The sequence below is a fragment of the Lissotriton vulgaris genome, chromosome 1_2, assembly GCF_964263255.1.
Source record: "Lissotriton vulgaris chromosome 1_2, aLisVul1.2, whole genome shotgun sequence".
Lineage (NCBI taxonomy): Eukaryota > Metazoa > Chordata > Amphibia > Caudata > Salamandridae > Lissotriton > Lissotriton vulgaris.
Genome location: NC_141686.1, coordinates 357676989 through 357749077, shown reverse-complemented (window position 1 = coordinate 357749077; position 72089 = coordinate 357676989). Strand labels below are relative to the sequence as shown.

At 44.5% G+C, this 72089-nt stretch overlaps 1 protein-coding gene across 1 annotated transcript; it reads left to right on the top strand.

Moving 5' to 3' along the window:
• The first annotated feature begins 21503 nt into the window (after positions 1-21503).
• Positions 21504-54351, top strand: LOC147736830 (uncharacterized). Its single transcript, XM_086953824.1, has 2 exons — positions 21504-23322; positions 53000-54351. Exons 1-2 carry the CDS (start codon positions 21504-21506, stop codon positions 54349-54351), a joined length of 3171 nt encoding a protein of 1056 aa, XP_086809950.1.
• Positions 54352-72089: the final 17738 nt, after the last annotated feature.

Genomic DNA, 72089 nt, shown 5'->3' with positions numbered 1-72089 from the left:
CCCTTGATACACAGATTTTTAAATCCTTGTTACAAGCGGACAAGACATTTTGTTTAACACCCAATTTAAATGGTCCTTCTCTACAGCAAATACTAGTAAATGGTAATACATCTATACCTCGACATTGAAAAGCTTCTGCTTGCTGGAGAATGATATTAGCAATTATTTTTGAGCAGAATTTAACCCTTGCTCGTTGACCATTCTCACATGTTACTATTGAAACCAGATCTATGTCACTTGACTGAATTAATTTTAAACTTTCAATATCTTTAAGGCAGCTAAGCAGCCATGACCTATTCAGAGTTAAGTCAGAGTCGAATAATGGCAAAAAGTCCAATGACAGTGTATCTACCCACACCGGAGCATCTTTCGGTGGCACGTTTATTGATACCAGTGGTACTTCAGAAGGCAATCGAAAAATAGGGGCAGATGGATTAAGTGTCCGTATTACCGTAGTCTCAATTCTTATGTTTTCTTCTGCTGATACACGTGGTTCTAACTCATTAATCTCAGAATATGGGGCTCTTCCATCGCTAATATTGACAGCAGGAATGTCTTTCACAACAGAACTGGTGACACAAGCCTCTGCCACTTTCATATTGGTATCTAATATGGAGTTTTCTGAGATTTCTAGTTCATCCGAAGCTTCATTTAAATGTTGTTGAAATATAACTTGACTTTGTCGTCTCCTCGTATACTTGCGAACTGGCTTCCTATTCTTTCCTTTATATTTTTTACCTTTTCCCTTTTTGATTCCCTTAGTACCAGATGTTGATTCATATTCTTTTTTGTCATGATTAAAGATAGGGAATAACGCATTTCCAGTGGTTTGATTGTCCTCTACAGGGCATTCTTCCTCCTTTATTTGACTCTTTGCTGTAGATTCAGATGTGAGGCGTGAACTTTCTTCCATCACTATAGAGTCTCTTTGTTTTTCATTCAGCTTTATTGTGGAGGTTGGTATTGTAGTTTCAACACGCTCATGAACATCCACCTGGAGCGTTGGCCCAACCACTGGAGTTTTTCTTAATATATTATTGCTTTCCGCAGTATTTGAGGTCACTGGATTACTGGGAATGACTATTCCATTCTCCGTATGCTTTGCCACTAATACTTTCAAAATCTCAGTTACTGAGTCCATAATACAATCAGTACTCACAGCAAATTTTCCTAATAGCAATAATATAGAGGCCAGTAGGTCCTCAAGAGCTATTAAAGAGTCTGAAATCGGTTTTTCATTTTTTGGATATTCGGACTCTACATAGGCTCGAATCCCTGATAAATTTAGGTTTGGAGATTTCATCTCACTTTGCATAGAGGGAATGTCATTGGATGCAATGGAAGGAGTACTACTATATAATGTTAGTCCAGGGGGATTTACTTTGTTAGGGGTTTTGTTCAGTTCGGATTGGTTCCCCTTTCCCTCATCCATGTATCGACCACAAAGTTCTAAATCAATACTGGACAACATAGATAGTTCCACTGCATCCATCTCCATCTGTCCGACTTTCTCATTTTGCTGTTTTACTTCTAAATTTGACGATAACAACTTAGGGAGCTCACTGTCAGTAGAAGCTGGCAAAGTAATTGCCTCCTTAGAAATTGGTAGAATCATTGTAATTGAGTCTTGATTAAAATCAGACTCAAAAGGAAAGTCTAATTGTGGTAGCGACCCCTCATCCTTTGGAGGAGATCTTTCCATTTCCTTTTTGGCCGAATTTTCCCAAATTTCCATTAACTGCATTTGTCCCTTCAATTGCAAGCTATTAGCGTATTTGTTCTGCAAGGGGTTCGATCTTATTAATGCATTTGACCGCCCTTCAAGCGTTCTTCCAGAGCGTAATTTCCTAGCTGACATAGTGCGCACTGCAGAAACCTGTCAGCCGTTTTGTGACAACAGTATTTGTAAGATTAAAATCTGTGATAAAAAATTGGAAATGGATTGTCTTGAACTATAAAAAGTCAATGCACGGGTTATGCTGTATGTGCCAGACCAAATGAGAGAATGGTCTCCTCGCCAAATAATCGTCAGCTATATCGACTGATGTTATATTTAAAAATATTGTTAGAAAGTGGGCCCAGCCCAGCCTACCTCGGCCACTGAGGGCCACAGAGGGCCCGCCCTTTGCCCGGGCTTAGCCCGGCGTCCCGCTCGCGTCCCGCGAGACGGGGGTGAGTCCGTTTTTCTGCGCCTCCTGGCGCGAAACTGACGCGGCCGGTGCCGCTAGGGCTGCTGGGAGTTGTAGTCTCCTTCGCCCAGCACCGCGCTCCGCTCGACGAGTTCTGGAGCTGGATGGGAGCGGGAGGCGGGCGGGCAAAGGCGCCGGTAAGATAATTATGTGTAGCGCGTGGCGCTTGAACAGCAACAGCAATCCTCCAAGGTGTCAGCACTAAGGCAACCCCCTCGACCGGGGTGAGTCCGTTTTTCTGCGCCTCCTGGCGCGAAACTGACGCGGCCGGTGCCGCTAGGGCTGCTGGGAGTTGTAGTCTCCTTCGCCCAGCACCGCGCTCCGCTCGACGAGTTCTGGAGCTGGATGGGAGCGGGAGGCGGGCGGGCAAAGGCGCCGGTAAGATAATTATGTGTAGCGCGTGGCGCTTGAACAGCAACAGCAATCCTCCAAGGTGTCAGCACTAAGGCAACCCCCTCGACCGGGGTGAGTCCGTTTTTCTGCGCCTCCTGGCGCGAAACTGACGCGGCCGGTGCCGCTAGGGCTGCTGGGAGTTGTAGTCTCCTTCGCCCAGCACCGCGCTCCGCTCGACGAGTTCTGGAGCTGGATGGGAGCGGGAGGCGGGCGGGCAAAGGCGCCGGTAAGATAATTATGTGTAGCGCGTGGCGCTTGAACAGCAACAGCAATCCTCCAAGGTGTCAGCACTAAGGCAACCTCCTCAATAAATCTGCTTCAAGCCTTCACTGCTTCCTTGATTCTTACACTTGGCGACAGAGGATGGGATTGGATGGAAGAATCTCAACACTACACCTGGATTAATCGCTTTCTAATGAAGAAAGAACTTTGAAACTCGTTTTGAATACAGGCGTGTTAAAGGTACTGTAATTTTTAATTTGCTGGGATTTTTCCCTGACATTTCTGGATGAAGCTCTCTTTCTAACAGCCTTGAGATAAACTATACAGACTGAAATGTGATCCGGACTTCTGACAACAATTTCTTTTAATTTATTTAAATGAATACTAACTGGAGCACGTAACGTTATCTACAAGGGATCCTGTCAAAGTTACTCGCTCTGGTAACTTTATCGCCCTGTAATCATCGCTTTGTATACAGGTGTTTTAAGGAAATAATGTGTGACTTTTCATCTTGTCAGTCAATTATTTCGCCGGAAAATAGAGCATGTAACGTGAACTGTAGCAGCAGCTCTATTAGGAGAAACTTGGCACTTTTAAAGGAAATGGTCTTCAAATATCATGAATTTATTAATCTCAATGTAGAAGTACGGAGAGTGCATTTTTCAAACTTACCGCACTCGAGCGTTTGCCTCGCGGATAAGGCAGAGCACTCTCCACCGTTCGAATGAGATTCCATGACAGGGAGCGTCATCCCCTACAACAGGACAAGCGACATCTTCAAACATCACAAGGAAGCATTGGATTTTGAGATTACGCCGCGTTAAGCGCCATCACATTTTGACGCTAGCGTGGCGGCCATCTTAGGTGTAGGAATATTTTTCGTTTACGCTGATTGTTCGTGTCAACTATTTGACAGTTTATTAAGTAATACAAAGTCAGGATTGTTGTTTTTGGGAAGCGTTTCTCCTGCGTGTCGCTACAGTGACACGCACACTGGACAGCCTCGTTTTTATTATAAAAGGTACGTTGGAAACAATTTGGTAACATTATCATCGCATATCACAACAGTGATACACACCCTGTTGAAAAACATTTTCCACGTTTTTATTGCGTATTACAGTGTCACTCACACTTGAAAGAACAATTTTGGGGGCCTTCTCATCGCGTGTTACAACAAGGACACGCACACTGGAGACTGCAAATTGTTTTGTGTGTATGACAGTAACACGTACGTTTTTTCTATATTCTATTCTACAAGTGAAACTTAATTTAGCTATAGTGAGATGTTATTCAAGATATGCACCTTGTAAGTCTTTATTTTCTGTACTTAGATTTATAACATATCTGCAGAAATCTCAATTATTGATTGCTCATGTATGTTTCTGCTTAGGTTAGGTGTATTTACATTTTCCTAAAGAGGAGTGTGTACATTTTAATTTTGCGTTTTAATACCATTCCCAACAAGATGCAAAACGTAACGGCTCCTCCATTTTTTCTGTCTTCTACTTGAGATCCCTCATCAAATGGCAGAAATGGAGAAAGGTTTTTGAAAGATACGCAAGAGTTTGTGGATCTTCATTGAGTGCGGAAAGGAAGACAGCGTTGTTGTTACATTGTTTGGGCTTTTGAAGGCCAGGAAGTTGTTGATCATCTTCCTGACCTTGATGACCATAATTTAAATTAATATGAAATCTGTATTGCAAATCTGGATAAGCATTACCTTCCAAAGGTTAGTACCATATTGGAGAGGTATCATTTTGGTCGGGGAACGCACTTAGAAGAAGAGAGTATTGAGAATTACATAACTTCCCTGAGAAAACTAGCATCGACATGTACGTTTGGGATGTCCATAGATGAAAGAATAAGAGATCAATTTATGCTGAGGTGCAATATTGAACATGTTAGAGAGGAATTGTGGCAGAAAGATGAACCCTCCCTAGATGATGTTATTACGGATTGCAAAAAGAATATAACAATCTATAAAATGCGTAGAAGTCATTAAGAAGAATGGTGAAAACAAAGAGAAAAGTTCTGTACATGCTATAAAAAATGTGCAAAAAGACAATACTAGTCCAAAAGAGGTTAATAGTGAGGTTCCTTCTAACAAAAGTTATTCTAGTGGGAAGCCACAAGGCAAATTTGACTTTTCACAAGTAAGGTGTTTTCGTTGTGGGAAAATGGGTCACTTTGCCAACGACAGGTTGTGTCCGGGTTGGAAGGCGACTTGTAATAAATGTAAAAGAAAGGGGTATTTTTCAGTCGTTTGCAAAGGAAAAAACTACAAGGGAAAGGTTAATGAGATATTTTATGATTTTGATGAGATGTGGAAATTCTGATGAGGTTGATTTTGGACAGATTTTGGTACAGGCCATACACAGTCATGCAGGTAGAAACTGCCCCACTGATGACATTTTGGTTGATGGGAAACCCACAAAGGTACTCTTCGACTCTGGTGCAAAAATCTTTAAGATTTTCATCTTAAAGAATTGAGAAATAAAACTAAGGTGTTTCATCCTGATATGCGACCATTTGCATATGGTGGGTGTGAGACTTGGCCCTTTCCCCAAAATTTTTCGCCTTTTATTTCCCTTTTAAATCAGAATGCCCTAATGGTAACAACAATGTATAGGCCTTGTGTAGTGAGGAAAGCCCTGTGTACTGTGAAACTGATGTTAAGATGCAGGGGCCTTATTTATGAAGGACTTGCGCCGCCGGTGCGTCACTTTTAACATGGGAAAAAGTGACGCACCGGCGGCGCAAGCCCTTCATAAATAAGGCCCCAGGTGTCTTATACCCCTAACATGGCTGCCACTGACCACTGCTGCTGCAGCGGGGTTTAGTGGGCGCATTCTAGTGGCTAGGGCCTGGCTGGAACCCTCCAAACAATGTATCAACTTAGCCTGCCAGCCTGCCCACAGGTAGAATGGTGGAACCTCCTGGAACCCCCTGGAACCTTTTGGAACAGGTGAGGTGACACCAACTGCCACTGCCAACTGTCAACTGGCACTGTATAAGGAAAGGAAGGTAAACTTTCCTGTCAGAGTGACTGAGGGGAAGACCTGGGGAAGAACCTACGCAGGAGGATAGGCAGTGAGGGTGAGGACAGGGACTTATGATACTGGAAGAGACAGGGCCTAGGAGCTGCCTTTCAAGTGTTGAGGTATCCTGTACCCCCCCCTCTGACCTAGCCCCGCGGCAGGGAACCCCCAGGGACCACTTGAGGGGATTGGCTGAGGAGATCTAACACCAGCCACCAACTTAACCCCCTTCAAGGAAACAAGAAACAAAAGGGCGCAAGAAACATCACGCCAACAAGAAACTAAGCTTCTATTTACAAGGGCGCAAGAAATATCACGCGAACAAGAAACTAAGCTTCTATTTACAAGGGCGCAAGAAACATCACGCCAACAAGAAACTAAGCTTCTATTTACAAGGGCGCAAGAAACATCACGCCAAGAAGAAACTAAGCCTCTATTTACAAGGGCGCAAGACACCTAAAGCGCTAGGAAGAAATTAAATCATCACAGGACTTTTGAAGAAGCAAACAGGTATTGGCGCGGTACTGACCCTGCGTTTCCTGATGTCAGCTGGGGTCTCCCTTGCTAACCTGCTACTGGGGTGTCACCTGTCCTGTATATCTAGCGCTGCCCTTGCTGACCCTGTGAAGAGCGCTGAAGTAATGGAGGGGGTTGCTGCCTTCTGAAGCGCTATATTTGCCTGAACTGCAGCGCCCTGAACTGAATGTTATTAGACCTGCTGGTCTTGCCCCCACCTTGTGTGGGCCAAAACGCTATAGCCCTGCACCCTGCTGTCTGTGAAGCGCTAGAATCCTGGGCGTGATTCCTGCCTGAAGCGCTATATTCTGTGGTGCCCTTCAGCAGCGCTACCTGGAATGAACTGTCTGCCGAGCGCTACCTCTGCTGTGAATTGCCTGCTATATCGTAGCGCTGTGAATCCTGAAAAGCGCTATCCCCCTGAAGCGCTGTGTCACCAAGAACTTCTGTGGCTCTAGAAGTTGCTGCCTTCTGAAGCGCTGACTCCCTGCTACCCCAACGCTCCTTTGCTGTCCCTGTGAAGAGTGCTGAGGTACTGAAGGGGGTTGCTGCTCTGTGAAGTGCTGTACCTGCAGGGTGCTATTATCTAAACCTGATTCCTGCCTGAAGCGCTGTCCCCAGCATTGCCTGTGGCCAAGCGCTGTCATGTGAGGAACTGAGGTAGTGCCCAGGGAAGCGCTGTAATTTCACTTCAAGCACTTTCTTGAATGTCCCATAGAAGCGCTGTAATTGTGCCTCCAAGCGCTCTCTTGTAGGCCCCAGAGAAACGCTGTATTTTTGACCTTAAGTGCCCACCTGTTGGCCCCTATGTGCCTCTAGTGATGTGGAGGCCATTAAGTTACTGTTTATGCCTGAGGACAGGCTTGCCATTCATTAACTGTTTGGGCCCTGGTTCCGACGTAGGCCTAAAGACATACTGAGTTCACCTGCGATGGCTTAGCCCTGCATAGGGGAGTCCAAGGCATAGTAAAATGCTCATTGAGAATGCTTTACTGAATTGCTTATTGAAATGTTCACCTTAATTAACAGAAATGTTTTACTAGTCTAAAGCAAGGCCTGTGCTTGCTTAATGAGATGTTGCTCTCTAGCAATGGGTAATGTTCTATTTATAAGTTACTTAATGCAATGCCTATGCCTGATTCCTTCCCTGTAATGTTTACTCCTGATTAGGGGGATGTTACCTATGATTGGGGAAGAGTTTTGAAGTGGTTATTCCTGCTTGGAACCAGGATTATTCTGAACTATAGAAGTTTTATTACACCCCTGCCCCAGTGTTATAACCTCTACTTATTTACAGGATTACTCTTGGGTGCTGAAAGGTTTATGCCTGCTTAATGTAGGAATTAGAATGTTGATTCTGGCCTGGGGGTGGAAACGCCAACAGCTGCATAATGAACTGTGTCTGCTGACTAATGAAACATTTATTCATGTTGGTTGAAAGGTGGAGCACATGCCCACAGTTATGGAGTGAGGTGCTCCTTGCTTTAAAGAAATGTTTACATTTACTAAAAGGCTTTACATGCATAAACCAAGTCTTCTAAGCTCAGGCTTGCCTGTTAAAAATGGTTATCTCTGCCTTGAAGAGTTGTTAACTGTTGATTGCTGAGTAGGGGAACGTTAATGCTATAAGGACATAGTTACACTGCCTAATGAGGTGTTTTATCCGCAGTGGCGTGTTTTTATTCCTGCCATAGGAGTTTCAATCCTGCCTAAGGAAATGGTTAATGAAATGTTTTACCCTCAGTGAAGTGTTTTACTTCTGCTAAACTGATTAGCTCTATTGCAGGAAATGCTTTACCTGTAATCTCCTGATTAATAGGGGGAAGGCCCTGCCTGTTCAGGCATCAGGTGTGTGATGCCTAAAGAAATACTTTATGGCTAATGAAAGGTGTTGTCCTCATTTGAGGCAATGTTTACTCCTGCCCAGTGAAGGGTCTCATACCCCTGCTATAACAGAGATCTACTTACACCTGCTCAATGTAGGGATTATTACTTCCCTGATGGAATATTGGTGCAGCCCTGATACAGTTAAACCTGCACAAGGGGATGGTTACCTAGATTGCAATGTTTTCTACTAGTTAGTGTTGGCTAATGCAATGGTTAGCTGGACCCAATGAGAAGTTCTCCCAAAGGGATGCCCAACCTTGTTATATGGAATAATTATTCTTAATGAATTTGTGATTTCCCTGATCCTGCTCTATTTATCTATCTATCTACCTACCTGATTATTTATCTTAATACAAATCACTTGTTTTTATACAAGCTCTGGAGTGGAGTCATTTATTGCGTGCCCAGGTTTCTGTCTCAGTGTGAGTGTGTGCTGCATGATGCTTTCGGATGCCTACCCGCTCGTGCCATGCTACCCTAGGGGACTGGTGACCCCAGTTCCAACATATTGGTGTCGAGCTGTGGGATCCAGGACTTGTGACCATGCAGCACCCTCCATTGGGACAGGGTGCACAGCAATTGGGCTGCACAATTATTGTGTGTGCAAGCCTTAGGAATTGACCCCTCCACTGTCTAGCCTGTGAGTGTATCAGGGCCTGTTGGACCTCATTCTGTCGCCACATCCTAGAACCTTTTCCCTGAATTATCTGAGTCCCCACCTGGCGTACTGGAGTGTTGTCAGGGGATGGGGGTGCCTGTTGGGCGGAGGGAAGAAGGAACTCCGTACCACTTTTGGGGCACGGGTAGGTGCCCACCCAGAGGGCAGAGGGGATAGGGACAGGAGGGGCAGGTCACACCCAGGGAGGCGGGCACACCAGAGAACCTTGGAAGGTGGTGTGGGTCGTCAAAGAGGTTAGAGCAGAAAAGGGAGAGTGTGAGCCTTGCAATGAAGGAAGGGAAGCTGGTGCAAAGGCTTCAGCTAACAGAGACAGAGCTGAAGACCTTGAAATCATGTGTGCCAGGTACTTCCATGGTGGCAGCGTACCCGAGGTTCGGGGTTTGGACCAGTCACGGGGTGTAGAACCTGGACTGGGGTTTCAGGTGCAGGGATTGCCTGACCTGGAGGGTGGGGTACCGGTAACTATGGACCCTACCGGTGTGACTTCTAGGGGTACCAATCCGGCGAGGAGGGTGCGGAACCCTGGGAGGGGGTGCAGAGGGAGGAAGGACTCTCCTCTGGCACCGGTCCAGCCACAGGGTTCAGATCCTGGGTTGGGTGGCCAGGTTCAGGGGTTGCCTGACCTGGCGGGAGGAATCTCTGTATTCAGAATTCCCCCGGTTGTGACTCTCAGGGGTACTACTCCAGGTGGGAGGGTGCGGAACCCTGGGAGGGGGTGCAGGGAGAGGGAGGTCTCGCCCCTGTCACCAATTCAACTTAAGGGTTTAGACCCTAGGTTGAGAGGAGAGTGGAAAGGGTACCACGGGCCTGGGGCTACTGCCCCCCACTCTGAGAGAGAGCAAGGGCCAGAGACATCTGAATTGTTTAGAGGTCCGTCCTGGCTGCATCTCACTGGGGAACACCAGTGGGGTGGTTGGATTAGCGAGAAGCTGATGGTGGTAATGGGCCTGCGTCCACCTTTTTCCGCCCTAAGCAGGGAAGCCCATCAAGGGAATGATCGGTCTACCCTGGCTTTTGGCTGGGGGGGAGATGTGTGAGACTTGGCCCTTTCCCTAAAATTTTTCGCCTTTTATTTCCCTTTTAAATCAGAATGCCCTCATGGTAACAACAATGTATAGGCCTTGTGTAGTGAGGAAAGCCCTGTGTACTGTGAAACTGATGTTAAGATGCAGGTGTCTTATACCCCTAACATGGCTGCCACTGACCACTGCTGCTGCAGCGGGGTTTAGTGGGCGCATTCTAGTGGCTAGGGCCTGGCTGGAACCCTCCAAACAATGTATCAACTTAGCCTGCCAGCCTGCCCACAGGTAGAATGGTGGAACCTCCTAGAACCCCCTGGAACCTTTTGGAACAGGTGAGGTGACACCAACTGCCACTGCCAACTGTCAACTGGCACTGTATAAGGAAAGGAAGGTAAACTTTCCTGTCAGAGTGACTGAGGGGAAGACCTGGGGAAGAACCTACGCAGGAGGATAGGCAGTGAGGGTGAGGACAGGGACTTATGATACTGGAAAAGACAGGGCCTAGGAGCTGCCTTTCAAGTATTGAGGTATCCTGTACCCCCCCCCCCCCTGACCTAGCCCCGCGGCAGGGAACCCCCAGGGACCACTTGAGGGGACTGGCTGAGGAGATCTAACACCAGCCACCAACTTAACCCCCTTCAAGGAAACAAGAAACCAAAGGGCGCAAGAAACATCACGCCAACAAGAAACTAAGCTTCTATTTACAAGGGCGCAAGAAACATCACACCAACAAGAAACTAAGCTTCTATTTACAATGGCGCAAGAAACATCACGCCAAGAAGAAACTAAGCCTCTATTTACAAGGGCGCAAGAAACATCACGCCAACAAGAAACTAAGCTTCTATTTACAAGGGCGCAAGAAACATCACGCCAAGAAGAAACTAAGCCTCTATTTACAAGGGCGCAAGACACCTAAAGCGCTAGGAAGAAATTAAATCATCACAGGACTTTTGAAGAAGCAAACAGGTATTGGCGCGGTACTGACCCTGCGTTTCCTGATGTCACCTGGGGTCTCCCTTGCTAACCTGCTACTGGGGTGTCACCTGTCCTGTATATCTAGCGCTGCCCTTGCTGACCCTGTGAAGAGCGCTGAAGTAATGGAGGGGGTTGCTGCCTTCTGAAGCGCTATATTTGCCTGAACTGCAGCGCCCTGAACTGAATGTTATTAGACCTGCTGGTCTTGCCCCCACCTCGTGTGGGCCAAAGCGCTATAGCCCTGCACCCTGCTGTCTGTGAAGCGCTAGAATCCTGGGCGTGATTCCTGCCTGAAGCGCTATATTCTGTGGTGCCCTTCAGCAGCGCTACCTGGAATGAACTGTCTGCCGAGCGCTACCTCTGCTGTGAATTGCCTGCTATATCGTAGCGCTGTGAATCCTGAAAAGCGCTATCCCCCTGAAGCGCTGTGTCACCAAGAACTTCTGTGGCTCTAGAAGTTGCTGCCTTCTGAAGCGCTGACTCCCTGCTACCCCAACGCTCCTTTGCTGTCCCTGTGAAGAGTGCTGAGGTATGAAGGGGGTTGCTGCTCTGTGAAGTGCTGTACCTGCAGGGTGCTATTATCTAAACCTGATTCCTGCCTGAAGCGCTGTCCCCAGCATTGCCTGTGGCCAAGCGCTGTCATGTGAGGAACTGAGGTAGTGCCCAGGGAAGCGCTGTCATTTCACTCCAAGGGCTTTCTTGAATGTCCCATGGAAGCGCTGTAATTGTGCCTCCAAGCGCTCTCTTGTAGGCCCCAGAGAAACGCTGTATTTTTGACCTTAAGTGCCCACCTGTTGGCCCCTATGTGCCTCTAGTGATGTGGAGGCCATTAAGTTACTGTTTATGCCTGAGGACAGGCTTGCCATTCATTAACTGTTTGGGCCCTGGTTCCGGCGTAGGCCTAAAGACATACTGAGTTCACCTGCGATGGCTTAGTCCTGCATAGGGGAGTCCAAGGCATAGTAAAATGCTCATTGAGAATGCTTTACTGAATTGCTTATTGAAATGTTCACCTTAATTAACAGAAATGTTTTACTAGTCTAAAGCAAGGCCTGTGCTTGCTTAATGAGATGTTGCTCTCTAGCAATGGGTAATGTTCTATTTATAAGTTACTTAATGAAATGCCTATGCCTGATTCCTTCCCTGTAATGTTTACTCCTGATTAGGGGGATGTTACCTATGATTGGGGAAGAGTTTTGAAGTGGTTATTCCTGCTTGGAACCAGGATTATTCTGAACTATAGAAGTTTTATTACACCCCTGCCCCAGTGTTATAACCTCTACTTATTTACAGGATTACTCTTGGGTGCTGAAAGGTTTATGCCTGCTTAATGTAGGAATTAGAATGTTGATTCTGACCTGGGGGTGGAAACGCCAACAGCTGCATAATGAACTGTGTCTGCTGACTAATGAAACATTTATTCATGTTGGTTGAAAGGTGGAGCACATGCCCACAGTTATGGAGTGAGGTGCTCCTTGCTTTAAAGAAATGTTTACATTTACTAAAAGGCTTTACATGCATAAACCAAGTCTTCTAAGCTCAGGCTTGCCTGTTAAAAATGGTTATCTCTGCCTTGAAGAGTTGTTAACTGTTGATTGCTGAGTAGGGGAACGTTAATGCTATAAGGACATAGTTACACTGCCTAATGAGGTGTTTTATCCGCAGTGGCGTGTTTTTATTCCTGCCATAGGAGTTTCAATCCTGCCTAAGGAAATGGTTAATGAAATGTTTTACCCTCAGTGAAGTGTTTTACTTCTGCTAAACTGATTAGCTCTATTGCAGGAAATGCTTTACCTGTAATCTCCTGATTAATAGGGGGAAGGCCCTGCCTGTTCAGGCATCAGGTGTGTGATGCCTAAAGAAATACTTTATGGCTAATGAAAGGTGTTGTCCTCATTTGAGGCAATGTTTACTCCTGCCCAGGCAAGGGTCTCATACCCCTGCTATAACAGAGATCTACTTACACCTGCTCAATGTAGGGATTTCTACTTCCCTGATGGAATGTTGGTGCAGCCCTGATACAGTTAAACCTGCACAAGGGGATGGTTACCTAGATTGCAATGTTTTCTCCTAGTTAGTGCTGGCTAATGCAATGGTTAGCTGGGCCCAATGAGAAGTTCTCCCAAAGGGATACCCAACCTTGTTATATGGAATAATTATTCTTAATGAATTTGTGATTTCCCTGATCCTGCTCTATTTATCTATCTATCTACCTGATTATTTATCTTAATACATATCACTTGTTTTTATACAAGCTCTGGAGTGGAGTCATTTATTGCGTGCCCAGGTTTCTGTCTCAGTGTGAGTGTCTGCTGCATGATCGCTTCACACATGTGCTTTCGGATGCCTACCCGCTCGTGCCATGCTACCCTAGGGGACTGGTGACCAGTGGGGAACCAATTAAACTTGTTGGTTACTTCTGGGCCCTTATTGACTATAAGGGTAGATTAACCAGTACAAAAATGTACATATCTCAGAAGCCCGATAGCATACTAAGTTGGTTTGGTCAAAGGGATCTAGGGGTAATGTTAGATCCAAACTCATCTCCGCCTATTATATTGAAGGAACCTCTTATATCTAAGTCCAAAACCATCTCTGCTGTTGACCAAGACTCGAACAAAAATTTTGGGGACTTAGGGGCACCTGCATCAACCTATTTAGGAAGTGCAAACGGTGCGAATCGGTAAATTCGGCCGTTTGCACTTCCTAAATACGTTTTTGGGATGCATGAAACAATTTTTCAAAATTCGCTTTTTTTGCATTTCCTAAAAATGCGAATGCATTTAAGGAATCGCATTTGTGCGATTCCTTAAATGCAATGCATCAATTTTTTAAAAAATGCGAATTTTGAAATAGGAAGTGCAAATTAACATGAGGTTGACCCTCGTGTTAATTTGCGAAATTCTTTAAAAAAGCACAAAAATGCATTTTGGAAAGTGTCATGTTACAGACACACATGTCCTTAGGACATATGTGTGAAACATGCACTTTAAAATGCATTTCAGGGGTGCAGGGGGGGGGTCCTTTGGACACCCCTTTGCACCCTTGCAATGCATCAACAAATTGCGAATTCCAAAACAAAGAAATGCAAAACGGCATTGATTCCTATGGGCCTCTAGGCCCATAGGAATCAATGTAATACCATTCCTTAATTGCAATTCGCAATTAAGGAATCGCAAATTCCGAAAATTAAGAAATCCAAAAAAATTTTAGGATTTCTTGATGCATAGGATTTTACAATTCCTAAATTGCGATTCCTTAATTTTCGCAATTTAGGAAATGTAAATTCCTACAATGATGCATGTGCCCCTTAGTAAAGGAAAAATTCCCAAAGGTTTTTTCTGAGAAATTGGGTTGTTTAAGAAATTATATACATCACATTTGTTTGAAGAATGATGCTAAACCTGTTTGCTGTAAGGTTCGCAATGCTCCTGTGGCCGTTAGAGAACAGGTCAAGGATGAATTTGAACATCTTGTCAAAGATGGTATTATTGAAGAGGTTGAGGAGACTCAATGACTTGCTCCGATTGTAGCCGCCAATAAATTGGATGGGTCCCTCGGCCTATGTGTGGATCTTAGAGAATTGAATAAGTATGTGGTGGTTGATAGCCACCCTTTACTAAAACTGCTGTCATGTTGATGTTATTGAAAGGGGCTACAATTTTTAGCATAATTGATTTAAAATCTGCATACCACCAGATTAGATTAGATGAGGAGTCTTAAAATTTGACAGCCTTCGTTACTCCATTTAGGACTCTCCGTTTTGTAAGACTCCCATTTGGGTTGGTTTCAGCCCCTACTGTTTTTCAAAGGGCTTTAGAGAAGGTGTTGAAGGGGCTGAACGAAGTCAGGATTTATCAAGATGATATCCTAATCTTTGGATGTGATGATATGGAGCATGATGCGCGACTTTTTGATGTTTTGAATGAATTGAGTGAATTTGGTTTGACAGTTAAAATTGAGAAATGTAAGTTTAAAAGAGGATCAGAATATTTGGATCACACCGTTTCAGAAGGAGGAATTTTACCAAAAGAAAGTTTGGTTGCTGCCATACTAAAGATGACTTCTCCCACCAACAAGGAAGAATTAATGAGTTTTATAGGTATGGCTGAATATTATAGTAAATTTATAGACAGTTTTGCGTCTTTGTGTGTTAATATGAGAGCCTTACTGAGGAAAGGGTACGAGTTTGTCTGGGATAACAAATGCGAAGATGAATTTTGTCTTCTTAAAGAAAGGTTGAATTGTGCACCGAAATTGAGTAGTTTTGATCCAGAAAGAAAATCTATTATAATAACCGATGCCAGCCTTAAAGGGTTAGGGACTGTACTTGTACAGAATATACATGGTAAAGAAGAGGTCATTTTATTTTTATCCAGGAGTTTAAGAAGTGCTGAGATAATGTATTCAGTTTTAGAAAGAGAAGCCCTTGCTGTATATTGGTCCATAAGAAAGCTAAAGAATCTGTTGTGGGGAAGCGCATTTGAAATAAGGACTGATCACAAACCGCTGTGTGAAATCTTGAAAAATAAAGGAATTGAAGCAGTTTCAAGCAGAATCACTAGGTGGGTTGTAGGTTTGCAAGATTACAATTTTGAGGTGAAGTATTTGCCATGTGTTGAAAACAAAGTTGCAGATGCTTTGTCATGTCTCGTACCCAAAGATGAGTTTTCTCAAGAGGAGGATGTTGAAGATGATGAAGAGATGGTATGTGCCATAGAAGAGAATGTGATTGACAAAGATAAATGGATAAGGGCACTACAAGACGATTCTGACTTGATAGAGATTTTGAGTCTTATTAATACAGGTTGGAAAGTTACTGCTACAGTAATGCCTATGCACACAGAAACAGAAATGCCTATGCACACAGAAACAGAAATCTTTCACAGTTGTGTACAGTTATGACACACAATTCAGGAAAAGCCACAGTCAACAGAACAACAAGCCCAATATTTGACGCAGAGGTTCTTTGAGAAGGTTTAATGGTTCCACAACCAGCCGACACATGTTTTGTCACGTGGGAACAGTGTCTTCGCGACGCCTCATGGCTGCGTTAAAGGTAATATGGCAAATAGGTTGCACTACCAGTGATATTTCCGACCCGGCAGGGCCCGTGACCATGTGGATGAATATCCCCAATGTGAGCTATTCCGGATAATGGAAAACGCTCCTTCAAGAGTTCAAGTCACTCTCCAATGCCAAAGTATGTGTAGGCGTCTGTTTGTGGAGAGTAAGCTCCGGTCAAGTGAAAGCTGAGCTTATATCCCGGGAGAGGATCCAGTCAAGTCTCCACTGGCGCGGGTGAGCACCTGGTGGTCCCGATATAGGTTTGTAGGACGTCCAACATCGAGCCCTCCCGGGTCGCCGTGTTCCAAGTAAAGTTAAACCCAAGAATAATGAAAATTTAGAGAAATTTTGGCATGTTAAGGATCAACTTTCAGAACATGACGGTTTACTTGTTAGAGGCACAAGATTAGTTCCATCAAGTTCAATTAGAGATGAACTTATTTCCCTGACACACATGGGTCATCTAGGAATTTAAAAAGCGAAAGAGACATTGAGGGTGCATTACTGGTGGCCAAACATGGATGTGCAGGTTGAGCGGAGGGTAAAAGATTGCATGGATTGTGCTTTAAGTGAAGGAGAGGCAAAACCCAAGGTTCAACCAATGATTATACGAGATCGTCCGGATGGACCTTGGAAAGAAGTAGGTTTAGACATTCTTGGGCCAATATTCTCGTCTGGAACTGAATGGTATGTTTTTGTATTAGTTGATTTTTTTTTCCAAGATGGCTGGTAATTGCCATCACTCGAGGTATAGAAACTAAGCATGTGGTAATGTTCTTAGAAAAATTATTTGCCAGAGAAGGAATTCCTAATACTCTTCTCACGGATAATGGGGTTCAATTAGTTTTTAAACAAATGGAAGCATTTTTGGCTAGTCATGGTTTAAAACATAAGAGGTCTTCTTTGTACCACCCAGAAACCAATGGCATGGTTGAGAGGTTCAACCAGGACCTCAAAGAGACAATAAGGATGGCTAAGTCTTCAGGTTTGGATTGGCGTACTGAAATCTTTAAAAAAAGTTAAGGTATACAAGCTCTCTCCACATGCCATCACCAATCGTACACCATTTGAACTTGTCAGAGGAAGGTGTGCAAATACCATTGTGGCACCACCTTGGGTCAATGAAATGCAACCTAATTTGTTTTCTGACAATGAGAATTGCAATTGGAAACTAGCTGAATCAGATAAAATTGAGTCCAAGAAAAGAGTTTATGACTTAAAAAAGAATGTTAAAAAAACCTATGTTAAAGTAGGTGATTGGGTTCTCATAAAGAATCCATGTAAAAACAACAACATTTATCTACAACGTTTCTCAAACCTATTTAAGTCATCAAGATTTTCAATAATGCTATCAAGACTGCAGACCATCGCATTTGGAATTTGAATAGGGTGGTGGTGGTTAGGAATGCTTTGTTTCTATTCCCCCTCAGAATACTCAAATAAATGGTACTGTTCTACAAAATGTTTGGAAAGGTACTGTTGCTCCTCAAAATATTCGGAAATCTTCAAGAGTCTCTCATGCACCTGCTTACTTAAAAGACTTTGTGAAATAGTTTTTTTTGTGTATTTTATCTCCTTTTGTTCAACTTTATTTTGTAAATAAGGGGGATGTGTGGCATCTTGGTTCCTGTTGCTAGGAGTCTTGGAATGTTATGTAATGATGTCAAGAATGTTATGTTTAAAGTTGAGGCAGTTTATTCCTGGTTGTTGAACTGAAGACATCCTTCCTGTGGGTGAGATTCTTTCTCCTCAATAAATCTACTTCAAGACTTCACTGCTTCCTTGATTCTTACAAGTACAAAATCCTATACATAGAGTAACCCTTCTACACTCCACAGGTTCTGTTTGTGCTGTGAAGTGCAGGGCAGGTTGTGTTTGTGCTGTAAAGTGCTCCACAGGTGGTTTTTGAACTGTGATGTGCAGTGCACATGCAATGTGTGGAGTGTTTGAAGAAGTGACAACGTTTCTCCGTGTTATCACCTACTTCAATGGCTTTTTTAACATAAAATTACATACCCTCAGTACTCCCACAATGCGATATTTAAACCTTGTACATTTTCCATATTTTCGCGCGTCGCTAATATATGAAGTATCGCTCTTGTGAATTCCCAAAGAAGCCCATGTTCTGGTGTGAACATGGGCTTCTATGGGAATTCTCTACGGTGTATTATCAAGACCATTATCGCTGCTTTAGCGTCAGTTTTATGCTGCTAAAGCGGCAATTATGTTAACGCTGTGCTTGATAATAAGCCCCCCTTTTCTTAACTGAAACCTGGTTGTCAGAGGAATCTACTCCAGATCTTCAGAAGCCATACCCGAAGATGACCAAAAGAGAACGAGCTCAGAGAATGGAGGTGAGATATCAGCAATTATTCACCAGTGGATCCACACATCTCTTTTACAAATTACTCAAGCTGAAGGTGTAGATCTGCTTCCCTTCCTCAATTTTGGAATTGATGACTTCAACTCGGACTCTAAAGATAATGAATTTGCTGAGTTAATGACGTTGAATTTACACCAACACATTACATGCTCAGGTCACATAAAACAAAATCCCATAGATCTGATCTGGCTGTATAATTTGAAACGACCCAATATAATCGTCCTTCCTTTCATATGGTCCAATCATTATTTGATCAATTTTTGTATTCCAGTGGATTTTTCTAACTTCATCCACAAGCAGGAAATAAAAACCATATGCACACCTCCTCCCTCTTACCATCAATTGAAGACATTCTCTCCGCACCAGACCAGTGCCCTGGTACAAGCCACGGTTAAACGAGTTGAAACCTGCATTGCGTCGACACTGGCGGGAAAGGGATGATGAAGAGAGCAAAATCAAATTTAAAGCAGAACTTGCAGAATATAAAGGCAAAACCGCACATGCAAAGCCCTTTTAATAGGCAAATAATAAAAATAGTTTTTTGATATCCTGAATGATTTGTCGCCCCCAGATGAAATGAAAACTTCCCTGACTCCTATCGAGGCATTCTTTGACAATTTAAATAATTACAAAAAAAATCTTTAAAGATAGTATTAACAATTACAGCAGCAGTACATCTGAAGTTGAGTCTGAAAAGAACTCTACTCTTCTTATCCTTGTTTGTAGAAATAAACAAGCTTCATGAATTTATGATCAAGGTAAAATCCGGTATTGTCAAATAAATAGACACTATATTCTTAGTCCAGCCGGACAGATTTATTTTGTAATAAACAATTTTTAGAAACCTTTATAAAAAGTGTTAACAGCAGGACACCAGCCGATGTCAACTGACACACTAACAAAGAAAACAGACAAGGCAACTCAACAGTCTGTGTAGTAAATTCACAGTCAGAGGATATTATAAACACACTATTGCTGGAATCAATATGTACATTTCAACTGCATATAGTGTGGTTCAGTCGACGACGTTTCGAACCTATGATTAATACAGGTTCATCCTCAGGACATTAATTATATGCCTTTTCACTTTTATAAGAATTGTAACAAGGTTTAAATTAACTTGCTCAACCCCTGTAGGGATGGCGCAAAAAGTCACTATCCTGGGGGTGTGGGAGCTACCAGATATGGCAACAGTATATGCTCCGTGATAAGGGGATAGGCTGTTTAAGACAGTCAGGGGCCGATAATATGGTCCACGTCCGAGGTGAATCTATCCTCGGACGTGGACCGTATTATCGGCCCCTGACTGTCTTACAAAATAAATCTGTCCGGCTGGACTAAGAATATAGTGTCTATTTAGCCTATATTTATTTGACAATATTGCTGTGTCTAGGGACCACTGTCCTGTTTATAGATATAATCACCCTAAGGTCCCTAGCATATTGCTTCCTTGGGTTCCCTTGTAAATTTCAAATGCAAGGTAAAATCCGGGTCATAAACTGACCCTTGCCCTCCAGCAGTCATAGAATCTCTGACCTCAACAATCAATCAATCAGCATTTCTAAGGTGCACTCCAAGGATATCTGGGCGCTGAGGGTGTTGCGTCTCCGTTGAAAAGCCAGGTCTCGAGCAATCCCCTGCAGAGCGTTTGTCAATTCAGCAGCTCAAGCTGTCGCTCCAAGTGCGTTTCAAAATGCTGTAGAGCTCAAGTCACTGAAAAACCAGGGAGAAGTCCCGGATATAACCAAGAATTATAGGCCAATACCTCTGCTCCCTTAACCTGCAAAAACTATTGGTTAGAGACCTGTCTTCAAGAGGTTCCAGGCTTTATAACTACACCGGCTCTCAGTTGTTAATTTGTGTGGGCAGAATTTCCGTCTCACCACTCCAGTCTCAAAATATGATGCAATTTGATGATTACTTGGTGAGGTTCAATCAGCTAAAATTGAATACTGACAAAACTGAGATTGTAATTCTAAAGAATAAGACCAATCTTTAGAACCAACTTTACTCTCCAACAAAAAGTAGATTGATACCGGAGCCTAAACCCACAGCTAAAAGCCTCTGAGTGATAATCGATAGCAATCTGAGCAAGACCCAGCTGCTGGAGCAGTAGGATCTAAATACAGATTTGTGCTGAAACTGCTTTAGAAACTAACCCCACTCCTCCCAAGAGACAAGACAAGAAAAGCAATAGTGGAGGCCGCAGTCCTATCTAGAACGCATTATGCCAACCGAGTATATCTAAGATTACCCAGTATCACCATTCATAGCCTAGAAGTAATTCACAGCGACGCAGCTTGTTTACTACATCATCTTCAGAGGTGAGCACACTCCACACCTATATTGAAATAACAAACTCACTAAGACCCTCTGCCTCAGCCCTAAAGGGTTGAGAGGTCTAGCCCCTCACTTCATTGCAAACCAGGTGAAAATGCATACACCCGTACAAAACCAGAGATCGACTCACTTGAATTTACTTTCTATTCCAAATTACAGAAAATCAGATCAGTTGGAAGCAGCTTTGGTACAAGCTCCTTCCATTCTGATCTCTCTCCCAGCGAAATCCATTTTGAATCTAACTTCAAGTGTTGTCCCAGAAATCTGACAACCCACAAACCAATTCATGCTAGATTCTTCCCTGGTCTGATTGGTTGTTGCCTCTTTTATGTATTTCTGATTCAGTGCCAAGACACCCCAGCTTGAATATTCTCTCTATATATGCAATGACATAACAAGCATTTTGTAGATCCTGTAGAGGTTTGATATGTTGGCGCGTGCTTCAGTCACTGAACCGAATATTGCAAAAGAGAGGTGTACAGTGCAGGTGAAAATGATAGCGCAGTCTTGTCTTCTAGAGTATTATAAACCTTTCATTGCTGCAAGGCTGGTACAGTATTCAATTTTTTTCATAAAAGTGTGCAATTTGAGCAGACCAAGGAACAGACATATTGTTACATTTTAATGATTGCATTGTTTTCTGGTGTTAAAAATTCGCAATTTCCTCTGATCACACTGGGGTTGGTGATACAGGAAGGAGTATTTTGACCTAGTTGTCCTGTGATAACGTGTTGTCTTTTCTCTTTTCCTTTCCTCTGCAGACACTTGAGACTTGAAAATCAGAGAACCAGAATGGGTAGAAGACAGGCTCCAGGAAAGAAAGTGAAAGTGCAGTGTTCACGTAAATCCGTAAGAGCCACAGTCCCATCTTTACCTCTTCATGACGTCTCAACTTCAAGATCCCGAAATGATGCTCAGAGGGACCAGGACCTGGAATCGCTTTTGGAGGACCTGCCCCACATTATCCTTTTATCCATGCTGGAGGAGTTGGAAGCCAAACTGGATAACTTGCTGAGTATTGTGGAGGGCGTACCTTCTAGAGTTGCTGTGATGATTAAGAAAATCTGGATAGAAAAGGATCAAGGTTCCCTAGATAATGGCGCAGTGTCTTTGGAGGTGGTCTGTCCGACGAGCATTAGAGATTGTGCTGTTAGCCGGTCTCGTGCGACACCTCAGCCTGATAGGCCAGGTGGACCGAGCTTGTGTCGTCAGCCGGTGTTCTCTGATGGGTATGCACCAAAGCAGGACTGTACGCTCTCTTCTCCAACCAATATTCAAGGGCGTCCAGAGGAGCCAAACCTTTGTCTACAGCCAATGTTTCTACATCGATGTGACCCACAGCAGGACCAGTGCGTGCAACCTGGGTTTCCAGATGTACACGAGTCGAAGCGAGACCAGTGCATGCAACCTGGGTTTCCAGATGTACACGAGTCGCAGCAGGATGAGTGCATGCAACCTGGGTATCCAGATGTACATGAGTCCCAGCAGGACAAGTGCATGCAACCTGAGTTTCCAGATGTACATGAGTCGAAGCGAGACCGGTGCATGCAACCTGGATTTCCAGATGTACACAAGTCAAAGCGAGACCAGTGCATGCAAACTGGGTTTCCAGATGGAAATGGAGTACAGCAGGATTGTACTGTATCCAGGTGCCCTCAGACAGATCCTCCAGGCAGATCACTGGAGGCAAAGCGGCGTCTTCACTCGGAATTTGTTGATGGGCAGACACCACAGCAAGACCACAGCATACAATCAGCGTTCCCAAAAAAGAGTGAACCAGATGCGCCCCTGAAGCAAGAACCATCCCCATTGTCTACTAATAGCTGGGACCAGCAACAGAACCTCTGCCCACACCCACTATTTCCTGATGGACACAAACCACAGCAAAACCACTGTGTACAACCCGTGCTACTAAATGGGAATGGACAGGATGATCCCTTGGAGAAAGAATTGATGTGTTTTGATTTCCTAGATCCCCAGGAGAACCGCAGCCTACAACCCGTGTCACCTGATGGGATGTCATCAGACGAACACATAAAGTTTGTGCTGTTATCCTTTGATGAGTTGGGGTCACAACAAACCCAATGCCTACAGCAACACCTATGCTTGAAGCAGGAACTTCCTTATGCGCCGGATCCAAACGTGAACTACGAGCTAGAATCTATGCACCCTGAAGCACAGGAACCAGATCAAAATGACAATCTAGAACCGGCCTGTACTGATGCACACCGTTCAGATCAGAAGTACAAGCTAGAACCACTGCACACTGTGGCACAGGACCGAGAGCTAGAGTCAGTGCTTCCTGAAGCACAGGAACCAGATCAGAACTACACGGTGGAATCACTGCACCCTGAGGAGAAGGATTCAAATCAGAACTACATGCTAGAACCAGCTTGTACTGATGCACAGGGCTCAGATCAGAACAACAAGTTACTGAACCCTGAATCACAGGATCAACATCAGAACTGCAACACAGAACTGCTCTGTCCTGAGGAGCGGGGTCAGCCTGTGCCCCCATCATGCCTAGAACTGGACACAAATTCTGCAGATGAAGACTCCATGAAGAGAAGAAATGCAAAATCACATGTATTGCCGTCCAAAGCCACCCCAGGTATGTGTTTCGCTATACATGGACACGTGGAGTGCACTAACACATGTAACCTCTTGAGAATGCATATGGGCAGAATTTACAAAGTCTCCAAGGTGATCATTTGGGTTTGGGTGGAACCCCCTGAGCGATACTGACCCCCGAGTACACTGGGTGCAGATGAGTCCCTGCACCCTTCTCTGGTTCCACACAGGACTGCATCCTTCCTGTGCAGAAACAGGCCTGGTTATGGGACTCTGCATGAGACAAGTAGGCCAGCAGCTCTCGTTCTTCCTTGTCTGTCCCTATTCCAGGCTGAGGAACTGGAAATAGCGCTATTCATGGTAGGAATTACTGGCTAGAATCACACGTAATAGTCGGATGTAAGTGATGTGGTGTTCATTGAGAATAGCCGACATGCACAGTCTAGAGAGGGAACTGTTTCCTGTTGCACAGTTACATTGGGTAAGACGCAGTCGTCTCCAGTTCCTGATATAAAAATCCTAATCTGTATTCGGCCTCAGCAACAGGGCCGACCAGGGATGTTGTTGCCACTGCAGGGTTCTCCAGGAGTGCACACCTCCTCATGGTAGACAGATACACAAAGTAATTTGTTATGTCTCACTTGTGAGTTCACCCTCCCAACCTCTAGCTCAGTAAAGAGTTCATTGTTTTATGGGCAGACAAACGTAGCCATGATCTCCCTACAGCAGCATCCTACCTGTAGCAAACTCTTTAATTATGAAAATGTCATTGCATCATCACACGTAACATGCTGAGTTAGGGTTTGCACACCTGTAGTGCGAGTAATGGATTGTGGTTCTAACCATAACTTACACATTTCAGAGGTTTGTTCGGCTTTTAGTCTTAACCATATATACACTTTACCCTTGTTTTTAAGTGAATTTCTGATTTTTTTAAAGACCCATTAAGGTGTTTTAACAAAGCCATCTACAACGTCACTTTAACCAAAATTAGTGAAAATATATCATGGATAAAGTAACCCCTGCCGCACCTTTTAAGGATATTGCAAGTCAACAAGGTGTTCCATAACCATATAGAGGAACGAGGAAGGCAGAGTTCCTTTATAAGGTTATGGAACTCTGAGGTGACTTACAATAATCCTGTAAGAATACTATAGAAGCCAATATGAGCTGTGGTGCCATCCTGGGGTAGAGTAGAATGGGGTAGATTGGAGTCAAGTGGGGTAGATTAAATTGGGGTAGATTTGGGTGGAGTGGAGTAGATTGAGGTGGAGTAGGATGGATTGGGGTGGAATGGAGTGAGGTAGATTGGAGTAGAGTGGGGAAGACTGGAGTGGAGTAGATTAGAGTGCAGTATATTGGGGTAGTTTGGATTGCGGTACATTTGACTGGAGTAGAATGGAGTGGAGCTATATAGAGTGGTGTAGGGTAGATTTGGCTGGGGTGGGGTAGAGTGTGGTAGAATTGATTGGAGTACATTTGAGTGGGGTAGATTGGATGGGTTAGATTGGGATTGGTAAGTATGGGGTGGAGTGGGGTAGGGTAGATTGGAGTAGGGTGGAGTCGATTAGATTTGACTGGAATGAGGTAGGTTTGGGTGGAGTGGAGTGGAATTGGATAGATTGGAGTGTTGTGGGGTAGATTAGGGTGGAGTGGAATGGGGTAGATTGGGTGGATTGTAGTGGGGTGGATAGGATGGAGTGAGGTAGATTGGATGGAGTGGGGTAGATTGGATGAAGTGGAGAGGGATAGATTGGATGGAGTGGAGAGGGATAGATTGGATGGAGTGGGGTAGATTGTGGTAGTTGAGTTGGATAGATTGCAGTGGGGTAAATTGAAATGGAGTTGGGTAAGTTGGATTGAAGTAGAGTGAGGTAGATTGGGGTGAAGTCAGTTAGATTGGAGTAGATTAGAGTTGGGGGAAATTGAAGTAGAGTGGGGGCAGACTGGGGTATGTTGGAGCAGAGTGGGCTAAATCTGAGTGGAGTGCGGTAGATTGGGGTAGAGTGGGGAAGATTGGAGTGTGGTGGGGTTCATTGGGTTAGATTGAGTGTAGTAGGGTAGATTGGAGAGGGGTAGTTTGGAGTGGGATGGGGAAGATTGAGTTAGAGTGGGGTAGATTGCAGTGGGTAAATTGGGAATGGATAGATTGGAATAGGGTGAACTAGAGTGGGATGGATTGGCGTACTTTGGAGTGGAGTGGGATAGATTGGAGTGGAGTGGGATAGATTGGAGTGGAGTGGGGTGGATTGGTGTGGGTTAAGTGGTATGGAGTAGAGGAGCATGGAGTGGGTGTTGCTTGTTTCGTGGAGTGAGTGGCATAGATTGGAGTGGTGTGGTGTGGAGGTGAGTGGCGTAGTGTGGTGTATACTTGGTGTGGTAGCGCACTGCCATTACAAACAACACATTCTCAATTGAAATGATCATTACATTTACACCGAAATATGGTTTTACTGCACACAAATGATAATGTTTGCAAATGTCATCCCCTAGTGTATTAATGTGTTTCAATCATATTCAAATATTTTTCTCCACACTTCAGTAATTCAAAACAAATGGGCTTCATTTGTACTAATTCTGATATATTCTGAAACATCCGCACAGTTCTTTTTTTTAGGTCTTGCCGCAGCAGCGCTTAACTTTGTGGGCTTACTGCCCACCCATTGCTTTTTATTTGTTTCTTCCAATCTCCTTTAAACAGCCTTGCTTCCAAATGTTCGTAGATTGTTCCCTCCCATGGAGCACCGTCCCGTTACTTGTATCCTTGCAATGGTCCCATATTATCAACTGTTTTAGGCACTTTTTCTTTTTTCTTTGTCTAAGAGCACTTCATATGAGCACTTTTTTCACTCACTCCAAGCTTTTTTTTTTTTAAACGGCTGTAATTCTTGTTCATATCTCGTCACATTTGCTGTTTATTCACAGACCGAGATCAAATGTCAGACGATGTTTTCCCTAAAAAGCCTGTTCTTTCTCTGACTTCAAAGTAAGAGAGCCAGCTCCTCACCGTCTCACTCATTGCTGCTTGCCTCTCCTTGCTTGTTATTTATAAAAGCAAATTACTTCATTTTCTTGCCTTCACCACCTCCCCTTCGCATAATGGTAGCAGCCGTTTCAACTAAAGTGCTCATGTATACTGCTGCGGAACAGAAACTTCACTGTCGACTGTAAAGTTGGCACCTAAGGTAATGGAAGGATGGCTTGGGGTGGCGCGGACATTGGCATGTACAGAGGGTTGTGACATTGAAGCATCTTCTGGCAGCTGTCACAAGCAGCATCATGACACGACCCTGCCACATCTGTACAACATTTCCGGGCCAAAAGCAGTATAGGATAATAGCTGTATATTCTGTAACCAGTCTGTTTGCTACGTACAATCCACTGTACTAAATGATATGAGGTATTCTTAGTACATGTATTTCTAAAATGTCACATGTTGTAATATTTACGACACATACTATTGTAATGCAAGTTGATCTCTAGTAATGTTTAGGACATGTATTATTTGTAAAGCAGAAATGCTTTCCACTTAAAATTGAATATATATACTTGGTAGTTTGTTTAAAGGACTAATCAACCCAAATGTCAGAAGTACAATGCTATAGAATTGTGAAGCACTCTGATACCCAGTGGGTCACGTTCGCACTATATAAAACACTGAATGAATAAATAAATAACACACCTGAGTGCGGGGAGACCCCCCACACCTTGTGCCTGCTGTGAAGGAGGTGTGTGAGGGCTGTTAAATTACCTTCACGCCCTGCAAGGCCAGCGCATTCGATGCTGCCTGCATGGTGGCCATATTCAAGCAGAAAACTATCAGAACATCACAGGCATTTACACCCAATACCGTGAAAGACCGCAAGCCCGTAGGCTGATTTGGAAATCATTGGGTGCTTTGCTAAAGGTATCTTGAGGAAAATAGTCAAGTAAAGTATGGCGCGATCAAACTACTTTTAAAAAATAACATGCTCACACTAGGGAAAGACTTCTCAGGCTCTGATTGTGAGCTGGGATTCCCTGCAACAGCGAGCAACCGTATCTAGCTTCTTCTCAGACTAATAGCCCCCTTTCCCGGCATTCAGAATTTTTTTAAATCTTAGCATTTTTAGGTGCAGCACCTAATGAGCTTATTGGTGGCACAGTAACTCTCTGTTCCCGGCATTCTATTTTCATTAATCATATCCACCACATTTGATTGAAATTCAAAGGGTAGGCCTCAATAACTATGTGTCAATCTTTGTAAACCGGCAAAATGCAGTAGGATATTTATTTTTCGACTGATGGTGTGGGACACTGCTAAAAGTCATTTGCAAAGTTAGTAGGTTCGCAAGGAAAGACCAATTGGCTTTGCCAGTGCTTGTTTTTTTGTTGTGTGCTAGGAAAAAAATCTTACACTTTCTCCTCTTGTATGGATACTCAGCAGAATTGTCACAAACATTCTCTAATTTTGAAGACATAGGAAGAAAAGTAAACACCAAGCTCCCTCAAAGAGAGAGCTTGACATTTGACCTCTGTCTTTGAATGCACAGCAAATGTGACAAGATAAAAACAAGATTTAAAGGCCTTTTTTACAGAAAGCGTGTTTGTGGAAGAATAAAGTAAACAAGGTTTGGGCAGCGGGAGGGACTGATGTGAGTTACAAATAATAATAATAATAATAAAGGGATCTTATCATGCGCAAACTTAGCCCAATGGGCATCAAGGCGCCTAATTCCAAATCCAGCTCATAACAAAGAACTCTACAACTCAACCTGCCACAAACCCAATGGTAAGGAATGGTTGGAATGTATTCCCAGGGATGCTTCCTGAATATCTTTAAGATGTCTTTAGTGCTGTCTGGCAGTCGTGGATCTAAAACACAAAGGTTACAGTGAAGTTAAAATTGCGATTGCTTTTAACATCCTAATGAAAAAAATGATTTGAAACTCATTTAAACCATAGTGTGTGTGTCTCTCTCTCTCTCTCTCTCTCTCTCTCTCTCTTTCTCTTTCTATCTTTCTCTCTCCCTTTCTTTTCTTTCTCTCTCTCTCTCTTTCTCTCATTCTCTCTCTCTCATTCTCTCTCTCTTTCTCTCTCTCTTTCTCCGTCTTCTCTATCGCTCTCTTTCTCTTAATTTCTATCTTTCTCTTTCTCTCTCTCTTCCTTTCTATCTTTCTCTCTCTTTCTCTTTCTCTTACTCTCTCTTACTCTTTCTATCTTTCTCTATTTCTCTTTCTCTCTCACTCTCTCTCTCTCTCCCACTCTTCCTTCCTTCCCTCCCACGTAGTTTGTGGTTATAAGAGTTTCTATTGAAAAGCAATTATTTCTTTGCTAACAACTTTGGAATCTTTTGACAAATCTGCACAATCTTTTCAAAAAGATCTTTTTTCTGGTTTCTCTTTATTATACCAAATGTGTTTATTTTGTGGTTATATATAGTGCAATCTTGGCTGAAGGGCATTGAAGCACTTTTCTAAAGAAGGAAGACCAAAATGCAGATTAGATGTGCCATAAAATAACAGATAAGCATCAAAGAAAATAGACTAATCCCACAGATCACGTCAGGGAAAAAAGTTCAAACAGTTAAAATCTGGATACATTGGAAAAGTGGATGCAGAAAATCGATCACAGATTTATCCAAAGCGTCTCACAAATAGGAAGATTTTGAGTTCCTTTTTAGGTCTCGCCCACACAGCGCGCATGCGTTGCATAGGAAAGAGACCTTCAGTAATTGACACAGCTTTCCCTGCAAAAACGTGCACGTGTTGCATTACTTGTATGGCTCTCACCAGGTTCTGTTACCCAGAATCCCTTGCAAACCTCAAACTTTGTAAATAAGAAACAAACCTCTAATTTCTGTTGTGGAACGCTCTGGAATCTGTGTGGATCCCCAAAATTGAACCTACCGAGCATTCCCCAAAGTCTTCAGATAACAAGCATTGGCATAGCCAATAGGTCTCGCTTTTGGGACCTTATAAGTATTTAGTTATGCAGCACAATATCCTTGGTGCAACAACATTAATTGTTGCATGGTCAAACACTTACAAGGCCCCAAAGACTAAAACAATTGGCTATGCGAATGCTTTTTAATTGTGGCAAGACTTGTGGTTGTTCAAGGAGGTTGTGGGAGGGAGTTCCAGATCCTTGTAGCGCTGGCAGAGAAGGCGAGCTTTATATAGCGTTCTTGCCTGAATGTCGCTTGTTCCAACAGAAGGACTTTACAAATTCTCGATCGTTGTTCAGATCCAGAGATTTTGAGTTTTTCTACCAAGTAGGAGGGTGTGGAGTTTTGGAGGGCTTTGTGGGTGATGTATTCATTGTTACATTGGACTGTTGCTTCAATGGGAAGCCATTGTAGGATGCGAAGTACAGAAGAAATGCAATAAAAAAATATGCTGTGACCTGTCACAACGTGGATAACTGTATGAAGCATTTCTCTCAGTGATGCTAATTTTCTTAGGGAAGGCCAGACAGGAAAGAGTTCCAATAATCCAGTCTGAAAAGTACCAGCGTATGGACTACTAAGTTCATTAGGCCATTTGGCGGCACATAAATGGAACTCTCTCCCCCTGAGCTTAAGAGTGGAAACATCGGAGCTCATCTTCCGTAGAAAGCTCAAAACATTCCTCTTTCCTAAAGATTAGCCCGTCTTGTCTGACTGACGGAGTAGATGGCTCTTCTGACAGCGCGGGGACACACTGAAAGTGTAACCATGCGCTTTACAAATTCAGAAATAAAATTAAAAAAAATTAGCACTCTTGTGCTTTGATGAGACTTGCTTCTGAAGGTAGATGTGAATAAATATAGGTCTGTAATTGTTAAGGTTGTTCTAGACGGCGTCGGTGTTGTTTGATGAGGGGGGTGACTTGGCCAAGTTTGAGGGATGTCAGCATGGAGCTGCTCGAAGAGGAGGAGTTGATGATTTTGGTCCATGCAGGCAAGATATGATGTGACTGAGATTCTTATTACAAAAAACAGTGGACCCTAGTAGTTTGGGGAATCAAGATAAGGATAGACACAAACTGAATAGCATTTATGTCCTTTGTCCAGCCGGACAGGAATTTATTTGGTGATACACAAAATCAGAAAGTGATGTCAAGGGGGCACAGCCTGTGACATACAGTGAACAAGACAAAACAACAAATATAGGCAAGAGCGAGCAATTCGGTCTGTATACTTATAATCAGGGAACAGACTTGATTATAGTTTGAGTGACCATTGTACATAGTATTCACAAGCATATTCAGTACATATGATCCTATTGTGTCGATGACGTTTCGATGCCGAAAAACAAGATAAATGGCATCATCTTCAGGACAAATATATAAATCATGTTTGTCTTAGAATTATAAACAGTTGCCTTTCATGCTACATACAAACGACATTTGTGGGAAAAATGAAGGAGAGAAGGGAAAGACACTGTGGATACGTGGCCAGGCATGTTAAATTAGAACAGAAGCGACATGAATACAGGTAGTGGTACAGTTTACTGTTCGCACCTCAAAGACTGTTCTTTTCTGGCATGCTTAGTGCTAGAACAATGATGTCATGCTGTGCACTAAACAACAGTACAGTGAAGTTTGTCTAGGAACTGTGATCGGTGCTCGTCGCAAAATAGAAGGATGAAGCAATAGATACATGACGGCGCAGTGTGAAATGGTGTTTGAGTTAAAAACCAGAGTTCAGATTTGGAACAATAAGGAAAACATTTCGGGAAAAAAGGCAAGTTAAAAAACGGGTCGATATAAATGGCGCAGTGCGAGGCAAAATTTGGAATAGAAGTGAAAGGGTCAAAATTGGTCCGTGCATTAGCGGAGACTTAACATTTGCTAAGTACACAGTTGTCTCTACAGTGAGCAATTTAGTGTAAACGGCGCGGTGACATATGAGGAGGAAGGTATTCACAAGGCTGATCCTTAACAGTGCTGGGTACACAATTGTCTATACAGTGAGCAATTTTGTAAAAACAGCGCAGTGACATTTGTGTCTATTCAATGAGCAATATTAGTGAAAGCGGCGCGGTGACATTTGAGGAAAAAGGTATTTCCGAGGCTGATCCTTAGGGCGGGGAAGATAGCTCAGGTCGAGAGGAGTGGTTTGATTAAGACCTATGGGGAAGGTAGCATTCATAAGTATATAAGTATAGTGCAGTTAGGGCAGATTGGGCGTGAGAAAAGTGGGCAGAGTATAGTTACCAATGGTAGCGCGATATTGTCAGGATATCCCGCGTGTTTGTCAGGGAAACCGTCCAAATCACGGCTCGCTAGGGAAAGGAAGCACGGGCACAATTCAGAATTATGTGACAATGGGGCCAGAGCAAGGCTATGCGGGGTAGGGTTGGTGTACTTACAGTTGTACCGGTTGCAGGATCGCAGGGCATGGCATCTCTGGCGGGGATCGCTGTTAGACTGTACTGTGAGAGCCGGCTATAAAGCTAGCACTGGGCATGTGGTCTGGAAAAATAAAGGAGGGACTAACGCTAGAAGTGTGGTGGCCATTTTGGATTGGGAGTCAGGTAGCTAAGACACGGGGGCCATCTTGGAGTGGAGAAATGAGAAGTTGTAAAGTGGTAGTGGTGGTGACGTGAGTTACAGTGAAAAATTCAAAAATGTGGTAATAATGTACATTCAAAATGACAATTCAGCTATTAGAAAATGAAGACAGATGATCGCATTGAGAGAATATTTTCTATCCATAGACAGAGACAGAACATTTCTTTGACACAGTAATTTCTAACCAGACATATTGTGGTCATTCAATTAGAGGAGGGTTGTTCAATCCTCAAGGCGGTTGAGTCCCATGCGGATACTGTTAGTTCTTAGTATCCAATGGAGCTCCTCCTTGTTTAGAAGTTGTGACACATCCGCACCACGTGGTGGTGGTTTGATCTGTGTGGTAATTGTCCAAGTCAAGTCTCTTTAATTGTGTGCCTTTTCTATAAAGTGTTCCAGCAAGGGGGCGTTTTCCGTGTTGCATCTTATTCTGCTCCTGTGCTGCCCAATGCGAAGCTTTATTTTCTGGGTGGTTTGACCTATATATATTTTCATGCATGGGCAAAAGATTGCATACACCACATTTGATGAATTACAATTAGTAAATTGTTTTCTTTCAAACTTGATTGAGTCAAATTAAAAGGTTTTGCCTTCAATAGTTGAGTCACAGGCTACACAGTTTCCACATTTCGTGTGGCCAGTTAGTGCGGGTAGTCCCCATACATCATTTAATGTGACTTTGGGTGTGGGTTGTGGGAGGGACGCATGTACCAGGTGGTCTTTGATATTTTTGGCCCATATTTTTGGCCCATTTGAAAGCAAACATGGGGCGTTCTAATTGTAGTTCCGCTGCATTCAGTACTGGCCAATTTATTACAGTATGCTTTTCCTTATAGAGTTTGAGGCTGGTGAGAAAGTAGTCACGCATATAAGTCTGTCTTGGTTCTTTTTGGGCTTGGGTTCTAGCAAGACCTCACGGGGGCAGTACCAAGCTCTTTTTAGAGAGCGGCGTACCAATTTCTTCGGGTACCCTCTGTTCTTGAGTTTATCGATGAGAATTTTAGCCTCCTTAAATTCAGCGCATGGGAGAGTCTTTTATTGAGTTTTGAGGGAAAGAGGAGGTTTGCTGTTTGATGATGTTGAGAAGGCCTTTAGGTCTGTTCCCAGAACGGTCAAGTTTGACACAGAAGAAGGGGGATTTTTCTCTGAAGAGGTGTTTTTTGTATTTTATACATTTAGCTCCCTGGATCGCAAGATGTGTTACCAAGGGTTGTTGTCTTCAGTTTCTTTCAGCAAATCGGAGTTGTTGCCTCTTTGTTAAGGTCATTGTTAAACCAAATAAAATCTAAATCCGTATTTGTAAAGTGCAGAACTAGTCACCCTTGTGGGTCTCAAGGAGCTGGGGCTGTTGTGGAAATTAAGTCACATGGTGCTGGCTGAGCTGCCGCCAGAGCCGGGGATCGAACCATGAACCCTGTGCTCCGAAGTCAGCTGCCCTGGCCGCTGCACCACACCTCTCCAAACCAAGATCTGAAAGGGATACTTCTTGATTTCTTCAGTTTCAAAGGGGCGTTTATGTCAAGGAGTTCTCCCATTTTTGTTTTGTAGTGGCCGGTCAGGTCATCACCTTGGAATTTGGGAACTGACTAATGCTTCTAACTCTGCCTGGGGGATTCAGTGTGTGTTCCCTAGGGGGCCTTGAATGCTGAAAAGCGCCAGAGGGCCTGTTGATGTCACTGGGTTCTTAGTGGCCATGGTATCTAGGAGCTGGTGGTTGTGATGGAGTTTAGTGGTCAGTCTGCAGAAACGTCCTTTATATTCGATGGCATATATACAAGTTATACACCCACATCATAGGTAGTATATCAATATCAGCATAGACTAGTAGACATCACCAAGGATGGCTCACTGCTATAGGCACATGGTAGGATAGGAAGCAGCATCAACTTGAGATAACAGTATATGCACGAGATAATATTGGAAGAAGATGGGCAAAACAATCCCCATGTAGGCTTAGAAAAACAGTGTAGATATAAAGACACAGTAAACACGCAAGAGAACATCTTACACTTCAGCATTGTGGAACTTCGTTGAGAGTTCATTTCAATGGTGAGATATGTTAGGAGGGCTCACTAGGTGTCAGTGATGTAAATTGTCTCAGACACTATAATTTGTGGGACTTTGTTGAGAGTTGTTTTTACTGGCATGAAGTATTAGAAGGGACCGTAGGTGGCACTGGGACCTCATTCATTCTTTTGCGGTCTGGAGTCCAATATTTATACCTTGCGCCCACTAGTAGGAGTTTCTAGAGGCTTCCACCGCCATGACGTGTCAGGCATCCCCTTCCTCCTTGCCCTGGGTCCAGCTAGTTTGGAGTCACAAAAGACCAATGATAACTCCCTTGTTAGAGTGCTCATGCAGAGCCTATGTGATAAGTGACAGCTGCTCCCACTTGTTAAGTCAAAGAGGCCTATCCTGCCACACCTTGCTTCCAAATGAACAGAGGAATACTGACGCTCTCAGCGTAGTCCAATGGCCATGCCTTGTGGCCAGTAAAGAAGTACTGCAAGATCAGAGATGTTTGTGTGATTTATTGTTTCCACACTTATTCGCCTTTCTTGCGTCGGAGACGTAAAATCCATTACTGACACACAGCCGTCACGTGTTTTGTCATAGAGACTTTTTCAAGGCTGCAAGAGGATATATAAAGTATCTTACACAATTGTAACGACGACATAGGGATAAGAAATGCAGCTGTTAAGTCACCACCACCAGATAGAACAAGAAGAACACTGTTGTGATCCTGAAGGATACCTTGTGAGGAGCCAAGTGCATCGGGTGAAATCCTAAAACAGATTGTGCCTGATAATCAGACCATGCTAAGTTATTGCAACTTGCTGTAAAGCCATACTACTCTCCGGATAAAGTCATTGTTAGCCAAAACAACAGTATTCAAATCTATTAGCATTTCAGAATGCTCAAGTAGAGTGGTGTTTCCAAAAAATGCTGTATGGCGGCAATCCCCCCAGATTTGGGGATACTAGTGTATAATGCGCAGAAGTCCAAGGTAACCAGTATGTTGCTGTCAGTCTACTCACATTTTTTTCCTATTGCTTCATCAATCTTACCCCCCTTCTACGCATACACCAGAAGCGTCACTACAAACAACCCCCTCTCCTTTCGCCGCTTCAGCCGTGTCTTTTAAGGTTTATTTTGTAACTTTAAAGCTGAGTGCGGCGCTCGCTCTTCCCTTGACTCCACCCACTTTTCATCTGTGTTGGACTTGGCCCTTTTGGCAGGTTCACCCCTGAACTTTTTGCCTTGAGCTCTGACATGGTGGTAGTGATTTTAGACCTCTGGGCACTTTAGCACTGTGGCCCAGTGTAGAGTGTGTGTGCTCTCTGAGTACATGTGGTGAGATTGGCCTGCCCTCCCATAGGAATGCATGGGGGATATGTGTGTCCATGGTAATTCCTGGTATGAGAGGAGTGCAGGGTCGAGTTTAGTATGTATGAACTCGTGAGAATAAATGCTGAGCAATGATGTGCACAGATTTATGGTGACTGGTGGAGAAATACCACTTTTAGAAGTTGCCATTGCTTTGTGTCTGCCTGCCTGATGTGAATTGCATGTCTGGCTTCTGAGTGACAGGGGCTGGATGGTGTAGGTGGCTCCAGGAGACAGGGTGAGTCAGCCCAGTAGTGAATAGAAAGATCTGCATGCAGATGGGAGAGAGGAGTTGCACCTGGGACCTGAATGGGGCTGTGCCTTCCCTCCACAATGCTGGCTCCACCCCCTGTGGTGCGTCTGATAACTGAGCCCCCACCTAACAATAGGGAAGAGGAGCCTGATAAACAGAGTGCTCCAAAACCAGTTGCATCTGGTTTCTCATGCCCAATGCTGTAACACAAAGCAAATTGTCCTATAAATGTAGGGGCTGTGACCCCATGAAAGTGTTGTGCTTGTTCTTACTTTGGGAGGACACTCTGCCAGGAGGAACCACCGTGGGACCCAGTTTCTCTTTCCTGGGGGTCCCTGCGTGCTGGCCTGCCTGGCTGCACTTTGCTGGGGTCTCCCAATAACATGTTTGGGGATTATTGTTTCTGAGTTTTATTTGATTTTTTCTCCTAAAAGTGTCATTTTTTTCATTACGTACCCCTGCTGCAGCTCTTGCACCTAGGTCTCCTGTGTTGCACATGTCTCTGAGCGTCCTGCCAAAATGGAGTCTGCCTTTAATTTTTATTGTCTGATTAGATACAGTATCTGGGGTTTGGTGGGTTCTGTGAGGAGAGAGACATAGCAGTGAGTGGGTCAGACACCACGTCAAACTTCGGGAAAACCTCATCCAATGGCAAAAGGATGAATGGGAACATGAGCACAATGAGGAGATGAGGCCCTGACAGCACGCCAAGAGGATGTTGGGTCTGAGGGGGGCCCTGTAGAGTCTGAAGGGGAGGAAGAAAATGACAGGACAGGGACGCTAGTAGATAGTGAGGACCCCATAGATAGGGAGTCTCTAGCTGGGTCCAGTGTCGGGGCAGTGCCCCATCTCTTTCCCTATCCCCAGAGGAGTGGGTAGACAGGAGGGAAGAAAGGGAGCATCAACTGGCTTTGGAGAAGTTCAGGTTAGAGCATGCCAAGGAGATAGCGCAACAGAGGGTGGAGGAGAAAATGCTAGAGACCGAAAGGGTCTTAGCGTAGGAGAAGATGGCAGAGGCTGAGAGGGCCTTCGCCAGGGAGAAATTATCTCTGGAGGGTAGATTATCCCCTGAGTGCAGTTGTGGTTTTCTGGATTCACTAGTGAGGGTGGGGTCCAGTGGTGACAGCAATATGGAGTCCAGTGCAGGAAGTCCCAGTTCCCAGTTCCCAAAGTATGGTACCTTGTTCCCAAGAAGAGGAGTACAGGTTGAAGTTCGGGGGCAGTAAGGAACTGTCTCACCAGTCTTGGGGGGAGTTTGCGGATGAATGTTTTGTTGCACTGGTTGATAGGGTGACGGTTAACCCGGAACATGATTTTGAGGGACTGATCAATATGGTTATCAAAGAGCACATGCTCAGTTGTTGTTTGCCGGGGTTGTGCAACACCTGTTGGAGTGTGAGTCCTTTAATCCTTGGGAACTTGCACAGGAGGCAGGCTTCTGGGTAAGTGCCCAAAGTTCTGCCAAGGCATTGGAGAGTGATTACAAAAGTAGTGGCTTGGGTATCTTCCCGTCTTGTGTGGGGGAAGAGGTTCAGTGTAGCCCAGCTAGGTCCCTGTGTAGTGGGAGGGATGTAGGGGCTCACTTCCTGTCTCAGTGGAGTAGGAGTAAGTGTGGGACTGTGTGTCCCCAGGTGCCCCAGGTGCCCCAAACCCAGTCTCAGGGCCTGGAGGGTTCCCTAAGGGAACACCAGGTTGAGGGCCTAGGCTGTACTAGGAAGCCATTTGAGGGAGATCTCCTAGTGTCAGGAGACCCTGGTGCGTCTGTAAACGGAGCTCCAGTGGTTCTGTTGTCTGCCAGTACCGCTCCAGTTGGGAGGGTGCAGAAGTCCAAATTGAGGGGTGAGAGGGGGATGCGTTCCCCAGTGGAAGAACCAGTGGGTTAGGGGCCAGCCAGAAGGGATGAGACACCGATAAATGGCAGTGGTGACACCACTTCTGTCCTGGGGGGTCTTCGCGTGCTGTCAGATGAACAGGGGTCGGAGATCTGCGCCAGGCAGACCTTCACACGACACATGAGTCATGTGTTACCCTCATGTGGTTGAGCCTGTGTGTGCCCCGAGAAGTCCTGGCGTACCAGGCAAGTGTTCAACCCCAGGGGTTAGTCCCTGGGTTGGAAGGACAGGTTCAGGATCTGCTGACCTGGAGGGAGGGACATCTGTAACCAGTGTCCTGACCAGTTTGGATTTCAGTGGTACCGCTCCAGTTGTGAGGGTGCAGAACTCTGGAAGGGGGTGCAGATGGGGCGCCTCTGACCCCGGTGCAACCAGAGGGTTTAGACCCTAGGTTTGGAGACCAGCTGCTGGAGAGACGTCCTGAACTGGTGGGAGAGTTGTGTTCTGGGGGGGCCTCTCAAAGGAGGAGAGTGCGGAACACTAGGAGGAGAGGTAGGTGGAGGAAAGCCTCGTCCATGACTTCTGGTCAGCCTGAAGGTGCGGACCCTAGGCTGGAGAATCAGTGGCAGTCTAGAACTGACCTGATGAGGGGAAGAGTGGAGAATGTCTACTATGTGCCAGGGGTAACTACCCCCACTCTGTGGATGGGCAAGGACCAGTGGCATCTGGTTGGCCTAGGGCCTGGTCCTGGCCGCGGACAGCTAGGGAGTACCAGTGGGGAAGCCTAGTTGGTCCTGAGAGCTTTTACATAGGGTACCACATAATATTGGCGATAGATGGATGGATAGAGACTTTTGAAGAGTTCATAGATGCAATAGATGAAAAAGAGTATAAAGTATCTTGAGAAACATGGCTGGTGAAGGAGTGAAAGAAGCCATGAAAAAGAATTTACAAGAATGTGAAAAGACATATGATCAAATCGAAAAGGCCTTTAATGTCAAGTTTAAGCCAGTGCCAAATGTGAATTATAAAAGATACATATTCAGCCAAGAATGCCAGAGACCAGGTAAGACCATTGATGAGTTTGTTGAAAGACTGGATGTTTGGTAAAGCACTGTAAATTCAATTAATTTATGATGAGGAGGCTACCCTCCTCGGAGTAATCAATGGATGTCTGTTGTATGCATTTCAACGGTATACAGTCAAAATATTGAGTTTTTAATATCGAGTTACATTAATATCGAGTTAAAAATATAGAATGGACACAATATCGAATGGACAGAATATAGAATACAAAAATATCGAATAGAATAGCATAAATATCGAATTAAAAAATATAGAATGGACAAAACATCGAATGGACAGAATATAGACAACAAAAATATAGAATGACAGAATATAGACAACAAAAATATAGAAAGACAGAATATAGACAACAAAAATATAGAATTTGAGGTAAGTAAGTTAATATTAATTTTTTTAAGTATTTGTTATGTTAGTATATGTGTGAAAAGTGTATATTTTTATTTGGTAATTAATTAAAATATAATTGGTAATTAATTTTAATTAATAGTTTAATTGTTAATTATGTTAATTTTATTAATTTATTGTCTGTAGCGGGTTGTGGATTTATAGGGGAATAGGGTGGGAATTAATTTTGTGAATAAATACATATTGTTATTTATTTATTGGTTTTGTTTTGTTGTACATTTTAATACATATTTAATTGTTACTATTTAATTGTTAATTTGTAAATAATTTGTATTAATAGGTAAATATTTGTGATACATTTTTTTTGTATTTGTATTTGATTAATTATTATATTATATAAAATTGTTAATTACTTTTAATTAATTTGTATTTGCTATTAATATTTATTTTATTTTTATTCATATATGAAGTATTTACTTTCTCTACTGTTGCACTCTCTGGAGTGTGAATAGTAATTTTTACCCCTACACTAACCAATGCTTTCCCTACTGTTGCACTCTCTGGAGTGGGAATAGTAATGTTTACCCCCTACGCTATCCAATGCTTTCCCTACTGTTGCACTCTCTGGAGTGGGAATTGTAACTTTAACTCTCCCACTATCCAACGCTTTCCCTACTGTTGCAATTTCTGGAGTGGGAATAGTAATTTTTACCACTACGCTATCCAATCTTTTCCCTACTGTTGCACTCTGTGGAGTGGGAATAGTAATTTTAACCCTCCCGCTATCCAACGCTTTCCCTACTGTTGCATTCTTTGGAGTGTGAATAGTAATTTTTACCCCTACGCTATCCAACGCTTTCCCTACTGTTGCACTCACTGGAGTGGGAATAGTAATTTTTACTCCTACACTATCCAACGCTTTCCCTACTGTTGCACTCTGTGGAGTGGGAATAGTAATTTTTACCCCTACGCTATCCAACGCTTTCCCTACTGTTGCACTCTCTGGAGTGGGAATAGTAATTTTTACCCCTACGCTATCCAACGCCTTCTATATTGTTGCACTCTCTTGAGTGGGAATAGTAATTTTTACCCCTATGCCATCCAACGCTTTCTCTACTGTTGCACTCTCTGGAGTGGGAATAGTAATTTTTACCCCTATGCTATCCAACATTTTCCCTACTGTTGCACTCACTGGAGTGGGAATAGTAATTTTTACCCCTACGCTATCCAACGCTTTCCCTACTGTTGCAGTCTCTGGAGTGGGAATTGTAATTTTAACCCTCCCGCTATCCAACGCTTTTTCTACTGTTGCACTTTCTGGAGTGGGAATAGTAATTTTTACCCCTACGCTATCCAATGCTTTACCTACTGTTGCACTCTTTGGAGTGGGAATAGTAATTTTTACCCCTACGCTATCCAACGCTTTCCCTACTGTTGCATTTATTGGAGTGGGAATAGTAATTTTTACCCCTACGCTATCCAACGCTTTCCCTACTGTTGCACTCTCTGGAGTGGGAATAGTAATTTTTACCCCTATGCTATCCAACGCTTTCTATATTGTTGCACTCTCTGGAGTGGGAATAGTAATTTTTAGCTCTACGCCATCCAACGCTTTCCCTACTGTTGCACTCTCTGGAGTGGGAATAGTAATTTTTACCCCTACGCTATCCAACGCTTTCCCTACTGTTGCACTCACTGGAGTGGGAATAGTAATTTTTACCCCTACGCTATCCAAGGCTTTCACTACTGTTGCACTCTCTGGAGTGGGAATAGTAATTTTAACCCTCCCGCTATCCAACGCTTTCCCTACTGTTGCACCTTTTGGAGTGGGAATAGTAATTTTTACCCCTACGCTATTCAATGCTTTACCTACTGTAGCCCATTTTTGGAGTGAGAATAGTAATTTTTACCCCTAAGCTATCCAACGCTTTCCCTACTGTTGCTCTCACTGGAGTGGGAATAGTAATTTTTACCCCTACGCTATCCAACGCTTTCCCTACTGTTGCACTTACTGGAGTGGGAATAGTAATTTTTACCCCTACGCTATCCAACGCTTTCCCTACTGTTGCACTCTCTGGAGTGGGAATAGTAATTTTTACCCCTACACTATCCAACGCTTTCTATATTGTTGCACTCTCTGGAGTGGGAATAGTCATTTTTATCTCTACGCCATCCAAGGCTTTCCCTACTGTTGCATTTTCTGGAGTGGGAATAGTAATTTTAACCCTCCCACTATCCAATAATTTCCCTACTGTTGCACTCTTTGGAGTGGGAATAGTTATTTTTACACCTACGCTATCCAACGCTTTCCCTATTGTTGCACTCACTGGAGTGGGAATATTAATTTTTACCCCTACGCTATCCAACGCTTTCCCTACTGTTGCACTCTCTGGAGTGGGAATAGTAATTTTAACCCTCCCGCTATCCAACGCTTTCCCTACTGTTGCAATTTCTGGAGTGGAAATAGTAATTTTTACCCCTACGCTATCCAATGTTTTCCCTACTGTTGCACTATTTGGAGTGGGAATAGTAATTTTTACCACTACGCTATCCAATCTTTTCCCTACTGTTGCACTCTGTGGAGTGGGAATAGTAATTTTAACCCTCCCGCTATCCAACGCTTTCCCTACTGTTGCATTCTTTGGAGTGTGAATAGTAATTTTTACCCCTACGCTATCCAACACTTTCCCTACTGTTGCACTCACTGGAGTGGGAATAGTAATTTTTACTCCTACACTATCCAACGCTTTCCCTACTGTTGCACTCTGTGGAGTGGGAATAGTAATTTTTACCCCTACGCTATCCAACGCTTTCCCTACTGTTGCACTCTCTGGAGTGGGAATAGTAATTTTTACCCCTATGCTATCCAACGCCTTCTATATTGTTGCACTCTCTTGAGTGGGAATAGTAATTTTTACCCCTACGCCATCCAAAGCTTTCTCTACTGTTGCACTCTCTGGAGTGGGAATAGTAATTTTTACCCCTATGCTATCCAACATTTTCCCTACTGTTGCACTCACTGGAGTGGGAATAGTAATTTTTACCCCTACGCTACCCAACGCTTTCCCTACTGTTGCAGTCTCTGGAGTGGGAATTGTAATTTTAACCCTCCCGCTATCCAACGCTTTTTCTACTGTTGCACTTTCTGGAGTGGGAATAGTAATATTTACCCCTACGCTATCCAATGCTTTCCCTACTGTTGCACTCTTTGGAGTGGGAATAGCAATTTTTACCCCTACGCTATCCAACGCTTTCCCTACTGTTGCATTTACTGGAGTGGGAATAGTAATTTTTACCCCAATGCTATCCAACGCTTTCCCTACTGTTGCACTCACTGGAGTGGGAATAGTAATTTTTACCCCTACGCTATCCAACGCTTTCCCTACTGTTGCACTCTCTGGAGTGGGAATAGTAATTTTTACCCCTATGCTATCCAACGCTTTCTATATTGTTGCACTCTCTGGAGTGGGAATAGTAATTTTTACCTCTACGCCATCCAACGCTTTCCCTACTGTTGCACTCTCTGGAGTGGGAATAGTAATTTTTACCCCTACGCTATCCAACGCTTTCCCTACTGTTGCACTCACTGGAGTGGGAATAGTAATTTTTACCCCTACGCTATCCAAGGCTTTCACTACTGTTGCACTCTCTGGAGTGGGAATAGTAATTTTAACCCTCCCGCTATCCAACGCTTTCCCTACTGTTGCACCTTTTGGAAAGGGAATAGTAATTTTTACCCCTACGCTATTCAATGCTTTACCTACTGTAGCCCTTTTTGGAGTGAGAATAGTAATTTTTACCCCTAAGCTATCCAACGCTTTCCCTACTGTTGCTCTCACTGGAGTGGGAATAGTAATTTTTACCCCTACGCTATCCAACGCTTTCCCTACTGTTGCACTTACTGGAGTGGGAATAGTAATTTTTACCCCTACGCTATCCAACGCTTTCCCTACTGTTGCACTCTCTGGAGTGGGAATAGTAATTTGTACCCCTACACTATCCAACGCTTTCTATATTGTTGCACTCTCTGGAGTGGGAATAGTAATTTTTATCTCTACGCCATCCAACGCTTTCCCTACTGTTGCATTTTCTGGAGTGGGAATAGTAATTTTAACCCTCCCACTATCCAATAATTTCCCTACTGTTGCACTCTTTGAAGTGGGAATAGTTATTTTTACACCTACGCTATCCAACGCTTTCCCTATTGTTGCACTCCACGTTGTGGAGAAGTGTGGCTCAGGGGTTAGAGGCGGCAGACCCAGAAGCTGAGATCGGCCCTGGACCAGGGTTCAATTCCCCGCCTCGGCGGGTCTTGGGCTCAAAAATTCCACGGACTCGATAATTCTCGCTCCGGTGCCTTCTCGACTCATGGGTTCACACTCTGCGACTCTGGGCAATAGCTTGCTTAATCTCCACAACGGCCCCTCGCGGCGGGATGCCTGGCTTTCACCTTGTGGATACCCTGCCGGGGTTATCTCACAGGGGAATACCAGGACGGGTTCCCTAAGCAAGCGCCGGGAAACCCTTTGTGGGTAGCTGTGCGCTATATAAGCTCAAATACATTTACATTTACATTTACACTCACTGGAGTGGGAATATTAATTTTTACCCCTACGCTATCCAACGCTTTCCCTACTGTTGCACTCTCTGGAGTGGGAATAGTAATTTTAACCCTCCCGCTATCCAACGCTTTCCCTACTGTTGCAATTTCTGGAGTGGAAATAGTAATTTTTACCCCTACGCTATCCAATGTTTTCCCTACTGTTGCACTATTTGGAGTGGGAATAGTAATTTTTACCCCTACGCTATCCAACGCTTTCCCTACTGTTGCACTCCCTGGAGTTTGAATAGTAATTTTAACCCTATGCTATCCAACGCTTTCTCTACTGTTGCACTTAATGGACTGATTATAGTAAATTTTACACTTTTCGCTATCCTACGGTAAAAATATTGTAAATATTTAATTAATATTACGTTTATATATATATATGTATTAACAAATTAATTTTCAAAAATTTTTTTTTTACTTACATTCATTATTTATTAATTTTCAAGTTATTTAAGTAGTTTAATTATGTTTAAGTTAATTATATTTATTATTTATTAATTTTTAATTAATTTAAAGCATTTAAAAAAATTCGATATTTTGACTAACTATATTTTTTACATCGATATTTTTGATTCGATATTTTCGTACTTACCTGTTTGGAGATAGGAGGTCGATATTTTGGTATTAGATATTTTGAACTCGATATTTTTGTAACTCGATATTCTTTACATCGATATTGTTTCAGTGATCCCATTTCAAAGAAGAATGCTGATGGAAACTGAACTTGTATCAAGTTCTCAAGGCTGTTTGCGCTGACAAGCGTGCCTATCGCCAAGTGACAGACATGGAGGCCGTAGGCGTCCAAAGTGCGTCGGACATGAGCATGAAAAGTAAGCCAAGGTTCAAGGCAGAGGGCACAATGTCCTGTCTCCACAGAAAAAGAAAACTTTTTACAGATATTGAATGTCATTTCCACACGAAGGTAAATGACCCGCCATTGGACAGATATGTATAGACTGTGGTAAAGCGAATCATTTTGTGATGACTTCCAGCGTGAAGATAAACGTAAGTGCATTACAGCGTGAAGACAAAATGGCCGACCAAACGCTACATCAGTGACATTCGACGTACTCCTGGTCACACCAATTAAGGTAAATCGACGAAAAATGAAGTTGATCATCGTCTAAATCATAGAGAAATAATTCCTCTGTGTCTGTTTACAATGAAAGGGACAATGACAATTGTGCAATATTGATGTTTACTTCAAAAAGGCATGCACATATGGGGCTAGTCGAATGTGAGAAAAAATCCAATTTGAAAACAATTCAACATGAAGACAGCTGTGTTTCGATAAATATTATACCCCTGGTGATGTATCACAAAATATCTCCAGTACCACAGCTTACCAATTCAAAAACTAATGTATACTCCTGGGCTGCCTCAATGCTCTTCAAAAGTCAAATAAAAAATTTGTAGCCACGATGAAAGATGTGAAAACTGTGGTGAATGCGCCTATTCATATACTTCAAGGAACAGCTTCAAGTGTTTGTTGAGTTTCCATAGTGCTGCTGATATGGGACTGATATCAGTGAACAACACTATGAATGCTCATCATGAAATTGTAAGTAAATTTCCTTCATTATTTCATGGGTCAGAAAAAGTCAAACAATGAAAGTAAGGTTACACATAAATGAGAATTTTCATCAAAGACACAGACGGGTCGCGTTTCACTTGCAAGAAGCTGTTGAAAAGGAACTTCATTTTTAACTTATACATGGCATCATTGAACGCTCCATTGGTCCGACATCATGGCTTTCTCCCATTGTAACAGTGCCTAAAAGAGACAGGGAAGGAGCTGTACGCATAAGTGTTGACATGCGTCAGGCCAACTAGACAACTGAGCGAGAGAAACCTCACAGTCCGCACATTGCTGATATAATGACTCAATTGAATGGCGCAAAGTTCTTCTCTCGACTCAACCTAAATAAAGGATCTTACCAATTGGAACGTGAAGAACAATCCAGGTACTTTGCAACCTTCTCTATGCATATTGGTTTGTTTTGCTACAAGTGATTGAATTTTGGTATATCCTCTGCTGCAAAACTTTTCCAAGACGTCATTTGACTTATCATATAGCCTGTAGTAAATACATTTAACTATAGTGATATATTGGTATTGTGGGGCTGCACAGAAAGAACATTACAAAACTCTCATGCAAGTATGTCATTTGCCGAATGATGCTGCCTTAACTTTGAATGCTGTCAAATGTGAATTCCAAAAGAAAAACTGGAAATTCTTCAGCCATGTCTTTGGTGATGGGGGTATGAAACCTGATCCAGCTAGAGTACAAGCATTGTCAACTGCAAATCCACCACAAGGCATTTCTATCTTACGATCATTTCTTGGAACGGTCAATTACTGTTCTAGATTCATACAAGACTTTGCTATGGTCATTGCACCAGAACTAACCAAAAAGAATGTGTCTCTTCAATGGGCACGTGAGTGTGAGAAGGATGTCCAAAAAATCAAGCAAGCCATTGAGAACGCCATTGAAATGCCCTACTTTTATACCAAATTCCATACAGAGGTTGTAGTTGATGCTAGCCCTGTAGGGTTAGGCGCAGTCCTTGCACAGCATAACGGACCGCCAAATGCCCGAAGACATATTGTGGTACATGCCAATAAGAGCCTGTCACAAACTGAACGTGCTTACTTGCAACCTGAGTAAGAAAGTTTGGCAGTGGTTTGGGCTTGTGAATAATTTCCATGTGTTTGTGTATGGAAAGCCCTTCACATTAGTGGCTGATCCCCAAGCATTGTTGATGATATTTGGCAATCCCACAGCAAAAATGCCTCCTAGAATTGAGCATTGGGGTTTGAGGTCACAAGAATTACAACTAAACGATTCTTCATCATCCAGGGAATGATCAGAAACTGGCTTATTGTGCCCTGGTCCCCCATCTAAGACAGTGGAGGATTACTTCAAATGTATTGTGAAATTGAGCACACCAACTGCCATGTCTTTAGAGCAAGTTGTCACTGCCACAAGCCAAGGTCAAGACATGTCAAGATTAAAGGTTGTGGGACCAGTATTCTAGACCTCTCACTAATGACAGCGAGTATATGAAGTTCTGAAATGTAAGAGATGAACTTTCAGTAACGCAGGAAGGTCTCATCCTGCAAGGTACACAGATTGTTATTCAGCAAAGTCTCTGACAACAAGTAGTCGAATTTGCCCAAGAAGGAGATCGAGGAATAGTTGCCTCTGAGAGAGCTCTCCGTGATCAAGTCTGGTTTCTGGATCTTGACAAAAGGGTCAAAAAAAATTGAAGACTTGTCACATATGCAACTATCTTTCATCCCAAGTTAGTCAGCGACCTTTGATTATGTCAGAATTGCCACATCATGCTTGGGTGAGAATTGCTATTGATTTTTTATGGGACTCCAGAGAATGGACATCATCTTCTAGTTATTGTTGATCAATACTCCCATTTTCCATTGGTAGAAGACCTTTCATCCACTACACATGAGCAGGGTTATTCAAAAACTAGATGACATCTTTGCGACATGACTTGTACCTGCAATCTTAAAATCTGACAACGACCCACCTTTTAATAGTCAAGAATTAAAAAGCGTTCTAAATCACCTCAATATAAAGCATCAAAAGCACTCCCCTTTGACCCCAGGCCAATGGTCTGGTAGACGCCTCATGAGTACTCTAAATAAAGCTGTTCAGCATTCTGCATTGGGAAAGCTCGACCTTGACGGTGCTTTGAACACTATTCTTTGAGGTTAGCGTGTGACCCCCTCACTCGACCACAGAGGAAACCCCTGCAACTATCATGTTGGGAAGAGCCATGACAACCAAGCTTTCCCAATGGGAGGGGCTTGGTGTTACAGGGGATACATCTGCATACATCTGCATGCTGATAGTCTCCTTGGGCTGGGAGAGAGGTGGTTCACACTTTCATTTGAATAGGTTGTGTCCTGCCCTCACTCAAAGGGCTGGTTTACCCCCTGCTGATCATCTCGAGCCAGGAATGGGCTGCAAGGGACTGTTGCACACTTCTGAGGGTTCATTTGAAGTCACCCGTTCATTAAAGACATTTTTGAGTATATGTACTGGAGCTCTGATCCCATGTTTTTAGACGCTGCTTGGGACTTGTAGCCAGACACTGTTGGCTCTACAAACTGCTCATTGCCATGAGGACTGCTGTGCTGCCAGGAGCAATAACAATTTTGACTAACTGCCTTGTTGTGTTGACCTGCTGCTGCTGGGCTGCATTTTGGTTCCCCCAACTATGACATCATCAGACTAGACAGGTCTGCAGGCAAGATTGGAGGTGGTATTGCATGCATACACCGGAGCAACATCACCGTAAATAGAGCCATACCCTCTTTACTCCCTTCCTGTGAATACATCAGCCTCCACATCAACAGTAATGGTAAACCTGTCTGCTCGCTCCACATCATCTATCACCCACCTGGCGACAACCTCCTATTCAGAGAACACCTCATGGACCTGATCACATCACTCACCAGTCGACGAAACAAACACATTTTTCTGGGTGACTTTAACCTCCACTGGAATGACCCTAATGACACAGTGGTCAACAGCCTCAAAAACTTCCTCAACGCCTTAGACCTCAACCAACTGTGCAGCAGCCCGACGCACAATAAAGCCGCAATCTTAGACTTAATCATCTCTAAGACTGATTCCACACATCTGGAATCTATCCTCCCTTGTGATTGGTCTGACCATCACATCATCACCTTCTTCATCAAGGAAACAATCAAACTGAACTCGGCCCAAGCCACAAAGGCGAAGATATGGAAAAGAGATCGAAAAAGCTCAAAACAAACACGTTACCCACCTCTAGTCAGAATCTACTTCTACACCCTGCTGGAACTTCCAATGTAATTGACCTCACCAACCACTACCTAAACTCCATGACCTCGATAATTAACGAATTGCTCCCTTGCAACTAAAGAGAATCTCCACGAAAGACTCTAAACCCTGGTTCAACGGTCTCCTTAATGAGGACAGAAGTTCTCTCAGAACTGCCGAACATAACTGGAGATCAGTACTATCCGCCAAGCTCCTCTTGACTCTAAAAAGAAAGAGAAATGCTTATTTTCGATAGGTCAAACGCTGCCAAAGCAGACTTCTTCAGTCAACAACTTAACCAGGCAAGAAATTGACCCAAAAAACCTTTTGAATTAATCAAAACGCAATCTAAGGACCATCCTCAACGGCCACAAGAACTAACTCACCCACAACCAACATGTCAGGACTTTTCTAACCACTTTAACCTAAAGACTGAGAACATCAAGAAAGATCTCCTTAAGGACCTAATCTCTAATTCTGGCCCCCTCATCAAAACCTCCCCCCTACCCCAAAACGCTTCTCAACAAATCATATCAAAGTTTACCTTAGAAAACGATGCAACATGGTCATACTTTTACACCTATTCTGAAGAATCTATAGGCAAATTTCTCAGTGCACTGAAGCCTTTCAATCACCTCACTGACCTCCTTCCCGCAAATGCGGTTAAAGGTCTTACACCTATGCTACTATCCCTATGGACCAAGATCATCAACAGCTCACTTCAACAAGGCTGCATCCCCGACTCCCTAAAGGTGGGGCAGGTGGCTCCCATCCTTAAGAAACCCTCAGCTGACCCCACGGACCTTAACAACAACCGCCCTATCTCCAATATTCCCACCCTGGCCAAACTTCTGGAAAAATGTGTTCAACACGAACTGACAAAACATATCGATCACTTCAACCTCCTAAACAAACACCAATCCGGCTTCCGTGCAAATCAAAGCACGGAATCAGCCATGACATACATCATTGATGATGCACTTCAATTACTTGATCAAAAAGAAGCATGCCTCCTCATCCTACTAGACCTTTCCTCAGCGTTCGACACCGTCAAACAGGAACACTTGATAGATCTGTTGAAACACAGAATGGGTCTCTCAGGATTAGTGCTCAAATGGTTTACCTCTTTTCTGTATAACCAGACTCAAAAATTCAAGGTCAACAACACCCTGTCCAAACCAGTTCCTGTTACGCTAGGAGTCCCACAAGATTCCTCTTTATCTCCTACACTCTTCAACCTGTTCATGGAACCACTCACCGATCTGCTACAAACATCCAGCGTGCAATTTCACATGTATGCCGACGATACCCAACTTTACCTCCCGAACCCGTGTTACCGTGCCGGGAGACCGTCATTTCTTATTGGGGAGACTATTATGTCCAGTGGGCCGTTGTCTTCATTTCCGACGCAGCCCAATAGCATGCATCGCACCAATTATTTCGTTATACCACACATGTTGCTGAGCGACATCCGATATAGAAACCATCATTAGCTGTATCACAGAGATAAGATTTCTGTACCTATCAGTATTGATTTCCATCAATGGCGGCAGGCCACGCTTCACTTCTTTTTGGAACGAGGCATATTGAGCAGTTTCACCCAGTATATTATCTAGAGTTTCCGTTACCTGTTACGGTGCCTGCTTCATACTACGCCTATCCTCTGTACTTTACTGGTCACTTACTATTCTGAATCAACATCACAGACCTAGCCCTGACGAAGTTACAACACGTAAATGAAACGCGTTGGCTGTGTATGTCCTTTTTGGTAGAATTGCCTAAATAAAGAAAAGAAAATCCAAAGCTACAAGAACCCGCGTAATTCCTTTGAGTGCGCCTTCCATTCTGTCTCCATATCTGGTTGTTCAACTTTACCTCAAGATCAACACCTTGGACGACATTAGTTTGCTTAACAATACTCTTAAGACCACCCAAACATGGCTGGCAGTGAATCACCTCAAACTGAATGCGTTAAAAACTGAATTCCTCCTTGTTGCCCCACCTGCCCAAGTCCCCACAATGCACAATTTGATCAAACACCTCACAGCACTCGATGTTCAACCAACCATTGTGGATTCGGCAAAATCTCTGGGTATAACTCTGGACTGTAACCTCAATATGCAGAAGCATATTAGTAATGCAATGAAGGGAGCAAACTTTCATATCAATACACTGAGGAAGCTGAAGCCCTTCCTACCTCCCAATGACAAGTTAGTGGTTCAGGCTCTAGTTCTACCGTGGCTGGACTATGGAAGTGTCTCGTTATGCGGTCTCCCCAAAGCCACTACAGCTCCTCTAAGAGCCTGCACCAACGCGGCAGCGACACTCATCACTGGCTCGAAAAGAAGGGCACACATCTCCCCGGATCTAAAAACTTTAAACTGGCTGCCATTTGAAGCCAGAACCCACCTGAAAATAGCTTGCATGACGCACAAGGCCTTACATCATAATGCACCCAGCTATCTCACACAAAGCCTCACAATATCTGGAGGGTCAAGATCAAAAAGAAGTGCAGAAAACCTCCTTCTGAAGCCACAAAAATTAAATAAGAAAAAAACGTATAATTGTTCCTTTTCAGGATTGGCACCCAGGATAGGGAATGTCCTTCCACCAGAAATAAGACTGAACCCCTTCACCTCTTCCTTCAAACTGGAAGTAAAAGGCATCCTTATGGCAAAATTTACGTAAACATAGCCTCATATGACTGTGAGACCCCCTACTCCATTCATCCTACCTAACAACCTAATCAATTTTTGCCACTACCATGATCCACATGTTTCGCCCTTGCTGTGCACCGCACTGCATGGCTTTTTATATGTATAGTCTGGTCCATTTATCTGACGTCTTTATCATCAATGTATTACCATCACCTTCAGACCGAGGTCCGGTTCTGCACCTTATCTGATCTGATTTGTCCTTCTATCTGTGATTGTCTTTGCTGATTTTCATTATGGTCCTGTTTATCCTTAATGTTTGATTTATCCTTTTGTTTATTAAGTTTTCTGATGTTATTCTTATGATCCTGCTTAATTTTATTGTTTGTTATGCCTATACACATTTACTGTAAAGCGCTCTGATACCCGCAAGGGCCTTGTTCGCGCTCTATAAAACTTTCAAAATAAATAAATGTGCTGTCTGCTGCCTGCCACCTCCTTTGTGCCCCGAAGTGCTTGTTTGCTTGCCCCCTGTTCTCTCGAGATCTCAGGGCCATCAAAGACCTTGTTGCCTCTTTTCTCCAAGACTTCTGCTGGGTGAGCCCATTTTACAAGGGCTAGCATGTCGCCAGTGCTCCCTTCTACACCAAGGTAAAACTTTGTGCATTACAGGACAGTGCACCATGGGCCTACAGTGCAGCGCCCTGACCAAGGGAGTGCCTTTGTGCATTCTAGGGAAGTGCTCCATCTTTTACAAACCAGCATGTGGTGAGCGTTTTTCTCTAGCGTGAACAGCGTTGTTTCGCCTGGAGGCATTACCAGAGAAACAAACACGTCCTTGAGCATCGTGCTCACTGCAGCTGAATTGTATTGTGACCCTCACCCCCGGAGCCTGCAAGATATCGCCACCGTCAGATGCCACCAAGAACAAACTAGTGTGGCCCCTCTGGTCGTGAGACTCGAGGAACAGCCCCCTGAAGACTTGTACTGCTCTGAGGTGGTACAGTGCAGCGTCTAAGGCTGCAGAGCTACAGTAGCTGCAGAAAGCCTTCAAGGCAGGCCTTTCGACGACACGTTGTTCTGTAACATGTGGCGGGCCAGCATTCTGAGGCTCATTCCAGCCAGACTCACCCTCCGGTTTTAACGCGTATACTGCACGAAGCTCTCAACGTCGGGTCCCACTCCAGAGACATGACAACATTGTTAGCAAGTTACAGATGCCCTGAGGACAGTGACCCGGCACCCACGAAGGTACTGTGAGGCGGGTTGGGTCCAGAAGAGTGGTAAAGCCGCCCTGCTCTCCTTCACGGGTGGCTTGGTTTCCCTTGGGCAAAGAGACGCGATTCAAGCGGCCCCGGCAGGCTCCAAATTCGCAAGAGCGCGAGGGGCATTTCTTGTTCAGCATTGTCTCTGCTCTGGAGATGACTGCAAGAATGGCGAAGGGCCGTCCATAGAGGAGAACTGCTGGAAGACTCAAGCTCAATTACTGTTTAGCGTTTAGTAGGTGCTCCTGCGCCGTACGTTTGGTTTCTAAATGCAATCCCTTTAACCACGTTCACTATAATTACCGTATGAAGTGTAATAGAAGCGCAGGTGCGCTGTGACCTATGTTTTCATAGTCATTTGTGTTTTTCTCTTTCAAACCTGCATTATTTGCACTAACGGTGTGATTTAAGTCATTTTGGTCTTGTTTGATGTACAATATAGAATCTATTTTTACTTAATCCTGCGTGGATTCCCTTTTGTGGTTTACTCACTGTGTTGCTGCACTAGTGTGTTGCACAAATGCTCTGCACATTGCATCTTTAAACTAGCCTGACTGCTCTGCGCCAAGCTACCAGAGGGTGAGCGCAGATTATCTCAGGTGTGTATCTGGCTTACACTGACTAGAGTGGTGGATTCTGCCTGGCTTAGGTGTCTACCCTAGCCAACCAGAAAGCCCATGTCTAACAGTAGTTCTTGTGAATCACTTGATTTCCCAGCATGCTCCTGCTGTAGAAGTAAGTCACCGCACTTTGTGTAGGAGGACTAGCCACCATTTGTGTCTCAAAAGGAAGTGTGACTCTTTTTCTTAGAACATACATTGTTTTCTCTGAATTGTAACTGTTCACTTCTCCATATTATATCAATGCAGCTTTTTCAAAAAATATTTTCTTCATGTAATTTTCAATGTTTTTTCTATTTTGCAGAACAACAATCACATCTAGAAAATATGAATGGGATAAAAAGCCATAAAGGTTCTGGAGGCAAGATGAATTATACTCAAAAAAGCTACTTAAGAAAACGGCGCAGAATGCACATGAGGGAGAGACACTTTGCTTGTAATGTGTGTGACAAAGGATTTATCAATGAGACACTTCTTGTGAGGCACAAAAAAGGACACACCAGCCTCAGGCCATATCCCTGCGAAACATATAAAAAGTGTTTCACTCAAAAGGCTACTTTTTTACAGCATCAAAAAATACAAACTGGAGAGAGGCCTTATCACTGCACAGTGTGTTCCAAGCGCTTTGCTCATAGGAAAGGCCTTGTACGACATCAAAGCTTACACACAGGAGAGAGGCCTCATCAAAGTGTACATACAGGAGAGAGGCCCCATCAAAGTGTACACACAGTAGACAGGCCTTATCACTGTACTGTTTGTGCAAAGAGCTTCACTCGAAAGAAAATCCTTCTTCAGCATCAACGCATACACACAGGAGAAAAGCCTTATCGGTGCATCATGTGTGAAAAGAGCTTCCGTCAAAAGGCAAATCTACTAAAGCACGAACTAATACACACCGGAGAGAGACCTTATCACTGCACTGTGTGTGAGAAGAGCTTCAATCAAAAGGCAAATCTACTACAGCACCAAAGAAAACACACCCGAGAGAGACCTTATCACTGCACCATATGTGAGAAGAGCTTCAGTCAAAAGGCAAATCTACTAAAGCACGAACTAATACACACTGGAGAGAGACCTTATCACTGCACCATGTGTGAGAAGAGCTTCAATCAAAAAGCAAATCTACTACAGCACCAAAGAAAACACACCAGAGAGAGACCATATCACTGCACTGTGTGTTCAAAGCGCTTTTCTCGTAAGGCACACCTTGTACAGCATCAAAGTGTACACACAGGAGAGAGGCCTCATCATTGTACTGTGTGTTCCAAAACCTTCTCTCGGAAGGCACACCTTGTACTGCATCAAACAACTCACACTGGAGAGCGGCCTTATCACTGCACTCTGTGTTCCAAGAACTTTGCTGATAAGGGATCCCTTGTACGGCATCAAATCATACACACAGGAAAGAAGCTTTATCAATGCACTGAGTGTTCAAAGCGCTTTACTTATAAAAAAGGCCTTGTACAGCATCAAAGCGTACACACTGGAGAGAGACCTTATCACTGCACTGTGTGTTCAAAGGGCTTTTCCCAGAACGGAGGCCTTGTACGGCATCAAAGCGTACACACAGGAGAGAGACTTCATCATTGCACTGTGTGTTCAAAGCGCTTTTCTCGTAAGGCAACCCTTGTACAGCATCAAAGCGTACACACATGAGAGAAACCTTTTCACTGCACTGTGTGCGAGAAGAGCTTAAATCAAAAGTCAAGTCTCGCAACACCAAACACTTCGGAGAGAAACCTTATCACTGCACAGTGCCTTCCAAGCTCTTTTCTCAGAAGGTAACCCTTGTGTTGCATCAAAGAACACACACCGGAGAGAGGCCTTATCACTGCACTGTGTGTGAGAAGAGCTTAACTCAAAAGGCACATCTTCAACAGCTCCAAATAATACACACTAAACTGAACCCTATCACTGCACAGTTTATGCCAGGAACTTCACTCAAAACGAAAGTTTCTACAACACCAATAAATGCAAACTAGATCCATTTTCACTGTAACAATCTTTTGTCCTGCTTACCACAAAAGTACGTTTTACTGGAATGTTGTAACTTGGCGAGGGCTTATAGTCAAAAATGCCTAATGGCCAGTGTTCCCTGTAGGGTACGTGCATTTAGTGTAATAACCCTGAGCGCACAAACTCCTTTGCGACGCGCATACACTTTATACATCACCGAGGCACCATTTGCAGCTCTTGCTTTTAAAAAGGGAGCAGCGTGGAAAAAAAGATCTCTTGCTTGAAGGAGTACAGAGAGCAGATCTTGGGTCTAGCAACATACCATCGTGGAAGAGGGGAGAAAGTTGCAGCGTGCCTCTTAAACGGCAGTGTATCGGGTTGCCGAGGGTCACAAGTTGTGCAGCATCTTTCTTCTTCACATGCCGTTTGCTGCACTAGTTTCTGAGAGAGGCTGCAGGGCTTTAGAGGCAGCTGTGGCTCTCTGGGCGTGATTCGTGCCTTGCAGATTAATTAATTTTATTAGGCCATGCACTAATTAGCATTGTTCGGTATTTAAGGGCATGATGTATGGCATACTGATGTTTAAGTCCCAGCTAAAGGTGTGTTCAAAAGGCTCAGTGCATAATGGTATGCCTGTACTAACCTTATTTAGAGAAGTCATTTCTGACCCTGCCGCAAGCATGCTAAGGCATATGTGCCCCCAGTGAGGCAGCATCATTAAGAAGTGTCATTTTCCCAGCCTAGACCTGGGCTCCGTAATTGCAGCTCTGGTCACCTGTGAAGCGTGATTGCGAGCAGCCATTCAAGTATGGAGATATGATCGGTAACCAATCACATCCTCGTGGTATTTCTTTATAAATGTGCTGAGTCTTTCTCACTGCTAGTTGATTCTATTGTACCAACCGAATATAGGATTAATTTACCACCTCTCTCACATCATTACATGAGGGCACAGCCGCAACGCTCTCACAGCATCTTACAAAACACACACTAAACTACTACTTACAAGAAAATACGTTTTTTCATTTAATTTTTTAAGAGTAGACAGAGGGGTCCGTGGGACAGCTGCTTGTTCTTAAAATTATTTGTTTTATTATTTTCCATTTTCAAAGGACCCCTACCTATTGCAAATGGGAGTCAGTAAAATGTGACCTTAATTCAGCGCATTCAGATTCAGTAATTGGAAGAGATGTCGTAAACACGCCCCTTTTGAATACCAAATCGCAAACACTAATTGCGAGTAGATAGCGGGTTACTGAATCACAATTTGTATTTGGTACATTTCTAAAAGCATTTTTACGGTTGGACGTTTCTGACTGTAAAAATGCTTCGTACAAGTGACCCCTAATGATTTACTCCCCCAGCAGGAGAACTAGCCAATAGGGCACTAAACTAATGGGGCAGCGCCAGCTTTGCCGTGTGCAGCAACCGGCACTTAGTTTAAAAAAAAAAAAATTAATCACTGCAAGCATTCATTTATTTGTGCTCCTCGTGATTGAAGATATCTCTTTCAGTCTTAGGCTTGGAGATAAAATTTTGTTTGAAGTCCATGCTCGTGTTTTCCCAGCGGACGGCAGATGCTCCTGCTGTTCTTGGTCCATTCATCACACACTCCTGCTGGTGCCTGCTGACTCCTCATGCTTCTGTGCACTTTACCATTGGTGCAGCAGGTGCAGTGGCACGGGGACCAGGGCTGTGAGGGCCTGTTGACCCTGTAAATTACTGTATATTAGCTGCCCAACAACAGTCAAATTGGTGATTTTCTTTGCTTGCACCTGAGCTCATCGATTCAGAAAAGGGGGTGGTGATGAACAGAGTGTCTGAATTAAACAGACCACTCTTACCCAGTCCAAAGATCAGGGCTTGATCCATCACCGTTATTTATCTCACTGCACCACCATTTCAGCCTTCTTCGGCCCGGCTTGCTTGAATCCTGATGGTGCAGTGAGAAAGGGACTCATGTCTGAGTATACCCTACCACACCTATAGTGGCCAAAAACGATTCAGAAAAAGGGGTGGTGATGAACAGAGTGTCTGAATTAAACAGACCACTCTTACCCAGTCCAAAGATCAGGGCTTGATCCATCACCGTTATTTATCTCACTGCACCATCCCAGCTCAGAACCTGGCTATATGCAAATCAGTCTGTCCCTGGCCCAGTGCATCATTGGAACAGGGCAGACTAAACTACCAAGCCAATTCTTCACCAGAAAGGAGACAAGCTACCGGGGACCGGTTTCTGGCATTTCAGCCTTCTTCGGCCCGGCTTGCTTGAATCCTGATGGTGCAGTGAGAAAGGGACTCATGTCTGAGTATACCCTGCCACACCTATAGTGGCCAAAAACGATTCAGAAAAGGGGGTGGTGATGAACAGAGTGTCTGAATTAAACAGACCACTCTTACCCAGTCCAAAGATCAGGGCTTAATCCATCACCGTTATTTATCTCACTGCACCATCCCAGCTCAGAACCTGGCTATATGCAAATCAGTCTGTCCCTGGCCCAGTGCATCATGGGAACAGGGCAGACTAAACTACCAAGCCAATTCTTCACCAGAAAGGAGACAAGCTACCGGGGACCGGTTTCTGGCATTTCAGCCTTCTTCGGCCCGGCTTGCTTGAATCCTGATAGTGCAGTGAGAAAGGGACTCATGTCTGAGTATACCCTGCCACACCTATAGTGGCCAAAAACGATTCAGAAAAGGGGGTGGTGATGAACAGAGTGTCTGAATTAAACAGACCACTCTTACCCAGTCCAAAGATCAGGGCTTGATCCATCACCGTTATTAATCTCACTACACCATCCCAGCTCAGAACCTGGCTATATGCAAATCAGTCTGTCCCTGGCCCAGTGCATCATGGGAACAGGGCAGACTAAACTACCAAGCCAATTCTTCACCAGAAAGGAGACAAGCTTCCGGGGACCGGTTTCTGGCATTTCAGCCTTCTTCGGCCCGGCTTGCTTGAATCCTGATGGTGCAGTGAGAAAGGGACTCATGTCTGAGTATACCCTGCCACACCTATAGTGGCCAAAAACGATTCAGAAAAGGGGGTGGTGATGAACAGAGTGTCTGAATTAAACAGACCACTCTTACCCAGTCCAAAGATCAGGGCTTGATCCATCACCGTTATTTATCTCACTGCACCATCCCAGCTCAGAGCCTGAGCTCATGGCATCCTGGTCTTTCCACAAATATGCATAAACCCGAGCTGGGCGTCACTGCTAGCACTGATGGAGGGCTGTATGTTTTAGAAAGAGAGTCAATCTCTCAGGACCATGAACAGATAAAATTATTATTATTACGAGTCACTGCACTGCCGATGCCTGAGCAGCAGGAACCCTTCATCTACCTCTTCTTGGTTCATGCGGGACTTCATTCTGCCTAACATAAGGTTCCCGTATGTTTCATTTAACAACACAGTTTGCTTCCTAAATGCAACGGCAAAGTTAGATTTTAGTGGGATGAACAGCACATAGGATTATACCTGCAATCTTTTTGGAAATACAAAACAGACACACACACACACGCATCAACCCTTTTAAAAATATCCACACCTTATGTCCATTATACTCCAGTCCACTTGTTGTATAGCATTCCCCATCATAGGGAGGGGACGCCTTCAAAAAAGAAGGGTCAAGGACGTGTGGCATCTTAAAAGGCTTCAAGGCTGTGCTCTGCGTGCTGCAGATGTCCGCAGTGGATCTGCCCCACATGACCTATTGTCCATACATTCTTCAACTGCATACATTCGTTCGTCTTTTGCAGGGGTCTGGTGTTACCGCAGCCCCATTCCAAAGCCCACCGCGCTGCAACCTGCAATCCTCTTTTAGTATCCTTTGTCCTGCATCGCCCCTCTGCGTGCTCTTCCTCCTCTGAATTTTCGCCTTTGTCCACTAAGCAGACCTTATAAAGGGCCCAGTAGTCCCTAGCGCGGTTCTGTGCAGACTGAAGCTCATTAAAAGTATCCAACTACTCATTACAGTGTGCCATGTCCGAGTGCCGAACCCTCAATTTTGGGTCTGGGCCACTTGCCCAGCGCATCGCTACTCTGCGCTTAGCTAATAGTAGTCCAATAGCGAGTAGCTTCCTGACCGATTTTTCTATGTCCTTATCGTATCCCAATAAAGCTAGCATTGGTTCCATCTGTAGAGTGAGGCTGTTATAACAGTCAATGTCCGGAAAACTCCCTCCCAGAATTGAAGTATCGCTGGGCAGTTCCAAGCAGCATGTATAAACCCCGGTTCCTGCTCATTGCATCGCAGGCAGTTTGCAGATTCCCGTAGGCCATATCGGTAAATCTTTCCAGCGTATAATACACACGGTTTATGTACTTAAAGTGTATCAACTGGTGTCCCCATTTACAGATCCCTCCTTAGTTCTAGCGCAGCAGGACTGCCATATTGTATCTTCTATGGGCCTACCCAAGTCTCTCGGCAATTCCGATCTTGCTTTGGTCACACTGGGTCTGCGATTGCCTGTGCGTAAGCATAGAGCACTCTTACTAACTTGTCTGGGGCTTCTTCTGTTTCAGGGCAGAACGTGCCAGCATGTCTGGTGGCTCTTGCAAGTCTTGTCCTAATAGTTCTCTCAATTCATGGGCGTGATATCGAGTCAGGGCTGATGGCGGGTGCCTTGCTCAGGGATATTCCTCCAATTCCCAACCTTTACTTTGTGAAAAAGATCTCCCATCTTTGTTACCCCTTGCGTTTGAAGGGCAGTTCTCATATTTGTTACCAGTACTAATGAGAGCCAGGTGCACCACTCTAGTTTAACATGCGGGAATACAAGAGTGGGCCCCTTGTTGATCTCACAAGCTCCACCATGCATGTGATGTAGTGTTCAGTAGATCAAAAACTCCTATTTGGCGGGCTGGAGCCTTGAAAAGTTTCTGTGGGGGTGTGCGGAGTCTCTCTCCAGGCACTGATTAGGCAGATCGTGTGGGCCATGAATCCAGTAGTAGGCGAAGGAGCTTTGCACCACTTTATAGTACAATTCTAAGTCTGGCGCATTAACAGTGGCGGCTGGTGACATTTGAAAGTGGTAGGGCGTAAAATTATTGTCATACTGCACCGCAGCGAGCGAACGTAGGGAGACGTGAACAACCTACTGGGGGTTCTCTCCCAAGGAAAGAAGCTGTGCGCAAAATTTGTTGCTCCGGCATTTGATGTCTCAGCGATGGCCCCAGGAGCAATCCGACAAAGTCACAAAGGGGGGGGTAGTATGAATCCCCAAGGAACAACCGGCTCAGGAGTGAAAACATGCTGTTTCAAAAGGGCTCGGGACGACCACCAGGGAGGGAAAGATCTACATGAACCAGGCTCAGGCGGCCTGGATGGTGACCAGACTCGCCAGTACACAGCGGTGACTGGCAGAGTCCAGACCGCCACAGGTAAGAAATTGGCCACATTTGGTAAACTCCACCCCAGCTCATAAACGTGCTTTTGCAGGGGCTGGAAACGCTATCATAATCATAACTGAGGCCCAAAAGACACCAAGATCTTAACAAAAGTGTAAAAACAAGCCAACCCCGGACCTCAACCATCACTGCGCCTTTCCCTGCCACCCACCCCATTCGGACAATCCTCTGTTGATGTAGTGCAGCTGTGTCTGCTCTCACAAAACACACATTTAAAAAAAACACTTGCAATAAAGTTTCATGTTTGCGGTTAAAATTCATTTTCATGTACTGGTAAGCTCACAACAAAGGTGAACTTTGCAATCGTGAGTTTAGAATTGCAGTCCAGTTCAAGGAAGAGCAGACCAACGAGCGTCTTGCTGTAGAGGAGAGAAAACCTACAAAGTCAGTGCAGTTTATCATTTGAATGTTCCCTGCTCCGCGTGCGCAGTTGGCGACCTCCCTGGGGGCATGGTGGTAGCATTAAAAAAACAGAAGTATGCATGCATGTTTAGAACTTTCCAGGGGCTTAGGCACACTTAAAATGAATAGGAATGCAATGGCTTCTATACAGGGCCACTGGAATTATGCAGCAAAGAATGATCAATTTTAACGATGGGGTTGACTAAACTTTGCAAAAAGAAAATGTAAATTATGTAGCACACTGCTGCACACACTATATAAGTATTACTCCACTCTTGTGACATTGCAATGCACATTAATACTATATGGCCAAATATCTCACCTCATTACTACCAGCTTAACGTAAATACAGCCATCAGCAACTCAAAGGTGACCACTTAATTTTTGCAAAAAATGCATGTCTCTGCGCACCACCACCTGTGCTATCTTTTTACTAACTTCAGTCGTTAGAGCTTCAATAATTTTTTAGAAATCTGCAAATTATGCAACAACTGGTAGATAAAATCCATAATGATGTGGAATACGGAGCTGGCACAAAATCGATTGTCTCCAGCGGCTCTCGCTATTGTGAAATTCAGAGATGTACTAATAGACTGGCGAAAGGCCAGAAGGAGTCGAGTTGAGCGAGTGAGTGCCAGAGTCAGCCACAGCAGAATTGCATTTAGGCAGTAAATGGATTTGCACTACCCAGTCAGCTATACCGACCAATACTCATTTATAAGGATCGACCTGAATCAGTCAAACAACATACCCATTGTAAACATCACTCAACCAAAACACATACCAAAGTGATGGATCGGGTATATATGAGTATATATGAATCTCATAACCAACTGAAATAGCCCATAGTTATGTATCCTATTTTCTCGTTTCATTATATCAATGAATCAGGTACAGAACTAACACTCGCGCACTGAAGACATTCAGTGAGACGCGCGTGTGTACAATGCGCATACGTAAGGAACGGACACACCGGTTCCTAATACGCGTGCGCACAAGAACGATGGAACAGCGGTGCGCATGCTCGGAAAAGACCTCATATGAGTGTAAGACGCTGATCCCGTGCCGGTACGTTCAATTACATACGAATGCCCTGACTGGCTGGTAAGCGGATGCTCCGTACATGGATATGTAATTAATAGCGGAAAACCCATATATGGATACATAATTGCTTCCGCCCAATTAGTAAAACAGGGTATAAATAACCATGACGATAGCCTTACTCCACACCAGCGGAGCAGCATGAAGGGTAAGGCGGCGATCAGGGTGTCCTGTCCTTGTGAGTATAAAATTGAACAACTAGTACATGATACCACCTGTACTCTCCTACAATAAGTAAGTGAGATAGAATGAATTATTAAAGCTGCATCATTCTCCACTACAGATAGCCATTGGAGCAACACCCCGACGTTCCTATTTTGCTCATGAAGCCTACAAACAAGCTTCTCAAGTATGAATACAACTTACAGAAAATCCTAGTATTTTATGTGTTTTATGTTGTATGTGTTGTGAGTCCCCCTTTTTTTCAACAGGCTTACTAATAAGCAAATGGTAAGGTTCCAGGTGACTGCACCTGCTTGAACTACCCGCTACATGGGTAACCATTAGATGTTATTTTTCTTTTTGTCTTTCTACAGGTCATTGTGCGTGTAGCAGACCGCTGTAGGCACACTTAGCCTATACCTATAAAATTCACTTTTCTGTAAATACACATTTTTTTTTAAATTAAGACGTGAGTAGGGAGGGGAGGTTGTGCCCCCGTCCTGAAGAAGGAGCTTGTTATATGTTATATGTTATATGTTATGTGGTTTTTATTAGGCGCGCAAATGCTCCAGCTAAGGAGCGTCTTGGCGCCCGCCAAGGCAGCTACACAACACAACTAAATAAAACAGCACAGGACACACTAACTAAGGGAATAAAAATGTTTTTAAGGCGCGACGAAAAGAAAGCAAATCGCTCATGGCGCGAATTGCCGGGGGTAAGGAGTTCCACAGAGCAGCGGCCCGCACTCGAAATGAGCGACCACCGGCCCTGCTTCGCTTAAAGCGCGGTACCACTGCCAAATCGAGATCTGACGATCTTAAGGGTCGTGCTGGAATATAGTTGGCCATGAGGGTCGTGAGGATCATTGCCGGGGACCCCTTCAGGATCTTATGGGCGACGCAGAGGACCTTAAACTGAATCCGCTGCGCCACCGGGAGCCAGTGCAGTGCTCGAATGGTGCTGGAGGTGGGACAGAATCTTGGAAGGCCCACCACCGCTCTCGCTGCTGCATTCTGGATCCGCTGCAGGCGCCCTATCTCCGCTACATTCAGACCGGCCAACAGAGAACTAGCATAATCCAATCTGGAGATAACGGTAGCTTGGATCATGAGTTGCCGGGTGGGGGCATCGAAGAACTTTAGCACAGGACGGAGCCCACGCAAGATGCCGAAGCAGCATGCAGCCGTGCGTTTAGTGTGGCATGCAAACGTAAGGGAAGGGTCCAACCAGACCCCGAGGTTTTTAAGCTCGGTGACTGGGATGGGAGCGGAACCCAACTCCTCCGGCCACCATCTCTCTCCCCACAGTTCCGGTCGCCTACCAAATACCATCACCTCGGTCTTACTAGCGTTTAGCTGGAGACAATTAAGCGTCATCCACCTAGCGACCGCCCTCAGTCCTTGTTGAAACCTAGGAGCGTCGACCTCCGCATCCCCGCTGATCGTGACCGCTAGCTGGGTGTCATCGACATATGACACCATGGTCATACCCCATAGTTTGACAACCTCAGCTAGCGGCCTAACGTACAGGTTGAACAGCGTAGGACTCAGCGAGGAGCCTTGGGGGACGCCCAGGTTCAACGGGTGAAATTTTGACTGAAAGGGTGGGACGGTCACGCTAAAGGCCCGGTTTGATAAGAACGACCGGAACCAGTCGAGCGCAATGCCGGAGACACCAGCATCCTCTAAACGCTGCAGAAGGATAGGGTGCGAGACGGTGTCAAAGGCAGCGCTTAGATCTAATAGCACCAGCGCTGCCGTTTGTCCCGCGTCAAGCACGGAGCGGAGGTGCTCCACCATATAAAGCAGAGCCGTCTCCGTGCTATGACCTGCCCTAAACCCATTCTGCGTAGCGTCGAGTATGTCAGCTCGACGGAGATGTTCCGAGAGAGCGGCATTTACGTGTGCCTCCATCACCTTAGCCGGCCACGGCAGGAGTGAAATAGGCCGATAGCTCTCCGGCTTGCTTCCATCCAGGCTAGGTTTCTTCAGGATCGGACGAACCACGGCTCGCTTCCACTTAAGTGGAACGACGCCAGATGTCAAAGACGCTTGTCTCCGAAACATGTCGACAACAACGCACACCAGAGGTCCTGTTCATTAATACAGCAGACCTGACCTCGTCCTGCACTTCTTTTAACAGTACCAGCCAGAGTTCAGAATAAAATTGTTTTTCTTTTTATACTCTAGTGCCAGGTACTTTTTAACTTTTTCACAAAACCCCCCCACTCACTTAATAACATACCCCACACACTGTACACCACACATAGTCAATACTATAAGTGCTCCCGCGTAGCCGTAGGTCGCAGCACGCCGCATCCCGATAGAGGGGTGCGAAGACCCCGATGATGAAGCATGACACCAAGGGGCCTTTTGGTGTGTGAGGGGTATTTTACAAAACACTGAGTGCTTCAACATTTATTGATCACTCTTTTCCCTTTCCCTTTTGAGTTTGGATGGCCAGCCAGGGGTGGCATAATACATGCTGCAGCCCCTGGTAGGGCTTGGATGTACCCATGCCCTGGGTACCTATGGTACACTATACAGGGGCTCACAAAGGTGACCCAGTTCCCAATTAGGTATGCACCTAAAGTACATGGTATTACGTTAGAGAGAGAACGACTGAGGTGTGGGTCTGATTAGCAGGCCCACAGCCACACTAAAGTCGAAAAACCAGAGAATCACAGCAAAAAGTGGGCGTGACCATAGGAAGCAGTCCCTACTCTCCTACACACCTGCCTTATTGTCAGCCCAGATAAGGACCCCTCTAGGATGTGAGGTAAATCTAGACCCAATGAATTGACATGTCGTTTCGTCCCTTTCTCATTGGCTCAAAGTCTGCTTGAACAAGGGTACCGGCCTAAATAGAGAGATCCTAAGGGATTGTATGGCTCTGGACCATGCCCACTACATTCCTTGGTTAAAATACATCCGGGATGGATATAGGACTCTTGGTAGGGCTGATCGCTATAGTAATCCGAATTCAAAGAAAGAAAAGATCTTCTTTGGGCTACTGAGACTTTTTTTAGACAGCGGCTGGTGAACAGAGAAGAGTGTAAGTTAATGAAGCCCAGTGTACATAAATATATTATTCTTAAGACGTACCCACAATAGAACCGTATCTCCTAGGGCTTCCCAAAATGCATGACCGTTTTTTATTAACAGGATTCAGTTTTGATTTATTTCACCTTCTCCTCGCCCACCCGCGGGGGAGTAGAAAAGGCTAGACTCTGTTGCCTTGTGGTTGCGATGGCAAATCCCTTCAGGATATGACTAGTTTTTTAATGTTTTGTAGGTATTATGAGGTGACGAGGGAAATGTTTGTAATCCCCGTTTTAAAAAAAGCAAACTTTGCGCAAGCGCGTACTGCTTTTACCTTTTTAGCCATGCTTTCAGGGTTCACTTTATGGCAAGTTCTTAGCTTTTTAAAGGTTACAGTTTGGCTTAGAAGATCTAGCTGCGACTAAATTTCATGTATGAAGTAGTCCTGAAAGTGTGATCATTCTTGATTTTTATATATATGAATTGTGATCTGTCCGTTGCAAGGTAACTTGGACTTTTATGTTTTTTATACAAAAGCTGAATAAAGTATTTTTATTGATTGATTGACCTTGCAATCTACGTTGCGTCAATTCATCACTATTGGGGCCAGGTGCGTCTCCAGTAATATTGCTACATCTATCACCTTCCGTATTCTCCTACGGTCATTCAACCCTCTAACATTCCATGTAAGGAGTCTAATCTGTGGCTTTGTGTGTGGATCAATCATTCCTTTTCTTGTATCTTCCGTGATCTCAGTGTTTTGTGTGCTGTGCAGTTACGAGTAGCCAAATTGTCAACATACACACTTCTATCTAACAGAGCGAATTAGACAATACCAACCCCGTTAAGGATCCCACACTTTGCATAGCATCTCTGCGACCCCCCTCTTTCCCCCAATGTCCCTCCCAGTAACTTAAAAGTACTGTAAACTGTACAAGGTGGTGCACACATGAGGGCGGATGTTGCTCCGTCTCCACTCTTCCCTAATCCCAGCCTTCATTTAGACGCTATCTCTTAGGGGTCTTAACTTCATGTGCACAAACAACATTGCTTGGTTCCACTTGTCAGATAAGCGTTTAGAACATCAAGGGCCAGGTTGGATAATCTAGTCCTCTCCCTTCAGAGGACTTCTATCCCCGCCTCCTCGTCTCCATTGCATGCAAGTATGTCCATGCTCAGCATCTACATGGTTCTGTACCATTTTAACAATAAGCTGTACGTGTAGCTGCATAAGAAGGTCCAATCTTCTCCTCCCCACCAGGTGAACACTTTCACGGTTGTCTCTCAGCAAAGGATAAAACCATGGTGTGCTTACAATGTTTGCAGTGCGCTTAGCGCAGCTCCACACGCTGATCTCATGTCCCCAATTTAGCAGGAGAGTTGGGGGCAGCTCTGCTGTTACCATCACCTCATTGCTCCTCTAGGTCCGGAGCGTCCTCATCTTTGTTCAAATTACCTTTGGGGAGGCTCCTTTTGTCTTTAACTTTTCCTTTTTGCTTAAGGAACTGGAGTGCTGTCTTGTAATCTGTAAAGAATTGAGTCTTCCCCTCATTTACAATTCTGAGCTTAGCGGAATACATCATGCTATATTCCAGCTTTAACTCTTGCAGCTTTCTCTTCACAAACTGACTGCAAGGTTCCTGCAATCCCTCGTGGCGCAGAGTCCGAATCCTTCTGCAGTGCACCATCCCAGTCCCTATAGTTTAAAATGTTGGCAATTATTGGGCGAGAGGCGGCCTCCAGGACCGGCTTCAGGGCCAAGGCACTGTGAGCCCACTCCACCACAAAGTGTCTCTGCCCATTATGCTCACCAGTGTGCTTTCCATGAATTGCTCTACATTCGTTATATTGGCTGTTTCTGCAACTCCTACTATACATATATTGCACCGTCTAGAATGTGCTTCTAGATCCTCTGTCTTTGCTTGCAGGGTGCGGAGCATTCCATCCATTACCTTGTTCCTAGTCACTCCTTCGCTGATCATGTCTTCCACTTCAGAGACTCTTCTTTCTACAGTGTCAAGTCTCTCTGCATGTTTGTCTAGTCTTTCCACCATTCTGTCTATACGGTTAGTAAGCGTGTCTATTTTCCCATCTATTTTTGTTAAACTGTGTTGCATGGCTACCAATATTTGTTTGAGATCTGCATCTGCAGGAGGGTCGCTAACTTCAGGCCTGGAGTCCGCAGCATCAGGTTCGGTGTCTCTGCTTTTTAGACCTTTGTGGCTCAAATTGCAACTTGGCCTCTGCCTTATCTGCTTTCCTCAGGCTGTTCCTCTGCAACTGGGCGTATGCTTGCTTAATCCAGAGAGCAGAAATTCCTGGCTGCAATTCTGGATTCTCCACGCACCCAACCCATGCAGTGCCTGTGCAGACGCACCGCACTCTCCAATTATTTTCCCACCTTGTACCTATCAGCCGCAGCGTTTTGCTCGTGGAGGGGCCAACTGCTCAATTCACTAAGCATATGTCTGTCGTGTAGGTCTATTTTTTTTTTAACTTTATGGATTTTCAACGGCATGTAATCACTACATCAAAATCAAACATAGACAGACATATCAATTTGGATCATCAGATATTAGTCAATACATTCAAAAGCGTTGCATAGGTAAAAAGGAAAAGGTCATGTTCATCATGTTGTTTTTTCTGGGCTCCCTCAAATCCATCAAGCATTACATCCTACAAAGCTCAGTGTCCACAATCCTTGGGCACTTAAAGGGGAGGCAGTTAGTGCTCGCGTAATACTGGTCCATGATCCAGTAGACATATATCTACTCTCATGTGGTCACCCATAGGCATATGGAAGGCTAGGATGACACTGTGTTACACTCTATGCCAAGGGGCATTACAGGCACAAGTCTCTCCTAGGGGTTCATGTCTCTGTTTCCACACTAGTGCCTTCAGGGGTGTCTGAGGGCTGGGCAGCAAGGTAGGCCTTCAGAGGATCCCAAATGTCTCTCGGGCGGGATGACAACGGAAGTAGTTCTGCATACGAACACAATTTTTCTTGACAATACGTGAGATCGGAGAGCCAGTCCTTAAACTTTGACGCTCTGCCCCTGCCCCATCTGCAAGCGATACAGCGTTTAGCCATCAGCAAAGCAAGTGATATGAAGCGACGGTGGGGCTTCGCCACCAGTGCAGTGTAGCCCAGTAGTGCCGTCAGTGGAGCGGACTCTAAAGGAAGGGCTGTCATCTGTGCTAGGCCCTCAAAAACCGCCTCCAATACTCATTCACCCCTTAGCAATCCCAGGCCAGATGAAAAAAATCTGATCCTGCACATCTGCATCTGTCACAGCGGTCCGATTCCTTCAATTTATATTTATACATTTTGACTGGGGTATAATAGAGTCGGTGCAAAAATGTTAAATGTGTAATACGGAGCCTGCTACTGGCCGAGATTTGCTCTGTTTGTAAACAACAATAATCCCCCTGTTCATCTGTGAGCTCTAATCCTAGCTCTGTGTTCCAATGTGTACGAGTGGAGCAAGGGGCTGTTTCTCGTTGAATATGAATGGTATGATAACGTCTGGACACAACATGTCCCGGTGAAGCAGCTGCAAAACCATGTGCAGCGGGGCGAGCGTGGGGAGCTCCTGAGGGAAAGCTGGGGAAATGTGTTGCACACCCTGCCTGAGCCACAAATAAAGGAATATGTCTAAGGGGGATGGACGATTATCAAGAAACATTTGCTCCTGCGAGTTAAACCTCCCATTGGAGTATGGGTCTCCCCAAGTTGCAATGTTCAGACGTGTGAGTAGTTTGCTAAATCCCTTCTGCTGTAGTAGTGGCAAGAGTGGGTGATATACTAGGGAGAGTAAAGGTGAATAGACCACCGTTCCCCCGTGCATTGCAAGAATGCGGTGCCAGGCCTCTACCGTGCCTGTGAGCGTTGTGGACTTTTTGTCTCTGGGTTTTACCATGGAATAAATCATGCCCTCGAGAGGGACAGGTTCAGCCAGCCAATGCTCTGCTACAACCTGCGGCATGTACGTAGGGGAATGGAACCAAAAAGCAAAGTGTACTTGTGCGCAATTTGAAATCAGGGACATCAAAGCCTCCCGCTGCATAGGGCCTAATGGGTACATTCCATTGCAAGCGCGGATTCTTGCCCGCCACCCTCCCCCCCAAACCAGTCTGATTATTTCTGACCACAGTGCCCTAGAAAAATGCCTGCCTGGGTGGTATGGAACAATAAGAAATAGATATAGCAGTTGTGGGAGTACAACCATCTTTATCAGGGAGGCGCGACCCGCCATAGAAAGGGACAGCGAGATCCATCTAGTCACGCTGCTAGCAATACGGTCGAGGGCAGTGCCATAATTAAGTAGTATTAATTCCTCATGCTCTCTGGAGATACCTATCCCCAGGTACCTCAAATCCGAGTCGCACCACTCCAATGGGAAGTCCAAAGGGAATTGCACAGCAGCGGGTGTGAGAGGGAAGACTTCCGACTTCCCCCAGTTGATTTGTACCCCGAAAAGTTCCCAAATACAAATAATTCTTGCAGAAGTGGGTTTAAGTTGTTTTATAGGGCTCAAACATATAGGGCGACATTGTCAGCATAGCGGGATATCAGTATTTGGCACATGTTGCAACGTAACGCCTTGTCCTGATGTTGATGAAGCTTAGCATTCAGAAAACACAGGGTGCCCATGGGTCTCTATTGAAACAATCCAAGAATGACAAAAACCAATAAACTAAATGTATTGTGAAACTATTACTAGTGTATTTGTGGCAAAACAAGATATCCCTAAGTAAATCAGGATACCCATCAGTCACTTTCCGGTACCGCTCTTGTCATCATCTGGGTTTCCTTATACCATGAACCACACGGTATCAACCATCTGGACTAGGTGCACATGTCCAATGGCCCAAGATGTGAGAGGTATCGGGTGATGTATGCTGACTGAGTTGCAGTGCATTAATAATGTGAAGCAAAAGTGGTGTGGTTTAAAATTTGGAGAAATGAGAGAAAATACATTTTAATAGTGTCCCTCAGTTTTCCAAGATTAAAAATGAGTGCAAACAAATAGCAGTAAAACAAATATCTGCTAATGAAACTTAAACGGTCAACATGTTTCAGCAGAAAGTTGGACACAATTATCCTCTGCCTTCGTCAGGACCTAGATGTAAACTTGCTACTGCAAAGGGTGCAAATATATCAAAAGAAGGGAATTAATCAAAACCATATCACCTGGAGATCCTAGGTGTCTTAAGTTCCGCCTCCTGTGTACTGGAACATATACAAAGGAAGATATTGTTTCATGTCATTAGAGGAAAAAAGAAGGAGAAAACCGCTTTTTATTTTGGTATTGTTATCAATTAGTATCTCAAAAACCCTCTCAGTAAGTATTACACTGATGTCAAGAATGAATCAATGATCAACCACATCCATTGATGTATTTCCAACCCTACTTACCTAACTAGATAGGAGGATATGGCCTCTCCTCACCTGGCTGCGGCTCAGACAAATGGAGCACCGCTCTAATAAAAACAAGAACAAAAAGCAGGTATGGACGTCACCAGTATCACCAAACCTATTTCTTTTAAACTAATATATGCATATGTTTCGACTCCGCCATACGCGAGACAGCACGTCATCAAATTGATAAAACAAGGGTGATATTTTACCAACTACAAACTACAATGCAGTAGTATTCCGCAGTCGCTTAGTCAATAAACTGAGTGCCTTTAAACTCTGTAGTTGAATGTATAAATATCCTCATGTGCAGAGCAGAAAGGTCGCGCAATGGATAGCGAGAAATTACCCATCTTGATCTTAGCTGTGGTGCGTGTACAACGACCCATATTTAAAGATATTATGAAAACACATATGGTATTAGGACTCCGTCTCATGGTCAAGGTTCTCTCTAACCATCGGTGAAACTAATGACACCGGGACTCACTTATCCGTGGAGAACAGTGAAGAACAACCTGCTAACGAGTCTGACCTGAAATGGGGCGAACTATATGTTCTATTTTTTTTTCTTTCAAATCTTTTTATTTTCCAGAACAAGTAGCAGGTAGCAGACTGAATAATACACAGCGTTAAGCCTACAACCCACTCAGGGCCGGCCGTGTTACTAGATAGTACAATAATAACTTGTAGTAGGCCCTCACTCGGATACAAACAGGTAGCCAACATAGGTGGAACAAACAGACCACAGTGGTCCAAACTCCAACAGGACAATAGGGTGATAGACAGCAGGATAGAACAGATAGAAGGAATAAGTAAAGAGAGGAATACCAGGAAGACAGTCAAAGATAGTGCAATGCGCGCTGGGGGGGGGGGGCCTGGTTACAGGGCACCCGTTCTTGATCCATCGCTTCTGACAGCCAGGGTGCAGTGCTTTAGGGTGCCTACGCTAGCAGCCTAGCCGGTTCCTGGGGGGACCACAGCGTCCTCAACGAGCCGCAGCGCCCGAAGTTTAGCAGGCATATGTCGCGCATGCTCAACGGCACATAAATATTGAACCAGGGGCCGCCAAACAGCCTTAAAGCGCGTGTCCCGGGCTTGCAACCTAGCCGTGAAGAGCTCCATTGTAAGAACATGCCACAGGCGCACAAACCAGGCTGCGATTGGCGGCGCCTCAGGTTTTTTCCAATACAAGGCTATGAGCTGCCTGGCCACCCCTAGCATTTGAAGCGCCAGAATCCAATCACTCCAGGTCAGCGCCCTCAGACCAGGAGGTTTGATACCTAACAGTAGCGTGCTTGTGGCTTCAGGCAGAGGGAATCCCAACACCCCCCTGATGTGGCTTAGGACCTCCTTCCAGAAGAGGGTCAGCGATGGACACGCCCACCAGATGTGAATAAAGTCCCCGGTTGCAGACTGACATCGCCAGCACGTAGGGGAAGAGGCAGGGAACATCTTGCTCAGGCGCTGAGGCGTATAGTACCACTGGGTCATTATCTTATAAGCATTCTCTTGCTGTGGAATGCTACGATATACTTTGGGGATATCCCGCCACAGGCGACACCACTGCGCCGGGGCGATATCCGTACCTGACATTGACTGACAGCTTTGCTGATACGGATGCGAGGGCGGCATTTTGGGATGTTGCAAAATCTGATAGATCCGCGATATCAAACCGTTCGAGTCAACAAAGGAACGGGCCAGCTGTTCAAACGGGGTGAAGGCGCGCATGACCGCCTGGTATGTTCCGTCTTCGGTTACCCACTGCCTCAGCTGAGCGTATTGCATCCCTGCCTTAAGCGGAACCCAAAACTCCTCTCTACAGTGGGTAAAGGACTTGAGGGAGCTCCCCACAAACAGATCGGTAAGCACCCTGCAGTTGCCCTGTGCCCACTTGCCA

Excerpts from the sequence above, each read along its gene's own strand:
- LOC147736830 (XM_086953824.1), top strand. The coding sequence starts at position 21,504 with ATGGGTAGAAGACAGGCTCCAGGAAAGAAAGTGAAAGTGCAGTGTTCA. Across the intron at positions 23,323-52,999 it reads GCCGTCCAAAGCCACCCCAG|AACAACAATCACATCTAGAA; the intron begins GTATGTGTTTCG and ends TCTATTTTGCAG.